A 72,089-nucleotide genomic window follows, 5' to 3' on the forward strand; every position below is an offset into this window, starting at 1 on the left:
GAATTCGTATATAATATTTGCTCCGCGGCGAAAAACAAAGTAAAGGTAAAGATTCGAAAATGAAACTTACTACTGCGCAGACTCAAACAAAAATTGTGCTGACATCTCTGAATTTGAATTAAACAAAATAAATGATATATGATGAATTGATGCTGCTATCCTTTAAAGTTACAATTAAGAATTAAAATACTATATTCAAATTGAAATTAAATATTAATGAATAATAATTTTTTTTTAAAACTAAACAGTGCCATTATCAGATGTTATTGAGGGCAATGTTTTAACATCAATATTCCAATTTTTTAAAGTATTACTTAACATTTCAATTAAATTTTCTGGTGTATGGTCCTCTATGAAATGTTTACAGTTCAAACACGCACTTAGACGTTGCCATTCATTAGAAATATAATGAGCAGTCACTGCTAGAAAAGGAGTATTGGTTATCGATGTCCAACAGTCAGTAGTGATTGCGATATCACAACTCTGTATGGAAGATATTTTAGCCTTTATCTTTTCTACCGTATCATTATATAATTTCGGGATAGCTACAGTTGAAAAGTGTTTTCTTCCAGGCAGTTTATATTTTGGGTTCAAAACCCTCACCATTTCGATGAACTTCGGATTTTCCACTGTGGCAAATGGCTGCATTGATGTTGCAATAAATTTTGCCACAGCCTCGGTGCAATTTTTTGACGATTTACTGTCCAGCGGTTGAAAATCTAACATAGTTTTTTGCCACTTTTTCACACTTTCACTTGGGTTCTGCTTAGCATCAACTGGAGCTGAAGGATCATCAACATCAATGGCAGGTATAGTACTTCTTGTCAATTGTTTGCTTGAAGTGTTCAATTCCCTAAATTTTAAAGGATGATGATGCTTTAGATGACTTGTCAGGTTACTTGTTCCCCCACTTTTTGATCCAACAGTTTTTGAGCATAATTTACATACAACAATCAGCTGGTAAAAATCCGGCCTTTATCATCAGCTGGTAAACCGAAATAAATCCAGACAGCGCTTTTAGTGTTGAGCTTTGATACTACCTTGCAATATCCAGGACAATCAGTAAGAGCATCCATAATCGAAATATTCTATAAAAGAATAATAATGAAATCAATATAAATTTTTTTTGACAAAAGTTTTCAGTCTTACTTTACAACTTAATAATTAACATAATCCATAATGTGACAAAATCTTTGCTATTATTATTATTTTTTTAAATTTTTTGTTTAGTATAAAAAATCTTCCATCCTACTATTTTAATATAAGATTACATATTTTTTATAAGAAATTTAATTCAAGAAAATTTATTCTTTGATTTTTTAAAATTCCACAAAACCGCAATAGAAACTAACAATCTTTCAAATTCAAAAAATTGAAGCATTTTCTAATGCAAGTTTTGTTTTTAAATTTAAATACAAAAATAATATAATTTTGCTTTAAATAAAATTGCAGTCTTTACTAGAATTTTTCAATAAAATATCAACAAAAAAAAATGAAAAAAATTTCAAATCCTTAAAATCAAAACAATTGTTTTCAAAGATGCTATTTAAAATACTAAAATATTACCTAAATATATTTTTAAATTAAATTGAGAAATTCGATATATTTCCACTGAACATCAATGGAAATTCACACTATTTTCTAAAATTTAAAAAAGTCGTAATAATTTTTTTTCTTAAATTTGCTAAAATTAAAGTAATTTTTTTTTGTAAGTTTAAATATAAAAATATCTAATAATAAAAAATAATAATATTCGAACATTTTCTAATGCAAGTGTTTTGTTAAAATTTAAATTAAAATCTAGAATATTTTGATAAAATATTTAAAAAAAAATAATCAAATCCCTAGAATCAAAACAATTGTATTCAAATGTGCTACTTAAAATACTAATTTTCAATTGAATTTGAAGAATTCGATAAATTCCCACTATTTTCTAAAATTCAACAAAGCCTTAATAATAATTTTTTTTAAAAAAAATTTGCTAAAATTAAAGTAATTTTTTAATTTTAAGTCATTGTAAAAAAAAAGTTAAAATATATTACAAAAGTATTAAAATATTGTATTAAATGACGGCATTTTCTAGAATTCTTCGTAACATAGATAAAAATGAATAAAAGATTTCAAATCATTTCAAAAGACGCTATTTCATATTTAAATTCTAAACTTTTGTCAGCAAGACATTTTTTCTTAAACGTAAAATTTTTTAAGCTATAAATTCCCGCAAATCATTGCTAAATTTCAAGCATTATTTTTTAATGTAGGCTATTTTAAATTAAAATACAAAAATATTATAATTTTAATACCATTTTAAATAAAACTGCGGCATTTTCTAAAATTCTTCAAAACATCGATAAAAATAAAAAGAATTTCAATCGCTAAAATCACGGCAGTTTTTTGCCATTTTAAATACTAAAATATTATTTAAATATATTTTCTTTAAAATTAAAACTGCGGAATTCTATAAATTCTCGCAAAACATCGATAGATATGCATTTGATTTTCTAAAATTCAAAGAAACTCCAAGTGCCAAGTTTTTTAAAATTGTAAAAATTCAAGCATTATTTTTCAATATAATTGTGGCATTTTCTAGAATTCTTCGAAATATCGGTAAAAATGTAAGAAATTTAAATTGCTAAAATATAAACGATTTTTTCTGAAAATGCTATTTCAAATTTAACTACTTAACCATTTCTATCTGAAATTTTTTTTTCAATTCAAAATGTGAAAATTTTTAATTTCCACAAAGCATCAACAGAAATGCGTTTTGGGGGAATATTTCCGTATCGTGATCTGTCGCGCCACTACATTCGAAAAGGGGTGAAATGGATTTTAAGTTTTTCAAATTAAAAAATAAATAAAAATAATAATAAATGATAAAATAAAATAAACGAAGAGGTTTTGCCCGGGGGTTCAAATTCTTCTGTTTTGATTTCTCGCAGGCCGCTGTCTATAAGTTGCTAAGACTTATTATTCAGCCACAGATCACGATACGGAAATCCCCATTTTATTTAATCGAAAGTATTTTTTCTGTTTAGCAATAAATAAATAAATGAGATAATTTAAATTTAATAGAAAACAAATAAAAAAAACAATTTTTTAACTAAAATTGCTGAATTTTGAAACATTTCTCAAAACATCTATAGAAACGAAATTGCATAATTAAATATTTATTTATGCATAAAATATTTACTGAAAATAATAGATACATACCTTGATTATTTTTATTTCCTCTGTATTATTAGTTTTCCACAAGAGATCCAAAAGCAACGTCGACAATCTCGGATATTTTTAAAATCAGAAGCACGCTATTCTCAAAATGAAACCAAAATCAGTAACTAAGTATACCATGGAGGGTTGATATAACGTGCGGGTGTTTGAAATCTGATATTGCCAATACCACGGATATGACACATGCGCTTTAAAGTCAAATGATACCACAATATATTGTAGGAGAAATTTCTAGCTGCCGAGAAGATGATCACCGTCTGAACTGAGAGTAAGACGTGTTTTCAATCAAGCTCCGATATCATGCCTTTACAACGGATAGCACGCGGCGGCAAGGTTTCACCTGCCAGCCGCAGACCTGAATCGATGAGAGATGCAACCGCAGCTCTTGACGATGCAATTGCGACTGCAACTGATGTGGCCGCACAGCTCTCGACAAGTCTTAACAGATACGACACGAACTTCTTCTTTGAATTATTGACCAAGAAAGATCCACCTCCAATTCCAGAAACATTCTTGGACTTAGAAACATCGACAGAGCCTGTGCCCGATCCCAAGCCCAGCCTCCCTGAATCAACTGAGATTTCTGAGCCTGAGGAGGAAGCTTCTGCGTCCGAACCAGCGCCCACAAAAAATCCCTGCAAAGAGCCTCCAGCCAAAAAGAGACGGAAGAAAAAGACCAAAGCAGCCAAGGAAAGCCATGTCTCCTCCCCAGCTAAGCCTACAACCTGCCTAACGCCTTCCGATGCCCTTCCAAAGCCGAAGCTCCCACCACCTGCCCCGATGGAAACCACCGAGGAAGCTCCCACTGATGCTGCTCCCTCCAGGCCCCTTTTAGGGTCAGCAAATAATGCTGAGAAACCCAAGCTCCTAAAAGTGCTAATTCGTGGTCTTCCAAAGGACTTTGATTCTAATGTAATTTCCCTTGAATTGGGGAAATCGAACATAGAGGTGCACAAGATCGTGCAGTTCAAGAAGAGGGTGGGCGGAGCCTATAGGCTCCTCCCACTATTCTTAGTGATCGTCCACCAGTTGACCAATCAGATGAAGTTATTCCACACCGAGTAGATCAAGAACATCCCGGTCAGCATAGAGCGGTTTTACGGCGGCCGTCGGCCGATCCAGTGTTTCCGCTGCCAGGCCTATGGTCATACCCTAAGCTCTTGCACTGGAAAACCAAGATGCATGAAGTGTGCCGGAGGGCATTACTCCTTCCAGTGTAAGAAAAGTAGAGACACTCCTGCAACTTGTTGCAACTGCAAAAAAGACCATCCATCCAACTTCTCTGGGTGCGAGGCCCGCCCCAGAAGAAAGAGCCAAGGGGAGAAGAACACACCAGCATCCTCTGCCTTTCGCCTAGTCTCCATCATCAAAGAACTCCAGGAGCTCCTGAAAAATCAGGAAGTGCTCAGCCTCCTCCAATCCCTTCTCAAGGGGATCTCCACAGAGACCTAGTCTTAACTACACCTCCTCCTCCACCATACTTTTTATCTCGATGAAAGAGTAGATAACCTTTTTAGGTTAGGAACTCTGAAAAATCTGAATAGTTACAGTTACAGTAGCTGCCGAAAGGTGGTACCGTCGTAAATATCACGCGCAAGCCTTTGAGTTCTTAACCCCTAAATCAATCACGTGCCATTACGCCACTTCCCACTTCCTTGCCGCTGATCGGCCGATGATATTGGCTAGCAGTGAGTACCGAGAGATACAGGCATAGCGACGTTCAATAACTCGGTATTGCCGAAGAATATACTTCCGAATATCATTACCGCGGTATCAAAGAAATATCGGTAAATGACGGAATTACGGTATATTGCCCAGGCTTAATATATATATATATATATATATATATATATATATATATATATATATATATATATATATATATATATATATATATATATGTATAACCCCTCTATAATGAAACCGGGATATAGTGAACAGTCATTCATTTAAAACGAAACGTATGACATTTTAATCAATGTCATACATTTAAAGCTATATAATTATAACTTTTATTTAAAAATGGAGTAATACACTTTTAAAGCAGTGTTTAAAATAAGTTATTTCACTAAAATGAATAATGTGTGTGGTTTACATGGCAGAGCAAATCGGTTGCACAGAAATTCAAATTTGAAATGAGCAATGATTTTCTTCAAAAATGACGCAAATAAAAAAGATAAGCGTCTCAAAAACTTATAAAAAAAGACAACTACTTCACTATACTGAGAATATTTTGAATGTTATTTAACATTATGATTAAATATTTCGCTATAGGAAATAATTAGTTGTAAGATAAAGAGACTTTGTATACTTATCTACTTAATGCGACAAATTATGTGCCACAATACTTGAGGAATATGCGAAAAAAATATTTGTTTATTTTTTGATATACTGAACCACCATATACAGTGAACTTATCATTGGGTCTGCCGACCATTCATTATAGTGACATATAATAACTTATCAAAACATTTTAGGATAAAGATAGTTGATCAGTGATAATTTGCGATATATATATATATATATATATATATATATATATATATATATATATATATATATATATATATATATATATATATATATATATATATATATATATATATATATATATATATATATATATATATATATATCAATTAAACAACTACAAAGAAATTTTGTAGTTACCCCCATAGACAGAGCTAACAATAATTATGCAATCTTTTGTAAAAAATTCTATGTCGAACTTTTAACTGCGTAACTTAAATAATAATATTGTCATTAAAAATTTTTTAGCTTTATATAACAGGTTAAAAATTAAAATTAGCAATATACAATTTCCTTACTTAATTATCAGTCCTAAATTTCATAAAATTATTATAAAATTCAGAAGTCACATGTGGGTCTGATACTTGCCTAATTAAACTTGGCACCTTTTTCTCTAACTACTTAAATAAAATTATTAACAATATTATTAAAGAAGGTATTCCTTGGATTATCAATAATAATCAACCGAGTTTAGAATTTATTAAACACAGTAAAATTAATTCTATTGCCACTTTTGATTTCCAAGATCTTTTCAATAGCATTCCCCTTTCTAAATTAAAAGATGTCCTTTTGAATTATTACTATGATTTTAAAAAAATCCTTAATTGCGATTTTGATTATTGGGAAATTCCAATTAATTTTTGTCTTTTTAATAATTATCTTTAAAATGGAAAAGATATTTTTCTTCAAATTGATGGAATACCAAAAGGATCTAATTTTTCACTTTTCTTTGCTAATTTATTTCTGCACTAAAAAAAATTACACTCCTAATATTAAATTTGTTTTTAGATTTATTGATGATTTAATTATCTTCAATTTTCATAAATATACTTTTTTAATAAATAATATTCACCAGAGGAATTAACCTCTCTTCGTAACCATGATGATAATTTTAATTTTTTGAATTTGGGTATTATAAAAGAAGAAAATATCTGCTTTGTTGGTCTATACCAGTGGTTTCCAACAGGCTGCCCGGGGGCCGCATCCGGCCCGCGAAGCCTCAGGTTTTTCTCAGGCTTTGCATCCAAGAAAATATTTATTCAAATACAAAAATAATCGTGTATGTTGCTCTTTTTTGTTTCATTTTTTTGTATTTTGTGAATATAATGTAGCATGTGTGTATCAGAAATTTTCTCGAAGAAATTCTCAGATTTAACTTTTTGAAACCATTAATTTTGGACAAAAATATTTACACACATATTTGTAAATTTTAAATGTAAATATGTATTCTCTGGTGGTTGCAGCAGACAAACCTCAATTTTGCCATTGAACATTTTGTGTGCTACTATGTAAGTTTTAATACCAACCTTATTAAAGTTTCATATCTTAACAATTAGGTATCTGTTGCACATTGTTTAATACATGGATGCACATTAAAGTTGATGTAGCCCGAATTTCTTAATATGTAATTAAATATTTTTAAAAATCTACTTCTTATTTTAATTTGTAATTCAATACTTTTGTTTTGTACTTCTTGGTAAAAATTTGACAGTAATATTTAATGTTCCTTGAAACATAAAAGAGTCCTACATAAAATTTTGATAAAGTTGCGGCCTGCCATTTGATTTGTGTTTTTAATTGTGGCCCCCGGCTTCATGTAAGTTGAAAATCCCTGGTCTATACGATAAAAGAAAGTATTTTTATTTTAATATAAATAAACTTACTACTTGAAATTCTAATGTTTTTAAAAACTGTATGTTATTGCTAAATATTTATTAAAAAACTTCTTCGTTAATTTATATAATTTTTACCGTGTGCAAATTCATTTCGGGCAAATCCGTGGCTAAAATTATGTGTATAACAGGCAATTCATATTTCCTTCTCTCTCTCTCTTTTCTGAGTTTTTTTTTTCTTAAATAAAAGTTAATTTCTAAAATTATTTATATTACAGTATTGCTTAGTATCATGAAATTTCTCAGTAAAATTTTACTTTCACAGTGTCAACGATTCATATTATAATTTTCCTTCAAGCAAATGCTCTTTATTTCTCAACAACACACGTTGTTGCTCAGCATTTATTTTATTTTATGTAGTATTGCTAAATTTAAACATGAATATTATATTTTAACATTTATTAAATTTTTATTGGCTGTTCATTATAATGCCTATTTGCTTTATATATTCTTGCCTAACTTTATATTTCACTTCTTTATTTTAGAATTATTTTCTTCTTTTACTTTGTTTTTTTTGTCTGCATTAGTCGCAATTATTGAATCAGAATTATTATTCTCTAAAATAAGTTGTTATAGCATTTAGACAGACTTGCAATTAAAAGGCGTTACTTGATATGTATTCAAATAATCATCGCTAAAACTACATTTTAAATAAATCAATTTTTAATTTATGTCACCATTTAATTTATTTTAATCCATTAACACCAATAAATTTAATAACATGCAACGTATACAGATTAATTTAATCATGAGACAATGGTGATTGGGGAGTATGTTGGTGATTTTAGAGAGTTGTATTAAAATTTTTAGAAAATAATATAATACCAATTTTTAGTATTTTATTACAAAATAGGTTTTATCTTTAAAAAAAACCTCCTATCTTTTGTTGAGAAACTTTTTTTATGTCTTGCTGGTAATTTCGATGGCTATTTAAAAATGACGGAAAAATTTTTGCTTTAAAGAAAATAATTGTTTACTTCAACTTTTAACTACTACAAAATGGTCATAATTACCATTGTATTATCTACTATGCCAATTTAACCCTTAATTAACCTTTTGATATAACATTCTTTTTTTTCCATAAGTAATAAAATAAGAGTTTTGGGCTTGTTTTTAGCCCTTATTTTGTTACCATATGTAGACATAATAAATATATTGCAATTGTACATTTCTTGTGACTCAAGCTATATTGTTTGTAATGCACATATACATGTAAATTATTTATACTTGCTCTATTTTGTATTTTTGTTATTTATATTCTTTATTTTCTCCTTTTTTATGTTTTTATCTTGATTATACAGAAGTAAAGGATCAGGATCGTTATAAATAGAGGTTTTATGCTTTTAATTAGAGCCTTTTTTTAATTTGTATGCTTTGTCCACAAAAATGGAATTTGTTTGTAATATTATACAGTCATTTTCTCTATTTTTGATTTAATATTTATTTTTGTGTGTTCGAAATTCGGACATATGTCTACAAACTTATCTGCATTATAAATAAGTTTTCGTAATATTATGTAAATAAGAAATATCTCAAAAAAGTAGTTCGAGAACATTTTTTTCACTAAATTTTGACACCAAAATACAAAAATAAATAATACTCCAACAGAAAATTTAATAATTCAAATAGTGATTGAAATGCATGAAACAAAAAAAAAACAAAAAAATTATTGAAGCAGAAAAAAAATATAAAATTATTTTTGTGTTAAAATATTTTTGTTTTTTTTTTTATTTTATTTTTCCTTTGCTTTAATACACATACACACACACACCGGTACGCAAGAATCCTGCAACCGGGGACGTGTGTGCCGGTACCCGCGATAGAGTACCTCCGTTAATAATGGGTGTATTTCGATAAAATTTGGGTATATATGTTCTAATACATGGTAGATAATAATTTAATGCTCAAATTTGAAATATTTTTATTTTTTCGAAGTATGCCATTTTGCAAGGTAAGCGAGGACTTCTATGCACAGCATACACACTTTACACAGCTAATCGAGGACTTTAAGTAGAAAATGTCGCATAGCATACATTTTTGCAGAATTACTCTGTTTCAAGTCATTTAAATTTTAAAACATTTAGTTAGGAGATGTTTATACATTGTGTTTTACATTTTATCTAAATGTTATTGCAAAAAGAAATATATATTTCGTGTTTAGATGCTGAATATTTTTATACCTTTTTGGTCCGAGAAATATGACAACTCGAATGAATTTTAATAACCATACGGCAAAATAGACTCTACTTTATAGCTTTTTAAAAATTAAATTTTGTTAAAATTTAAGAAACTTCCCTTCAACTCTCAAATACCATACTTTTTTTTAATTTTTTTCTTTATTATTTTGCAACAACTGAAATTTAGAATAGTGTGATTAAGCAAAATATGTGAACTGTTTGCAATTTCAAATTAATATTGAAATGTACAGGTTTAGAATTTTCTACAGTGAAAAGTTTTCGGAACATCAGTATTCAAAAACGTATACAAAAGCTAGACGTAAAGAACGTATCCAATGAGCGAGAATCGGATTGCGAAGCAATCCGAAATGAACTGCGAAAGCAGTTCCGGGGGTTGGCGAGCGCCAGCGAGCAGGCGGCGAAGCCTCCTAGTTTGCAATATTATGATAACTTTTGTGTTTTTCTTGAAGTCAAGAAGCTTCTTTTTCGGGTTTTTCGTTTATGGTCCTTATCACTGTCTCTTTTTAAACACCAACAGTAATCGGCCATCATGTTAACATCCCACCGTCCTTGATATCTGTGTTCCATTTCCTTCATATCCTGGTGGAATCTTTCACCTTGCTCGTCACTCATTTTTCCTAAATTGCCTGGGAAGTATTCCAAATGTGAGCGAAAGAAGTGAATTTTAATGCTCATATTGCACCCCAAAAGATGATAAGTACGCAATAATTCAGTTACAAGTTCTTTGTAATTTTCTTTTCTCTCATTTCCCAAAAAACCTTCTACGACATCTTTAAATGCAACCCAAGCCTGCTTCTCTCTATTTGTCATATATTGTTCAAATTTGGAATCTTTAACTAATTTCTTTATTTGTGCTAAATCAAATACACCTTTTTCAATTTTAGCGCTAGACAATTTCGGGAACTTCCATATAAGATACTCAAAACATTTTCCACCTTTATTCAAAGCTTTCACAAACTGCTTTATGAGTCCCAATTTTATGTGAAGTGGGGGCAATAAAACATTTCGTGGATCTATTAAATATTCATTTAAAATATTCTTCTTACCAGGAATCCATTCTTGTCTCTTCGGCCATATCTTTTTTATCCAATGACTTTCTCTATCCCTGCTATCCCATTCACAAAAAGGACTGAAATTTAGTAAATCCACTTTGTTGCCCGAGAAGCAGACCTATAACCTTTAAGTCACCAGATATTGCCCACTTGTGTTCAGTGTATTTCATTTTAGTGAGAACCATCTCCATACTTTCATATGTTTCTTTCATGAAAACGGAATGTGCAACTGGATTTGATGCAAGTTTAGATTCGTTATGCAATAAAACTGCTTTCAGACTCCTCTTAGAGGAATCTATAAATAATCGCGAATCATTCGGATTATAAGGAATATTATCTTCTAATTCATGTAACAAACCAAACCACAAACAGAAATAACAGTCATCCACATGGTTCTGCGGTTCACGCCAAGATAGGTATTCCAAAAGGTAAAGATAAACTCTTACCTAAAGTCCAATTTCTTAATTTTTCTACGCACGAACAGCAGGTGAAATGCGGCACCCAATATTGGTCTTGGTCGCCCAGTTTCATTCCGAAGTACCAAAAGTAGGCCTTTTTAACAAAGGAAGTGATCGTATTTCGTTGTTTCTTTTTTTAACATATATTCTCCACAAATGTAGCAAAATGAATTTGGATCATTCTCACAACATCTCCTGGAACTACTCGCCATATTAGAAACACAATAGAAAGGACACAGTTCAACGATAAAGAAATACAGGAAAAATAAAACATAAACCGTAGAACAACTGCAAACGTGATTGCTTGATTGATTGAACGTGATTGATTGACCAAACGGACGTCACGGTGAACGTTGACATCACTGGTCTACAAACTAGTTTGTACTCTATATCCACGCCCTCTAGTGAACTGCGGTTTTTGTTTATTGCAGCTGTACATAATTTGTTCTTTTTTTATTTGATTTTTATAAGTTATAATAATTAATAATAATTGATAACATTTAGTCTCTTTGCCAGAAAAATCTGACATTTGCAAATTTTATGACACATTTTTTTTCAGAATTTCTTAAAGATTTTATAATTCGTAAATTTTAAAATTAAAAAAAAAACTAATATGTTCTTAAAATTTAATTCTTTATATCATTCTGAAATTCAAATATTTGAAATTAAGTAAAACACACAATTTATGTACTTACAAAAAATAAATAAATAAATAAAATAAAGAACATTTTAGTAAACATTCCAAGCTAGCCTGTTAGCGTACAATTAGTTTGCTAGTAAAGCGTTTTCTTAGTTTTCATTTGTGTGTAATGGAAATTGTAACTATTTTCATTCAAAATTTCATTATTTTCATTTCATTTACTCCTCTATTTCAATTAAGAGGTACTACTTCGATATCTGGGTCGTGTTAAAAGTTAAAAATATAAGAAAGTGTTTCACAAAATCCACTAAGATGACAAATTGTCTGTCAAGGATGATAAAAAAATTAATGGTTAAAAAAATAATTCATTGCGATAATGAACATTTAGCTGTAATGTTATTATTGTTCAGTTATCTAAAAGACTTTTTCGCTGTTTTCCTTTGCATTTAACGCAACATTTGATTTGTCTAAATTTTAATTTAATTTTAAATAATATATATAGATTACTACAAAAGCTTTTATAAACATGATTTTTCTCTGATATTTAAATTGCAAGTTACTTTGTTATTCTGGGTCGTGTTAAAAGTTAAAAATATAAGAAAAGTATTTCACAACATCTACTAAGATGACACTTTGTCTGTCAAGGATGATAAAAAAAATTAATGGTTAAAAAAATAATTCATTGCGATAATGAACATTTAGCTAGAATCCTATTATCATTCAGCAATCTAAAAGACTTTTTTGTGGTTTTTCCTTGAATGTAACGCAAAATTTGATTATTTCTTTTTAGTCTAATTGAAATAAGTTATTTTCATAACTTTAATGATTTTGATTGTACTCCAAGTAACTTATTAGTAATTTTGATCTCTGGGTTGAATTAAAAATAATAAGGGCGTTTCCTTATATTCACAAAGATGATAAGCAATCTATCAAGGATGGGGAAAAAATTATTGATTATTTAAAAATAACTTCTTTTAAATAATGAACATTTAACTCAGTCATGTCAAAGATACGGCCCGCGGGCCACATCCGGCCCCCGGTTCGTATCTATACGGCCCGCGATCGCGATGTGTCACAGAAAGAAGAATCGTGTTTTTTAGAGCTTTTAGACTTCACTCGATTCCTCTACGGAATTTTTAAAATGTGCACACTACATTTATAAGTAATTTCAAGGTCAGCGCGTGACTAGACAAGCGACAGTAACGCCATTTCTTAGCAACAAGCGGAATCTTCGACTGGAATATACTTAGTAGCACAACTACGGATGGCGCTCCTGCCATGGCTGGCAAACATTCGGGAGTTGTAACTAAATTAAAACAGAAAGTATCAGGGAATTTTGTGGGATTTCCCTGTATAATTCATCAGGAATCATTGGCATCCAAACATTTAAAAATGGACCATGTCATGCAACCTATAATTAAAATAGTAAATTCTATAAGGAGCAGAGGACTAAATCACCGACAGTTCAGGCAGTATTTACAAGATTTAGACGAAAATTTTTTTGATGTCCCTAATTTCACCGAAGTTCGTTGGCTCAGTCGAGGAGTAGTTTTAGAAATATTTTTTCAATTACGTGACCCTATTCAAGCTTTCATGTTAGAAGAAGGTAACCCAATTGATTATGACAATTACTAGTGGATTGATTGTGCCTTTTTGGTAGACATGAATTAACACTTGACTGATCTGAATGTAAAATCTGATTGTCACTGAAATGTATTCATGTATTCAAGCCACTGAAACAAAGTTAAGGCTGTAGGAAAATCAGGTAAAAATCAAACTTTGGATCATTTCCCTCATTTAAAATCATTTGGCACAGTGAACCACAAAGAAATTGGATCAATATTCTCAACTTCTGCAAAATCTTATCACGGAATTCAACAATCGTTTTGAAGACTTCCACAAAATGAATGAAACGGAATTCCCAATTTTCAACAATTCATTCGATTTTGAAACTTCACAGACACCAGTTCATTTGCAAATGGAGTTGATAAATCTTCAATCGAACAGTATTTTGAAAGAAAAATTTGAAGAGTTTAACGATTTTACATTTTATGCACAATATTTCAAAAGTTTGGATAACTACCTAAAATTAAAAAAACACGCATTCTGTGCATGTTTGGTAGCATCTATTTATGGGAGAAGATGTTTTCCGTCATGAAAATAAAAAAGAACAAACATCGCGCAAGATTTACGAATGAACATCCCCAATCAATTCTTAAAATAATTATAACAAATATAAAACCGGACATCAATGAGCTTGTCAAAAACAAGAGAAGTCAGGTATCTGGATCCTCGAGCTCAAAATAATAACCATCTTTTATAACTTTGATATGATTTTTAACAACCGTATATTATAAACTATATAATTAGATAAAGAAAATTTTATAATAATTCAGTACATTTTTTTTATTTGCATCTGGCCCGCCTACATATTCTAAATTTAATATATGGCCTTCTGCAAAATTGAGTTTGACACCTCTGATTTAACTGGAATACCTATTACCGATAAAAAACAATCTGAAAAACGCATTTGTAGTTTTCTTTAGCATGTAACGCAAAATTTGATAATTTAATTTTATTTAAAATAGGTTATTTTTATAACTTTCATAAGTATATAATTGTATTTCGATTCTTAAATTGTGGCTTATTTTGTTTTACTGGTTGAGTTAAAAAGAAAAGCTTTTCGTTTATATTCAGCAAGTTGATACCTTATCTATTTCATAATTTTATAACTATCGTCGAACAGCCGACCTAATTATTTGTTTACGCCTACTCATATTAAACTCCGTAAATTCAATTTTAAATCATATCCAGAAGACAGGGAGAGTCCTGGATCAAGTACTATTGAGAGAAATTTGCCTCCGTGGTGGACTTCTTGATGGAACTAACCCGCATTTGCGTTACATGGAGAGCAAAACCACGAAAACATCCCTCGCTTAGCCTGACTTCAAGGAGACTTCTGATCTTCTGAACCACAACGGCTAGGCCTGATTGATAATAAAAATGGTTGCTTATAAAAAAATAATTTCATTGAGATAAAGATGAACATTTAGTTGCAATCCTATTGCCGCCAAGCAATCTGAAAAACATTTTCATGGTTTTCCTTTGCGTGTAACGCAAAATTTGATTACTTTAATTTCAACATAATAATGGTTAAAATAAATTATTTTCATAACTTTTATAAACATTGTTTTACGCCGATATTTAAATTGCGCGTTACTTAGATTTTTGGAATGAGTTTAAAATTACAAAAAATATGAAGAGCATCTCGCTATATTCACCGAAATAATTGACTGTCTGTCAAAGACGCTAAAAAAATGATTTATGATATAAAAAAAAATCATTACGATTACTGAGCATTTCGCTGGAACTCCTTAAGCGTCAAGCAATCTGAATGATATGATTATAATAATTTGAATAATTATTTGTGCAAAGGCATTAATAAAGATCAGAAATTAATAGATAATACAATCGAATTCATAATGAATGCTACGAATAATTATTTTCATGAAAAAGATTTTTATTTTTAATTCTCATCAGAAAATTTAACAAATTTACGGTTGCATGGCTTATATTTTGTTAAAAAAAATGTGTCATTAATGAGCATTTTTAATTATAACGATTTTAAAACAATAATAGTAAACTTATAAAATTCAAAGGATTTTAGTTTTGAACTTGTTCTGTTAAATCATATTTTTAAATATAAAAAAATGCTAATATAAGCATCTATACTTCAGTTATAATAGAACCAGACGCTTCAAACTAATAACTGTGGTTGAATAAGCAAATATCCTTCCTTCGGTTTTAATTAACCTAAGTTCTGAAAACCGAAACTAAACAAAACCGAAACTATAGTACATAATTGCTCGTAATCTGAATGATCTCTGCTTTTAAAACTTCAATAAACAAACAAATAAATTATGAGTAATGAATAGATATCTTTAAGCAATATACAAAATAATATACTGCTTTACGGAAATGAAAAAATTTTAGAATTTAAATTAAATTGCTTTTTAATGATCAACACTGATTACGCGCAATGCTAAGGTACGGCGGGGATGTCGGAAAATAATCCCTAGGACGACGCGAACGCCACTTTTTGTGCGTAAAACCGGTCTGTCAAAAGTGTGTTGCTTTTCTAAAACCATTTTTAGTATATTAGTCCCTGGTTTTGACGAACAATTTTTTAGAATAAAGATAATGCAAGACAGTACTGCCATCTATGTTTTGAATTTTGAAATAAAAGGTTTTTTTAAATACAATTATAAGCATTTATTCAATATAAATGTATTATTTAATTTCAATGAAGTAAGAGGTTTTCAGAATTTATTTAAACAAATAAACATATATACTTTATTAATTTATCCTATCCAAATCGTAAAAAATCTGTGTATTTTTACTTATTTAAAAATTTTACTTTTCAAGAAAACTGTACTTCATACGTAAAAACTGATATTATTTTTGAAATAAGAGTGCGAAAATGCGTAAAAAACAACTATTACTCTTAAAACAAGAAATTGTTGCATTCTGGTGTTATCCTTATCTTGACAGCTGAAGTTTTGGCGAGGTCTACAATGAACCATCGACAACAGCGCTAGCTTCAGATAGGCATGCCATCTCACAGCTTATTATAATTGAAACGGACTGAGGACAGTACGCTCCTATTTGGTATCATATGTCTAACTTGAGTATCTATGCTAATAGGAAAATTATATTTATTTATCTGTAGCTACATCCAGAATTATGTATTTATATCAAACTTCTTTATATATTCTTTTTTATCTTTCTTATTGTTTAAATAAATATTCTTGTAGATATTTACAGTATCCTTGTAGATATTATTTAATTATTTCTACATCTTTGAGAATATTCTAAAAACAATTTACGGTGTTAAATTTCGTTATTAGGGAAATTGTTGAGAGACTAATGACTAATCTCGCCACAGGTGTAATTTCAAGATTACACTTTTTAAAATGCATCTCTTATTATTGTGGGATTTAGATGTTACCTTTGTTAGTAGTTCTAACATTCTTTTTTTCTTTCTCAGAAATTTTTAAACATTCTGTTACATACTTGTAATTTCTTATTCATTAAAATTATTTCATTTTGTTAATTCATTAATTTGTTTAGCTCTAAATTGTTTTTTAGAACATAATATTTGTATGTAAATAATATAATTGTAAATTAAATAAATGTTAAGCAGTGTAGAAATTATTTAATAATCTGTTTTCACATTTGTTATTAGGTATAATTATACAGTTAAAATATGAGTAGCATAACTATTATTCACATTAAAATTTAAATGTTCAATTTGCATGTTTTACACTTTCATAAAATGAAAACAAAGCCTGGTCTCAGAAAGTAATTATATAAGTATAATAATGGTATTTCAAATAGTTTTGACTTTACATAATTTTATTTTGATTTCATAAATATACAATTGTAATTACTAGGTCCCATCCCGTTGTAGGAAGTTTGTTGTTGTTTACGCTCAATTTACCAGCCATATCACTAAACAGATGTGCAATTGAACTAGAAAGTGCTTATATGGTTAAATATTTTATTTAAGCATTAAACGAACTATTTTGAGCAAATTTAGAAACTTACTCTTTTTTTCTTTCATTTTTTCTCATATTTATATATAGATATTTTTATTTCTCGATTTTTCTCGCTAATTTAGCTAAGAACATTATTTATGCGATCAATTAATGGAAACTTTCCTATTGAATTGAAATAATGCTAATTTTTTTTCAATAAGAAGAGGTCTCCTCATATATGTAGCACCTTACTACTTATTTCAAAAATCTTCTCAAATTTTTTTATTTAAGGATAATTTAAGCTAAAGTGCATAGATTTTTATGAGAGTTAACACTTTAAAATAAATATTTTCCTATAAAAATGGGTGTTTGTTTAATTTATAGGAGTAAAGTAGTTGGATTTAACAGCTTTAGAAAGAAATTTTTTAAATCAATTTTGTTAACTGCATGTATAACACTGGCTTAACAAATTAATGCTTAGATACTTTTCTTAATATTATAACTTATATATTTTTATATGTATGCTTTGTTATTTTGAATGTAAACCTTTCACTTAATTTATGATGCTTTTATTTTAAAGAAAATATTCATATAAACTCGAATTATTTTGTCTATATATGTATATATACATATATATTTCTCATTTGAAATGATTTTTTTAAAACTAATTCCTTACTGTAGTATAAATGTGATTTTCAATATATATATATATAGAAAATCAAATTCTTACTACGAAGTTACTGTAAGTAAATTAAAAAGAATTTGATATAAATCATTTCAAAGGAGAAAAAATGTACGAAATAATTCATTCAAGTTTCTCATTGAAAGCACATAAATTAAATTTTAAAAAAATATACTAGATTTCTTGTTTCTGATTGCTTCTGTCAGGGTTGGCAAAAATCACTTGATTTAAGTCATGAATTAAATCCTGATTAAATCATTACAATTTTTTTTCAAAGAAATCACTAATTTAAATCAATTTAATTTTTAGAAAAACATTAACTTAAACAAACATAATTTTATAGCACTAATTATGAATTAATTTTTTAAAAAAAATATTAATTTAAGTTTTAAATATTTTTATATAGTATAATTAATAAATACATTCTTAAATGTGGGAATTTTTAAAAGTCTGATTTAATTGAAAATGTATGTTTATTAAGGAAGCTATTTTTTTTACTATGGAATAATAAAAGGCATATGCAAAAAATATTAATTGAATAAAGTATAATTTAAAATATTTTTTTACTAAGAAATTTGATTTGAATTGAAAGATTTTTCTACTAAGAAATATCGAAAGGGATATTCATGTAAATTATTATGCTTCAAAATCTGCACTTAAATAAGAGTGATATGAAACCTTTAAATAGTAACTTTCCATTTAATATGTTTAAAATAATTTTCAAAAAGCATATTTCAATTATATCCATTTAGTGTTTTGCTAACTAAAATGCAATGCTTTTATATCTTATTGAATACAGAGTTAGAGTGTATCAAGACTTCCTCAAACCATAACTTTACTTTTCATTAGATGTCTAGTTGACAAATTGTCACCCGATGTTTAACAATTATCACCAAGAAGTTGAACCTGAGAAATATAACTATGAATTTTTTTTTTTTTTGCGCAGTGATTAGTGTGTAATAATATAATAATTTTATCCATTTTTAATAAGAAATATTAACTATTTTACTTCTATTTTTGAACATTAGTATTATTAAAATATTGTATCAGATGCTTTGAATGGTAAATTTTAAAAAATCCAATTAATTTTATTCGAACAATAAAAAATTCAATTTAAATTAAATATGTACGATTTTGGAGTAAAAAAAATAATGATTGCCAACAATGGCTTCTGGTCAGAGTTGTAGGCATAAAACTTTTTAGTACAAGAACTGTTAAAATTCAAACATTTTATGTTCATATATTTTTTCAAAAGTAATATGCAGAAATTTGGTTAAGACAGATTGGTTAAAACTGGTTTAAAATTCAAATTACTAAATATATTCTAAAATTGCATGTAAAAAATTATTTAAATTTCAAATTATAAAATATATTAAATAAATTCAAATTATTAAACATTAAAGTAAGGCTTTTTCAATTTAATTAAAGCTTGATACTGCACCCTGAACTTACTTTTTAACCAACTTAAGATGACAAGTGGGCAACAAATGTATATTATTTTCAACTTTCTAACCAATATTCTTGAAACAATTGCAAAGGTCTAATTAAAATTTTGACCGATTTTCGAAACTTTGAAAGCCATATGTAACCTTAAAATGAACTAGAAAATTTTTTTTTCTTCATAGTTTAAAATATAGTTTGTATTTTAAAATTACAGAAGTATTAAAATTTACAAGCCTATAAAAAATTCCTTTTAAATGAAAATTACTAAAAGATGGAGGAAAACTTATTGACAAATCCCCCTCCCCCTCCCCCCTCAGTACACTAGCTTCTGGCGAACTATATTGGCGAGACGATGCCTTTATCAGAAATTGTTTTACAGCATGAATGAAGTAGGAGGGATGGGCATAAGGGTTGCCTTAAGCGGTAGACGGAAAAAAAGGTCCCGGTAAAAAAGGTACCTGGAAAAAAAGGTACGGAAAAAAGGGTCCCTGGAAAAAAAGGTCCCGGAAAAAAAGGTCCCGGTAAAAAAGGTACCTCCATAGGGAAAATCTGTAGGGATATTTCCCCTCTCGCTTTCTGGGCAACATGAATGCTTCTCGCTGTTTCAATGAATATTCTTTTTGTATCTGTAATAATTCAGATTAGATCAATGAGGTAACGAGAAGGGTAAGGGGGGGGAGCACTTATAGGCTGGTTGTATTACGCTTTCTTTTTTTTTTTTATTTCACTTATTTATTTTTCTTTGATTATTTTTTAAAGCAGGAAGATACAATTTAAATTTTTCAATAATATTTCACTTTTTTTAAAAAATTTTTTAAGCGAAAAATGTGTTATTTTCTATTTTAAATTATATTTTGTGAAGAAGTTGCTAATTTGGGGCTTAAAGTAGCCAATCGGGGAAGTTGGGAGGATTTATGTGTTGGATGGTTATTCGTGATTGGAGGTGTAATTATTGGTGCCTTTTAATTAGAGTAGCGGTATTTCTTTTTTTTATAAGCTGGTTATGTTTAATTTCTCTATTTATTTTATTTTTTTAGGGCAAGATTTAATATAAAATATGCTATTTTTTTTCATTTTAAATGATATTTTTTGAAAAGGGTGTTGATATTTATATGAGCCGATTAAGGAAGGTGGGTGGATTTCTGTGTTGGATGTTTATTCTTTAATTGTGGAGAAAAGAAAGTATTGCTCTTTTTTAATTAGAGTCACGGTATTTCACGGTCTTCACGGTATGGATGTATTTAATTTATTTATTTATTTTATTTTTCTAAGGGGAAGATGCATTTTTATATGTTTAATGTAAAAGATGTTATTTTTTTATTTTAAATGATAAATTGGAAAGAGGGTATAGATATTCATATTAGCCGATTGAGGAAGGTAGGAGGACTTTTGTGTCGGATGCATTTTTTCTCTCTTTTTATAAGATTTTAAATTGTTATAAGAGGTTTCTTCTTTTATTTATTTATTTATAGGTTTTTTATTTCCTATAAGAGATACGTTTATCTCTATTAACTTATTTTATTGTCAAAAATTCTGATTCTGATGGTTGGTGTCATGGAAATATTTTAAGTTCATATTAATTGATATTTAGTTTTGCTAATTGAGGTAAAGGAGGAAGAACATTTAAGCACAATGTTACTTTTACCCCTTCCTTTATATGATAAAAAGACTATTTAAAAATTTTTTGTTGTTTCTGTTACAGAATGTGTGTTATTCTTTATTTAACTAATAATTTATAGAAGTAGTTGACACGACGCTAACGTTATGAATAGTTTTCTTGCCGTTTCATAATTTTGATTCAGATTCGTTAATTAGTGCAAGTAGGAGGAGGAGGGATTTGATGCAAGAAATTTTTTTCATTTCTAAGAAGGAGTTTCTTAAACTAGATATTTTTTTGTTAAATATATTTCTTTTCTTAATTAAACAAGGATTTTTTTAAAACATATGTGAGTTTTTAAGTAATTAGTGGAGATACAATTCTCTGCAAAATTGTTTTCACCCTATTTTAACAGTTATGATTCATTTATTTTGGTAAAATGAGGAGTCTTTTACCAGATAGGTAGTCTTTTAAGGGATTATTTTAATACTGAATTTTATTAAGAATATTTTTTTGTTAATACATTTCATTTTAACACGGTTAAGATTTAATTTAAGATTTCGGCATAAAAAAATTTAATTTCAAAGAACTTATTCAAACACGCGTTATTTTGCGCTGATAAATTACATTAAATAGCCTGTAACACATTTCTCAGCTATTTTTAGGAAATATATAAGCAAATTTCGCTTTGTTTAAAATCTATTATTTCTTATTATTTCTGTTAAGAAATAATAATAAATAATAGACATTTCTGTTCTGTTATGTCTATTTTTATTCAGTTTTAAATATTTTTTTTTATTTCATTAAAGACGGTTTTATTTTTAATTCTTTTTAAAAACAGCATTCATGAAACTACATTTTTTAATAAAAAATCACTTTCTCTATGCACTTTCATTATCAGAGAAATGTTTTTAAAAGGACGTTTCTGTTATGGTGGTCTAAAACAGGGGTTTCCAACTTACATGAGGCCGCGGGCCACAATTAAAAATTCAAATCAAATGGTGGGGTCACAACTTTATCAAAATTTTATGAAGGACATTTTTATGTTTGAAAGAACATTAAATATTATTGCAGATTTTTAATAAGTTGTACAAAACAAAAGTATTGAATTACAAATTAAAATAAGAAGTAGATTTTTAAAAATATTTAATTCTTATTAATAATATTTTTAAAAATATTAAATAAATAATAAAAATTCGGGCTACAATAACTTTAATGTGCACCTATGTATTAAAAAAATAATGTGCAACTGATATCTAATTGTAAAGATGTAAAAAAGGTTTTTATTAAAACTTACATAGTAACACACAAAATATTCAATGAGAAAATTGAGATTTGTCTGCTACAACCACAAGAGAATAGATATTTACATTTAAAATTTACAAATGTGTGTCCAAATATTTTCGTCCAAAATGAGTGGTTTCAAAAAGTTAAATCGGATAATTTCTTCGAGAAAATTTCTGATACGCACATGCTAAATTATATTCACAAAATACAAAAAAAAATGAAATAAAATAGAGATACATACATGATTATTTTTGCATTTGAATAAATATTTTCCTGGGTGCAAAACCTGAGAAATAAATTTTTTTGCACAATTGGTATGTTAAATTTCACAGAAACGAAGAAATTAGGTTTTTATTAACGAGAAAAGCATTTTAAACCCATATTGATTCTTTACGAAAATTGTCCGCAAAAAAATGACAACTAGTAAAGTTTAGTCCGCGGGCCACAAAAAAAGGCTTCGCGGGCCGGATGCGGCCCCCGGGCTGCCAGTTGGAAACCCCTGGTCTAAAACTAATATAATTTTAACAAAGTGAATAATATATATTATAAATCAATGATTATCAAATTCAATAAGGTATGTTAGAGACTGAATCATGTTAGATGCACTGAAGTGTGCCTTTACCAAAAAACAAGCATTTGTGGCAATATATTTTATTTTATAACCGTCGTTGATCAGCCGACCCAATTTCATGGGTTTACGACTACTAACGTTCAACTCCGTAGCCTTGTAATTTTGAACCAATCCAGAAGACAAGGAAACTCCTGGATCAGTACCCCCAGAGGTATTGATTTGTTGTGGGAACATGGAGGACTTTGAGACTCGACAGATTTAACGTGCATCAGTCACCATTTACTACACGGGGAGTCTTCGGCCGGCGAGGATCGAACCCACGACCTCATGGATATGGGCCCAGCGCCCTACCGACCAGGCTATCCCGGCCTTGTGGCAATATATTAAAATTTTTGCAAACAAAAGGAAATTGGTGTTATAAAAAAGGAAAGATGTTTATGTACTTTTTTGTGAGTCTACTGCAAGCACCTGCCACTGCTAGAATCAGTGCATTTCATTAATCTTGTAAATTTCTGAAGATAGCAATTACTTTGACGTATGTGTACATTAGTGTACTGCAAATGGATGTCCTTGAGGTTTCTTGAATACTCCTACAAGAATAAGAGGGGGTTTCACTCTAACAACCCTTTCAACCTTTTTCTAAGAATGTTTCAGCCATTCTTTGTATTTCAGTTTTTTCGGTACCTTTTTTTTCCTAGAATCTTCCAAACCGTAGCCATTGGTTAAGTCCCTGAATCCTATACAATTTTCTCAACATGGAATCATGTGCAATATGCTTTCCTGGAAACCGATCTGAGAAAAGTGTAACCGTATATAACCAACTCATACCGCATGCTAGTCCAGAGACCAGACACAGTGTATAAATCTCCCAATGCTTCAACTAGTCCAGAGATTCATTTTCTAGTGAATGTATTTCAATTGAAAGAAGAAAACCGAATATCACTTTAAGGTGAGTTATTTTTTTCAAAAATTTTTATTACTATGCTTTGTCAAAAGTTAACCGCAATTAAACTATTAATAAAAAACTACTTTTCATTTATTTAGTTGTGAAAATGATATATGTAAAAATATTAATACAAAAAATATAAATAAATTAGACAGATATGTACCGTATTTCTCAGAGTATTTTCATTTATAGAAATGATGCATTTTCGGAAAAGTCGGACCCAGCTTGACTGTAAGAGTTAAATAAAATTTTATATTTTGGTGCGTATAAGATAAGTTATTTATGCACAATTTATTAAAAATGGATAAATGGGTTGCATAATTGGATGCAACTCTGGATATAGTCATGATAAAACAAATTAAGGCCGAAATGTATAAAAGGTAATTAAATTAAATTAAGGGGGAATGTGATCGTTCAGGAAAGTGGTAGTACAATGCTAATGTGGGATAACAATAACCCAATAGGTCCAAAGGGTCACAAAGTGTGAGGTTTGAACAAATTGGATGATTTGGTATCACCAAATTTGGAAAAAGGGCGAAACAAAATATATTAAAGATTAATGATAAATAAGGTAAAGTCATGCTATATCCAAAATATATATATATATGATTTAATACAGTAAGCTGATGTTTCCAATAAGAAAAACTAATAAATTCACATATATGCATGCCCATAACAATAATTGAAAGGTACTCACCCTGTACACACAGGACATTTTAAGAGACAACCATCAAAAGAAACACACATTTTTAACTTGCGTTTAAGATTTATTTAAGAAAAATATCTAACAACATAACCAGTGGCGTAGCTGGGTAACCAAGGGCCCTGGGGCAAATTAAAAAATGCGGCCCCACTGCTATGTAAACTGATTAGGTTTTATCAAATAAAAATATGAAATATACAAATACTTTAAAAATGCTAAGCTACTTCAAGCTCTTTTTTCTGGTAATAAAAATATTAAACAGTAACAACATAAATTACAATTAATACTTGGGGTAGGTTTGGCTAATAAACCGAAATAGAGAAGATTCAAGGGTTTATTATATAAAGGTCGGGCCTTCCAACTGGCTAAATCACAATTATATTTAAAAAAATTTCCTAGCTTTAGTTTTTGCAAAAGTATCAATGACTTCGTTTAAATCCAGGCTTGATGCGGTTTTGTTTTCAATTGCTATTAGCGATAAATGTCGGAGTCGAGTTTGGCCCATATTATTTCTTAAATAATTTTTTATTATTTTTAATTTGCTAAATGACCTTTCAGCTGCTGCAGAAGTGACAGGAATTGTAAAGAATAATAACATTGCTGTAAACACTTCCGTTAGGTCGCATTCCAGCGCTCCATATTTGCTCATTATTTCCTTACATAATTGGTGAACAGTCCATGCTTGAGTTAGGTGAGGTAAAACTAGGTGGTAAATATTAATAAATTGAAGTGAAAAACTAGGGCCTATTATATCTGAATATTTTCTTTGGAATTCGTCACATTTTTGTAATAAAGTTGCTTCATCAATATGTAATAAAAATGTTGGTGTTAGAAAATCGAATATATGACAGGCTGTACTCATACTAATAAAACGTGTATCTAATTGAGATATTACTGTGTCTAGTACATTATTGAAAATCTCAATTTTAAATATTTTTTGTCGGTTTGGAAATCGGTGATCAGCAACTAATTCATCAAAATGTTTTTTTTAACTTTTCTTTGCCTTTTTTCTTGAAAATGGGTATCAATACCATATTTTCTTGCAGTTTCACTGGCTTTGCACCTGAATAATTCGAAATCATTTCTATAAATTTGCAACCTTGCTTTGGTCTCTGCTAAAACTTTACTCACCTCGCCCAAATTGATGTCGCATTTTTGTAAAGCTTTGGATGCATAATTGATGTCGTTTAATACACTGTGCATGAATTCGCAAAGCAACACGAACTCGAAATTTAGCATTTTTGTTTTAATACTCTCTGCTTCACTACGCTCATCCTTATTAGGACTCTTTAGAACTATTTCTGATAATACTTTGATAATATCAAAATAAAGAAATTTTATTGCGGGTATCGTATTGACCCTACTGGACCATCTAGACGAATTTAGTTTTTTTAGAGTGGTGTCCGATTCGCCACTGAATTTAGACAGTAGATCCCAACGTTTGATGCTGTTTCCGAAAAAGTTATACAAATCTTGCAACGTTGCGAAAAAAATCTGTATTTCCACACAACTGCTAACGGCATCATTTATCACCAAATTTAAATTATGAGTGGCACAATGTACGTACTCTGCGTTAGGCTGGATATCCTTAATATGTTTTTGTACACCATTATACACACCACTCATCACACTGGCTCCATCATAGCCTTGCCCCACACATTTTTTTAATTCAATATTTTTGTCGATAAATAATGTTGTCACTTGGTTGACTAAATCTACTGCGCCAGGTTTGATGGCTGCATAAAAGCCTAGAAACACTTCTTTTACTTCTATATCAATTGGCTGTCCATTTTCCGATCTGGTTATTACTGCATACCTCACAACAATGCTTAGCTGATCTACCTTCCGTACGTCCTGTGTCGTATCCATTATGATGGCAAAAAACGGCGACGCTCTAATTTGTTCTAGTAGATGGGTTTCGAGTTTGGTCCCCAAGCTCTCAATCATTTCATTTTAAATTGTTGCACTCGGATATCTTGTAGATCCTAAAAACATTAAAAAAAACACACAATTTCAAAAAAGTTCTGATATTAAACAGTTAATAATTATAAACAAAATAAAAAGATAAAAAAAAACTTATAAATAATTATTATTACCCTTGGGCATATCCAAAATTTGCCACAAAATGTGATCATATCGGGCGACAAGCTCTACAAAGGACAGAAAATTTCCGTGGTATCCTTTCTGACTTAAGTCTTCTTGATGTCCTCTCAAAGCCAAAGAACTCTTTGCTAGGGATATGATATCGAATAACCTTTGAAGAACCATTTTCCAAAATGATGCTTCTTTGCGAATTTCATTTTCAAGTTCCTTGGCGATAGTATTAGTATTGTTTTTTTTTCGAAATTCATACACAGCACATGCTTCCGAATGGCCACTCGCACTCGAACAACTGTGTTGCTTAATTCTTTCTGATAAATGCTTCCAATCTCGAATTCCCGTACATCAAACATTATTCCTTTGTGAAGCAAATAACCAGCAGGGTTGACAATAGGCAGCGTCTAGTATTTTGGAATAACACAAACAAAAACGATTAACTGGCCCATATTTAGAACACGAAACGTAATACGATTTTGAAAAACACCTATTGTTCTGGTTGACGTCTGTTGGAAAAGGTCCTGAAGGCTGTAAAGGCCCCATATCAAGAATTTGACGTATTTCGTTATCACTTAATATCTTGTTCGTAAAATTTCCCAAGTCATAAGAAGATTTGTCGTACACATTTTCGAAAAATGTAGAGGTCTGTGGTTCCTCCAAACCCTCCGCTCTTATGTGTGTCATGCAAAACATCATCCACTTTCACATGATCGGCGGCGGAGGTATTTCCAACTCAAGGGCGGCGCCAGTAGGGGGTCAGGGGGGGCTGGAGCACCCCCGTCGCGCATGGCCAGCCCCCCCCCCCCATCGGGAAAAATTTAAAGTCTCGTCGGGAAAATAGTCTGGTCACATTTTTTTTCTTCTAAAAAATGTCAAAAATTCATTTACAAATGCCTAATAAAAATTTTTGTAGTTGACTTTTTATTTATTTATTTTTAAGAATTAGTAACAAAATTTAGTAAAATATATTGTAAATTCTATGTAATTGAAGTTTCACTGCACTACTCCTAACTTTGCTCATACATTGTTAAACTACAGTCCGGATGCGATTAGACATGGTTGAAATTGAAGACTTTTCAAAGACCCATAGAAATTCTTTCCCCTCAAACACATCTTGATTTTCTTGGTTACTTATCTTTCAGACTGCTATTCTTTTTTCTCGAGAACTGAGGAGGGGATAGATAATCACCCCTCTTTACTGGGAGAATAACTGACAAAAGCCTGAGGGACAGAGAGAGAGAGAGGCAGGTCCTCTTTACAAATTCTTTTTTATGCAACATATTTATTAATGGTTTTTGGGATCAGATAATTGCTTTGTGAAATTTTCAAGCAAAATGAAAGTAAAAGAATAAAATTAAAAAAACTCAGTTTTAATTTTTTCATTTTTTTAATACTTTTAAATGAGGAAAATCATTTACTTATTCGGATTCAAGGTTTATATTTTAATCAACGCATTAAATAAGCAGTCGGAAGAAAAAGAAAAACAAACAGTAACAAAATATTTGTAATTTATTTTAATTTTTTTGGCAGATTTAATTTATTATTTTTTTTTATCATTTTCTTAGTAGTAAGAAGATTGTTGATTGATTCAGAGAAACAATTAAACTGTCCGTATTCAATATCTTAAAATATATATTAATCAACATAATAGATTCTCATTGACTTATTTTATGTACAGTGTATGAAATGGAAAAAGGGAACACCTTGATTAACTTTTGATTTAATCGTATATTCACTTATAAAGAGTCAATACCATATTTTTACGAAAAAGAGCACTAAAGCGCATTTTGTTCAGGATAAACATGCAAGTTTGTCAAAAGTTTACTTTTAGGTTTTTAATTTTCAAAATGCGGAAACAGCCGCAATCTGGAAGATGATAGTGTCCAAAGTTATGGCAAAAAGAGAGATGGAAAGTTTGGGTCCTTTAATTTTAACTTCATACTTCGATTATTGCGCATTGTCTCGAGAACTTCTTGAGTGTATTGAAAAATGTATACATTAAATTACAAAAAAAAGAAGAAGAAAAATTATGCACAAATTTTTAAGCAAAAATAATTTTAAATAATTATTTGTTATTTTTCACTAGTTTATTAAATAATAATAAAATATATTGAATTGTATGCTCTACATATTTTTACATCCTTTTAATTTCAAAACACAAACTTTCAGAGCAATCGATCGATTAGTTTCTGAGTTCAAATTTTAAAAACGTCGGTTTGTTTAAATTTCATTTATCTTTAATTATTCAATCAATTTTATTCAAATTTTGTATTTTACAATTTAAAATTACCTTCCACAAAATAATATAAAAATTTGTATATCTTGCTATTTTATTTTATTCTATCCGTCGTTGAACAGCTGACCTAATTTTCGGGTTTACGACTACTGAGGTTTCACTCCGTAGCCTTGTAATTTTGAACCAGAGCCATTTTTAAGGATGGGCTCATTGGGCCCTGGCCCAGGGCCCCGAGTTCTGATGGGGTCCCCGAAAAGTCTAAAATCTCATTGCATTAATTGTTTTTTTTTTTTTTTTTTTTTTTTTTTTTATTATTCTAACTTATTTATTATTTATAACTCAAGAGGGCCACCAGATCCCACTTTTTTCTTCTTTTTTTAAAGTTTTAATCAGAGATTTATTCAGATTATTTTTTCTTTTTTACATAGTTGGATGCTTTTCAAAATCTAATCGAAGTGCTTACAAACATAAAATAATTGTTATTCTTCACTTTTCTAACCAAAAGAGCAATAAAACGCTTTTTCTACTGATGAAAATATCCCCACTTTCGTAGCTACCACCCACAGAGTTGTTAAATAGCCTCCTCACTTTACACTGTGAGAATATGTTTTTAGCTTCTTGATATTGCCTAGGGGCTCTTTTCTCCTAACTTCGGAAATATCAGATATCCACAGAAACACCCTTTTGTTTGATTTCTGGTCATAAATTTCTAAGAAGAAAACATTTCTAGGGCTGTAGATAGGGGTCTTGTTAGAATCTGTCTTGAGATTTCCATCTGTCCTTAAATTGGGACTCGTTCCATTCGAATTTTTCTCTCTTACAAAATTTAGAAGATATTTTTTCTAATTTATTATAAAAGCTTTCTTTCCTTTAATGATCCTAAATGTTTCAACTAGCATAATTGTTTACTTTATTTAATTATTGTAGTTGATTTAATTCTGTTATTTTTCAAATCAATCGTAAGAGAATGAAATAGGAACTTCTATATCAACTTTTTGTAGGATATTAAGAAGACATAAATCTTTCACATGGAGGTAAGCAAATGTTTCTATTAAATCAATTTTGGTAAATCAATCAAAACGTGAAAGATTCGAGCAGTTTTTTATGTATACATTGAGATTTTTTTTTGTTTTGTTTATTTATTTAAATGACGGGCCACTATTCAATTCCCTCTTTGACTGGCCTGTTTGCCAAAACTCTTGATTTGGTCTGTTACGGATAAAATTGATATAACAAATGTAATTTAATTTTAATTTTACTTACTGCTAATAGACAGAAACAACATATGATTTTGTTTAATAGAGCATTGAAATCAAATGATCATCAGCTAAAAAAATGTTAAAACATGAGAAAAAAATTGTCTAAAACTCCTGTATGATCAAATTTTCCATGTTTCCCCTAAATATGAAATATGTTTAATTTGTAATATTATAGTTCGTACGCGAAATTAATTAATTTAGTTAGCTTACGATTTTATTGTTTATTGATCATTCTATTTTTAACTCCTTTTTGTTGTTATTATGTGTTTAAAGTTAATAAGGCTTCTCAATTTTTTCATTAATAAGGCTTTTAAATTTCCTAATCAAAGTCGAAGCAATTTCTTAAAGTTATAAATCGAAACTATATATAAAAATTTGACAGCTTTGTCTTTATTTTAACAGTGTGCATTTAATTTAATGAAATAAAAATAAATGAAGAAGTGGAAAAAATGTAAATAAATGACTGAATAAAATAAAAAAACTTCGTTGTCATGTCATATTTTGAATAATTTGAGTATTAATAAGTTATATAAAAATAAGCAAATTTTTAGTTTAAAAAGTAAAAAAAAAAATTTGATTTGTTTGAAAGGTAATTATGCTCCATCATTCGATCATGAGACTTAATATCCGTTCCTAAGGATCAGAATTCTTTTTCATTTTACTTTATTGTAAAAATGATATATACTACTTAATATTTTCATGTGATATGCTGCAGTTTTAAATACCTAAGAGATGATTGAAATTGTCAATTCAAAAATCAATTAATATTTAAACAATTAATACGTAAAAAAATAATTGTCGCAAGCAAATTAATATTAAGTAAGAACGAAACAAAAATGATATCAATATATGCTGAATCACTAGTGAGACAGGTGGGATGAACGACATCGAAACCAATTTGATTGAATAGTAAAACTAGAAGGCGTTTCTAAAATCCGGAAATCAATCAAGCTTCAATTTTTTTTTCTTTTTTTTGTCACGAAATTTATCAGGGGCTATTCGTTAGATTTCAATATGTGTTATGTTTTTTCATAGATTAAATATTAAACATTAACAAATATTTGTCTTTTAAAACCTTTCACTCTATAATAATTATTAATTCTATATTAATTCTATAATAATCTTATAATAATTATTCTATAATTGTAATTCTAAAACTAATTGCTAATTGATTTAAAGCGTTAGTGTGTATATATTAAATGTCTTCCATCGGCGGAACCCCGACATTACGATTAAAGTTTATTAAGGTAATTACGAATATTATAACCTAAAAACAGACTATTTTTAGCATATTTAATTCGAGGAATGTAGATTTTTCCTCGTTTTACCATTTTCAATCTTAAATAAGGCTTTATATCCGACAGTTAAGTTTGCAGTCCTTGAGTTATATCTAATCTAGTTTTGAATAATTTTTGGTGTATATACATAAGCTGAAAATGAATAAGATAAGCCGAATTATGGTTTACTTCTAAATGAACTGAAGATACTTGTTATAAACGTTAAAAATGGTAATTTGGAAAGCATTTTTCAAGAATGTCAAGTATCCAAATGACTTAATTTATTGAATTTAAAAAAAAATTTTAAAAAATATCCGCAAGGCAGGTTTGTATATTTGGGGCTGATGATTATGAAATCTAACACAAAACTGTGAGATCGGGGGCTCTATTCCAGCTGATGGCAGTTTTTAATTATTATTTCTTAATACTGAAAAATGTTTTTCGTATTTTTTTAAGTATGCATGTTAATAACTAGTAATTTAACAATTATTTAAAGAACTGGAAGGCTCCGCTACCTGTTCATTTTGCTCACTCTCGTGGTTGCTTCTGCATTCATTGCAGGTTTAGAGGAAAAACGGTTTATTTCCCTTTTTTTTCTACAAAAATTACGATTGAATTACCATTTACATTTTGAAGGTGATTAAATTTAAGTAAATCAATAAAATTGGAAAATTGGTACCTGCCGCAGAGTTATTACTCAATAAAGTTAGACTCAAGGGATAGAGCATTCTCCTCCGAATGAGGTGCACCGAGTTCGAATTACAGTGATGGCAGAGTGATATGAATTCCACACCCGGCTTTTACCGACCACAGTGCTGACGTGAAATATCCTCAGTGGTAAGCGGATCATTTCTTAGAGTTCCCTTGGTATCAGACTAACCGTGGGAGGATTTCGTGGTTTTCCTCTCCATGTAACTCAAATGCGGGCTATCAAAACGTCCTCCACGAATGCAAAAATTTCTTCCACTACTTGATCCTGGAGTTCTCTTGTCTGCTGGATTAGGTTTAAAATTACAAGGCTACGGAATTAAACATTAGTAGTAGTAAGCTCGAATTTTTGGAATTTTTTCTAGTTGTGCATAAATTTTTTATTGTTTGAGTAGAATATTTAATTGAGAACACTGTAGAATCTTATGATGGATGTGCATATATTGTTTATTTATTCAGATATCACTTTTATTTTTTTTCTTTGTTAATATTTGAATCATGATAATTTTTTTATCAGAACAAATATGTCTATGTCATATTAATTATTTTTCGTATATTAAAAATTATTGCTTATTTTCAAAATTATCTTAGCCCCCCTGTCGGGCTAAGTCTAGCGCCACTCTTGACTGCAATAATTGTCGAATCTTCTTCAGTAGGTTTCTCAACCAACACTGCAGTTATCACATTATTTGAGTCACTATCAATAGAAATATTTTGGCTAGATGTACTTGCAGAAGGCTGACTAAAAAACTTGTCAATTTTGGGCAATTTTTGTTTACTATCTTATCGTTCTTGGCATTGTTTGCGTTTAAATGCACCACTGGGTTTCTTCTTTTTATCCATAATTTTAGTTTTTTAATTTATTTAAACAATACAATATTAGATTGTGCTCGAGTAGGTAGGTACTCACTGTTCACTGGCGATGTTAAAAGTAAAATAAAAGGAAAGAGAAACACAATGATACGCTACAAATGTCGTTGGGGAATCCGCGGAAAAAATTTTATCACCGTTAGTGTTACCACATTTAACGATGGAGACTGTTAATGGTTGGCAAGAGTTTGGCGACTTTTTAAGGCGCACTTGGCGCATTTTGTCATCCCGTCGGAGGGATGCGAGAGAGAGAAAGGTCGATGTATGTTTGATATAATCGGGAGAGGGTCTCCCTTGGTATTCTAAGAGCTGGAAGCTCTTACTGGAAAACAATGCCTATTTCGTTTGTTTTTAAATAAAGTTAAATTTTATTGTTTTAAAAATCTGGCCTGCTTATTTATTGGAAAGGAAAGGCATTACAGAGACCATGAACGATCTCCTGCCCGCGGACCTGAATTAATGTACCTACTGCTGGTGACTTGCATTTTTTCACGATATTTCGCGTTATACAATGAGCTGTAGCCGAAATCTAGATTTGACACGATTTATTGACTTAATGGACATCAATATGAGTGGTAAAACCAAATAAAATTGAACCACTATATTGACCAGTACAAAAAAGTTTATTGACATTAGTTTACTTACTCCTGATACAGCATTAATTTTTTAACCGTTCTCGAAAGAAAAAAATCTTAACTCGAATTCACAATAAAACGCACATCGATGAATAATAAAACGCACATATCACTATCCGTCAAATTGACAACACTGTGCCAACCTACAGAAAGAATTTAGGAGAATTCCCTAGGCATTACTTTTGAATTTCTCTCAACTGAGTTGTCATGATTAAAGTGGGGTTGCAACCTGTCATATTTATTTTGAAAATGGGAGAAATTTCAAAAAGTTCAGTTCGATCGAGATTTCCGGTAAGGATTCGAGGGCCCCCAGAGCTTGAGGTCCCCGGGGCACTGCCCCGCCTAGCCCCTAGGTAGCTACGCCACTGAACATAACTGGTGGAAAGACGTCTTTAAAACAATTTTTAACAGTAGAAACACCTTTAATAGAAATGGGTGACAAGAGAATTTAACGAAACTAAAGGCGTCATGCATAAAGTTAAATATAAAAGAACGAGTAATTTAACCGTTAAGAATAAATATGAAAAGAAGACCTAAATTTGAGAGGGCTTTTAATGTTAAAGAAAATTAAAGGTATAAAATGCTGATTTTAAATTTTACAGAAATTGATTACAGTCATGGATTTAATTTAAAATAAAGGTTAAGAAAGAAAATGTAAAAAGAAATCCCTCGATACGGACCAAAGTCCGCATCTCGGGAAAAAAAAAGCTAACCTGCCCGAAGGCTCGAGAAAAAGAGAATGTCATTTAAAAAAAAACTTTAAAATTCCTTAACTTTTATAGGACCTGAAAAAATACGGCCAATTAAAAATTAAAGAGGCGGAGAGTTTGAAATTTAAAGGAAAGAGATTGGTTAGTTAGCCCCCCTAAAATTAAAAGAAGAAAATGAAAGGCGTGAATAGAGGGGTTGGTTGACTTTCCCCACAGGAAGTGCGATGACCGCAACGACCATGAGAAAGGTCAACACAAAAATTAAAAAATAAAATTGCCAAATAGAAAAAAAAGGAATGACGTTTAAAGAAAAATTGAAGGCTTAAATAAAATTAGAAATTAAATTGTCACATTACATTAAGTGTAAATGTGACAATACCCGGACAGACCGGAAATTTTTATAAAATTTTTGAAGTCGTAAGAAAATTTTAATTTTAAACAAATATTAATTAAAAAAATCAAAATATAAGAATTTTCCTCAAACAGCAAATGCTCCGAAAAGTATGAAGACAAAAATTGCCTAAAATTCAAAGTAACGAAAAAAAATTATTTTTTTTTAAAAAACTTGTCTTAAAATTAAGACCATAAAATAAAAAATCAAAACTTAGCATTAGAAAGTAAAAGTAGAAAAAGATATAAAATTGTAAAAAGAGTCACCCATTTCTGTACACAGCTCTGAATTTCTGTACATAGCTAACAACAATTGTTACAGGCGGAAAATCCAATGTGTTCACATAACTCTTTCGCGAACACTGGAAAGAAAAACACAGAAACAGCAGTAATAGTTCATATGAACACACAAAATAAACAATTTAATTCAACACTAATAACAAGTGATTATATGGTGAGCAAATATTGTTAAGGGCAACAAATTGGAAACATCAGTAAAAGTTTTAAAAAAATTAATACATGGATCTCAAACATTTTGTGACGCAACTAAAGCGAGGAAGGAAAAAAACGAATAAGGCCAAATAAAAACAAAAAGTATGTAAATACAATTACTAATAATTGTCGATTAAAATGACATGAAAAGAAATAATAACATTAAATTGGAATCAAAAGTAAAAAATCGATTGCATTTTTGCAATAAATAAACTATTTATCAATTAGTAACATCAACATAATTATGAAATTTTGATTGGAAACGTCGTTTAGAACGCACTATGTTTGAGATGATCATACATTGAATTCGTTGATCATAAAATATGTGAACCAAAAAAAACGGTAAACAGAATTAATGTTAACCATACACTCCAATAAAAATAAAAATTAATTAGACATTGTGATAAAAGGATTGGAGAAAAAAAATTGTTCATAAATAAGTAATGTAACCTTCAAATTGCTGACACAAAACTAAGTACTTAAAATGAGTAAAATAAATTAAGAATTATTCTCCTATTCATGAATATAAGGTTTAACAAATAATAATATAAAGAACATCTTATCTAAGAAACATCTCATTTACTGATAAAAAATTATCGCAATTAATTAAATTGCAAGTTGAGAATAACAAGTATTGTACATTAAAGAGTCAAAGTTTATTGTGTGATAAGTCTATTTTTTTTTAACAAAAAAAAGTTCTCAGGTTGAAAAAGGAAAATGAGAGTACAATTTTAAGGAAGTGGGGGGTTCTTGACACTGTTTTATTGAAGGCAACACACAGGGTTCTGATGGTCATTCTCTGAGGTTGTAGGTGGCCCCCACAGAAGCACAATCTTATCTCGTCATTCGATCCTTTCCTCCCACAGGACTCTCCCTTCAACCTTGGACATTGTGGGGAAGGGTTTCCCTTCTGCAGGTGTTTTCCCCAATTAACGAAATCGCCATGGTGTTGAAACAGGAATCGACCAGGATCTTTGCAACATCCTGTCACAGATGCAATAAAATCTTGTTGATGCATTCCAGAACAAGTAGTGGAATTTTGTGCTGCGTGGGAATTCAAATTGGACACCCCCTGCAGCGCCTTCTCCTTCATCCTATGACCTTATCGTAAGGGACAGTGTCCTTGAACACTCGTCTTTGATTCCAAAAAAACGGGACTTGAAAATGGGGTTCAAAAGTTATTCATAACAGGGGAGATTCTTCTTTTCTAAATCCTCAGACCATGGAATGATGAGGAAAAAGATAGGAAATTGTCCATTTTCACACAAATATGCTTAATAAGAAAACCTTTGTATCATGATCAGGAATTGCGATAAAATGATAAATCATAAAAATACATTCATTAAATTATTGCAATTTATGCAAAATATAAAAATATTGATTGTGATCAAACAAACAAAAAAAATATGAAATGTCAAGTACTTTAAATTCTATACAACATAAAATTAAAGATAAATTGATTTGAAAGTATATTAAAAAAATTATCTATAAAGACAGAGTGTATGGCCAAGTACATTAAATATCATTCATAGTAATCTCATTTACAAAGATTCTGCAAAATTTATTAAAAACACAGTTAAAAAAAATTATTGGTAGTGATATTAATTTATTAAATTTGAGATTATTCTTATTATTTTATATACATATGATGATGCATTTAAAGATTTAGTTTACACAATTTATATATGAATTGAATAGGAAAAAGCATAAAAAGAATTTTGCATAATTATTATTTTCTTTTTTATAGTTAAACATGTGACCTTTTGTATATTTATTCAATTGAAGCATCGTTAATTATAAAAGATTTTATAAATAACGTACTATTATAACAACAATTTTAAAGAATTTGAATGTAACAAAAAAATTGTTTCAAGAAAGAAAATATGCATATAATTCAAAAAAATTTTTTTTTTAAAAATACACTTAACAAATTGAAATAATGTTCTAAAACAAAGCAAAAAATAGTTGTTTTACCTAAAAAAAAACTTAATTATTATTATTTTAAAATAATGAAGGAAAATTATAAAAGACATTTACTTTAGTAAATATTAATGTATATATATTCAAATTATTCAAGCAGGAATCAACAGGTTACGTAGATGATTTTTCCCATAGAGCATCAACACAATTCAATTTATTTAATAATTCACTTGAATCATTATTTTTTTTCTATATATCATCTGGTTTCTTTAACCAGGAAATCATAATTTATCATCTGGTTTATTTGACCAGGAATAACCTTCTGATTCATTTTTGATCAGGAAAATAAAAATAAAAATTAACTTCTGGTTCTATTTTGACCAGGGAGAATTCAAAAAAAAATTCTGGCTTAATTTACCAGCAAAAAAAGTAAAAAGTAAGAAGAAAATTCCTTAATGAACAAAACCTTAATTAACAGTGGACCAGGGTTTGAACCTGGGCTTTTGCAATGACGCAATGTACTTCATTTATACTATCGTATTAACCAAAGTTAAACATCAGGAAGAACCTCTTAAAAAAATCATTCCCGAAAAATCGTTGAGCTCAGGTATTACCCAGAGCAATCAGGACATATTTTATCCCAATTATATTAATAAAGTAATCCCAAATAAATTTTTGAGGCATCTGTATTACCAGACACGATTCAGGAAATTCACTATCCCAAATATTTTTTTTGTAATAATTCAAATAAAACATTAAATTATAAGATATTCTAATGGGAAAATCGTAACAAAACCAATCAAATAAGCATGCCAAATCTTATATCAAAACATTAATTCACAAAAATTGATAACATTAAATAATAAAAATTGGGAAAGACGAAAAAAAATCTTTTTTTTTTTGTTTATGAAAAAAAAAATAAGAAAATTGACCAAAAGAATAGTTTAGCCAGTAGATAGTAGAACCAAAATAACCTAATCACGAAATTATTTAATTCGTAAAATACATAAGATCACGTATGAATACAATTTACGGTAAGTATTTTTATTTATAATTATTTCTTTTCATCAAAAAGAAACAAATTAACGTTTAAATAAGAAAACAATTAGAATAGTTTGAAAAAAAAAATTTGAATTATTTTTTTTTATTTTTTAAAAATGATCCAAATGATGGGTAAAGTATCAATTTTGAAAACTTACTGAAGACGTCTTTTCAGTTTTGTATGGCCAGTATACAACAAAATTTATAAAAATTGGGACTCAGTCCATCAATAAGAAACATTGATTAATTTAGTTCAAAATTAAATATTTTTCATGTAGAGTAATAGAACAAAATACATAACCTATTAGATTGTGCAAAAAAATTATAACCGAAGCACCTTGTTTTGTAAAATTAGCACTATTAATAAATATACATTATAGTTGACAGAAGCTAAATTATTATTTTTTTTATGTATACCTATTTTTTTTTTAGGTTAAACAAAAATACAAAATAAATCACTTTTGTAATATTATATTAATATGCCTATTTAAATAGTTAGATACACAGTTAGATAACAATTTGAGACTATCTTATGACATTCTTATAAATATATATATCAATTTTATCACTACCAAATCAAATAGCAAAACACATAGAGAAAAATTCAAATAAGAACAAATGTATTGTTTCATTTAATTCATTACACCATAATAAAACTAGGAACTCACAACAAAAATATACGGCACCATTTGTAAGAGTTAAATAAAATTTTATATTTTGGTGCGTATAAGATAAGTTATTTATGTATAATTTATTAAAAATGGATAAATGGGTTGCATAATTGGATGCAACTCTGGATATAGTCATGATAAAACAAATTAAGGCCGAAATGTATAAAAGGTAATTAAATTAAATTAAGGGGGAATGTGATCGTTCAGGAAAGTGGTAGTACAATGCTAATGTGGGATAACAATAACCCAATAGGTCCAAAGGGTCACAAAGTGTGAGGTTTGAACAAATTGGATGATTTGGTATCACCAAATTTGGAAAAAGGGCGAAACAAAATATATTAAAGATTAATGATAAATAAGGTAAAGTCATGCTATATCCAAAATATATATATATATGATTTAATACAGTAAGCTGATGTTTCCAATAAGAAAAACTAATAAATTCACATATATGCATGCCCATAACAATAATTGAAAGGTACTCACCCTGTACACACAGGACATTTTAAGAGACAACCATCAAAAGAAATACACATTTTTAACTTGCGTTTAAGATTTATTTAACAAAAAATATCTAACAACATAACTAGTGGAAAGACGTCTTTAAAACAATTTTTAACAGTAGAAACACCTTTAATAGAAATGGGTAATGGGTGACAAGAGAATTTAACGAAACCAAAGGCGTCATGCATAAAGTTAAATATAAAAGAACGAGTAATTTAACCGTTAAAAATAAATATGAAAAGAAGACTTAAATTTGAGAGGGCTTTTAATGTTAGAGAAAATTAAAGGTATAAAATGTTGATTTTAAATTTTACAGAAATTGATTACAGTCATGGATTTAATTTAAAATAAAGGTTAAGAAAGAAAATGTAAAAAGAAATCCCTCGATACGGACCGAAGTCCGCATCTCGGAAAAAAAAAGCTAACCTGCCCGAAGGCTCGAGAAAAAGAGAATGTCATTTAAAAAAACTTTAAAATTCTTTAACTGGTATAGGACCTGAAAAAATACGGCCAATTAAAAATTAAAGAGGCGGAGAGTTTGAAATTTAAAGGAAAGAGATTGGTTAGTTAGCCCCCCTAAAATTAAAAGAAGAAAATGAAAGGCGTGAATAGAGGGGTTGGCTGACTTTCCCCACAGGAAGTGCGATGACCGCAACGACCATGAGAAAGGTCAACAAAAAAATTAAAAAATAAAATTGCCAAATAGAAAAAAAAGGAATGACGTTTAAAGAAAAATTGAAGGCTTAAATAAAATTAGAAATTAAATTGTCACATTACATTAAGTGTAAATGTGACACTTGACCTTCCTAGATCTAGTGCCATTAAATTCTGCATTCACTCAATTAATTGGAAAGAATTGAAGTCTGCTTTAAAGAAATCATAATCAAATATTTAACCATTTTCTTATATTTGTTTGTTTTTTAATGAACTGATATGTGTGATTCTATTTGTTATGTTTAATCACTTGAATTATAAAAGAATTGAACAGAAGATCTAATTAAAAAAAACTGTAAGGATTGATTTAAACAGAAAGACAAAATTCTAACGATTTAATTTTCACTCTTAACCATGAAAAAGATAATGGTAGAACCAAAGATAATAGCTAATTTCTTTAAATAAAAAATATTTTTAAAAACTATAATTCTTTGTCATTGCATTTATTACCAAATTAATTATTACTCTTTTTTTTCAGTTATGGAATTCGTCAAGACAAATAAAGGTGGTGAAAAATTATTACATGAAGAATACTCTTACTGTTTCCATAAGAAAAGTTCAGTAGCGATTAGATGGCGTTGCACACAACACAGTGTTTTAAAGGTAAGAAAAAATTACTTTTGTATTGTAACTTTCTATCTTAAATTCTAATGGAATATACTTTTTTTAAAACGTCGTGAATTGCCTTGTTTATTTATTTATTTTTAATTGAAAAAAACTTAATTGTAAAATTAATAAGTTCAAAATAATATATATATTTCAATGGTAAATAATATATATACACTATTACCACATAATAAATATACATGATTTACCATATATATATATATATATATATATATATATATATATATATATATATATATATATATATATATATATATATATATATATATATATATATATATATATATATATATATATATATATATATATATATATATATATATATATATATATATATATATATATATATATATATATATATATATATATATATATATATAGATATATATATATAAGTTCAAAATGAAGAATAAAACAAAGAAAAATTATAGACATATGGAAAAAGGGGGTGGGAAATAATAAGTAAAAAAATAACAAACAACATTTTATTTAAAAAAAAAAAAAAAAGAGTTAAATGTTAATTAAAAAACCGGAAAAAAAGCCGGAAAAAAAAGATATAATCTTTTCTTCAGCCCACACGATTATATCCGCAAAACAGAGTGCTTTCTGATATTGTATCAATAAAGCCAAAGCAAAATATATTAATACAATAGTGTGAGGAGCACTCAAAAAAAAATTTTTTTTTATAAAATAACTACATAAAAATAGATCATAAAAAGTAAATATAACATGTAAAAACAGATAATAAAATGAAAGAAAAAGAAAAAATAAAAGAAAAAGGAAAAACATTAAAAAGGGGGGACTATAAAGCGAGAAGCAAAATCATAACAACTTACATAGACGGTTATTTTTCAAGAATGATTTAAAAATGTTTTCGCAGAAAGATTGCCAGATTACAAAATATGAAAACAAAAGATGAAAACAAAAGCGCAAATTGAGTGTAACAAAAGGGTTTTAAAGTGTCGTTCTTACTGCACTGCTGAAGTGATTTGTTATTCTGAGTTTTGATTTGTTAGTTACCAAGGATGGGCCCGAAATGGATGTGCACAAGGTAATATTATACTGGATAATTTTAAAAGATAGATGTTTATTTAAGAAAAATATAAAATAGAAAAGAGAAACATAAATTGCCTGCTTTGCAAATAATTTTAGCCGCAGATTTGCACGATATGGATTAGCACATAGAAAAATTATTTAAATTATCAAAGAAAAAATTTTAATAGATAATTTTAACCACGGATTTGCCCGAAATGGATTTGCACATGGAAAATTGTATAAATTAATAAAGAAATTTTCAGCAAACAATTTATCCACGGATTTGCCCGAAATGGATTTGCACATGGAAAAACTGTATAGATTAACAAGGGAAATTATTTAGCAAAGGAATTTTTAGTAAATAATTCTAACCACGGATTTGCCCGAAATGGATTTGCACATGGAAAGATTAACAAAGAAAAAATTTTAGTACATAATTTTAGCCACGGATTTGCCCGAAATGGATTTGCACATGGGAAAAATCATAAAAATTAACAAAAAAAAAATGTTTAGAAAATATATCCACCAAAATATACGATTAATTCAATGATTTTATATAAAATTTTATTACATTAGTTGGGTATCCATTGTTTTTTATCAGATTTTGAAAGAGTTTATCGATTTGTATTTTGGATAAATAAATATTACTACATATTCTTTTAATTCTGTTCATTTCATTAAAAGTGGTATTTAAATAGATGCTCCTAGAAACATTAGAATTCCAAGTAACTAGTTTATTAATATTAAAATTAAAATCATTTCTTTTATCGTATAAATCAACAAAGCAGATATTTTCAACTTTCTTAATATCCAAATCCAAAAAATTGAAATTAATATTATCATCATGATTACGAAGCAAGATTAATTCCTTAGGGTATATATCACTCAATAAAACAGTAAAATCTTGGAAATTAAAGATAATTAAGTCATCAATATATCTAAAAACAAATTTAATACTCAGAGTAAAATTTTTTTCATAATAATGCAAAAATAAGTTAGCTAAGAGAGATGAATAATTAGATCCCTGTGGTATTCCATTAATTTGAAGAAAGATATCCCTTTCATTGTAAAGATAATTACTAAAAAGACAAAAATTAATCAGAATTTCCCAATAATCAAAATCGCAACAAAGGATATTTTTAAAATCATGGTAATAGTTCAAAAGGACATCTTTTAGTTTAGAAAGGGGAATGCTATTGAAAAGATCCTGGAAATCAAAAGTCGCAATAGAATTAATTTCTTAGTGTTTTCTTGTATTTATTTATTATATATATATATATATATATATATATATATATATATATATATATATATATATATATATATATATATATATATATATATATATATATATATATTCGTATTAAAATTTATCGATGTCTTAAAAGGCTATTTGTACAATTACTTGCAACAGAACGAGTTCCGATTCAGAATTTAGTTTTAACTTTTTTATATAAAAGTATTTGTTGTATGTTCTAATACTGCTAATGTCTAAAAGTTTTCAACATTAATGTTTTCTAGCTTTTTGGAACATCCATACTATTATGATTTATATATCTAAATATATCGAATTTAATGCCAATGTTATTGATATCAAGAATATGGTATAGATTTTAAAACAACAAGGAGCTTTTTGTGAACTTTTGTGTTTCAGAACTTATTCGTGTAAAAATTTTTAACTGTGTTAATTTATAAGTAAAGGAAAATACCATACAGTCTTTCAAAAAAATAAATAAAAAAATTTAATAAACAGAAAAAAAAACTGAATTAACATAGCATAAAAATATTTAGTTAAAATCATTCATTTGAATCACGTGATTTTTTAAAAGCATAGATTTATCTTAAAACTATTATTTACACAATACTACATTATGCAAAAAAAAAAAAAAAACTATTTGAAATAATTATCATACTTTATAGTAGTTCCCTTGATTGTTATTAACTTGTTACTTATATATTTGATTCTAATGCATATGTTACATTGCTGATACTTTCTTTAAGTTACTAATTGTTAATCTCATGTTTTAGTGCAAGGGCAGTCTGAACACCAGTTTCGACAGAGCTGAAATTTTAAGCACTTCTCAACATTCGCATTCTCCGGATGAGCATTTAAATGAGAGAACAAATGCCTTGCTAAACATGAAGAGAAAAGCGGAGGAAACGCATGATGAACCTTCGCAGATATTTGCAGAAACAGTTGCTGCAATGTCGATGGATGCAAGTTTGACTTTGCCAACTGATGACTCCCTTAAAAGAACATTAAGGAATCATAAAGCCAAGAGTATACCAAAAGAGCCCCTGGATCTCAAAGACTTGAAATTGGAAGGTGTGTATAATTTAAATAGTATATTTCACTCCTGTAAAATGAAGTTTTATTTCATTTTATTCATTTATTTATTAATCTTTATATTGGGAAATTTGAGATTTCAATGTTTGAATGTTTAATTTTTAAAAAAAGGTGAATGTTAGTTTTTTATAACATTTTGAAGTATTAAAATAGGTAAATTTGTCATAGATAAAAACTTATTACAATGCTGACACATTAAAAAGCAGCTATTTTAAACCAATCAGTGAAAGTAATAGTTGCTGCAAATAAGAATTAAGCTTCATTCTATAAAAATTAGAAGAATGCCCTAATGTTGTGATTTTAAAATTTAAAAATAGGGGAAAAAATAAATGCTCACAAAATTTATTTACTTCCATAATCACATTTCTTGAATTGAGGGGCTTATAAGATTTAAACTACAGAGTTTCAAAATTCAGGTTCGAAAACTTGCAACCTACTTTTTATTTTGTTATTTTTTTCAAAGCAATTCTACTTTGTTCATGTGAAGAATTGAACAGAATATTCGAAAGCTAATATTATAAAGCAGCATAATCTTTAAAACTTAATTTTCGAATAAGAATTGTATTGGGTAATAAAATTGAACTAACAAATTTCTTTCAGCATTTCGTGTCTGATAACAATAATTTTCTTTCAAACGTGTTATGTTCTAATAGAAAGAAACTTGTTGTGCTATTTTACATAAATGTATTTTATCAAGTTTAAAAAATATGTTCTTTATTTTCTGACAAGTATAGTTTTGTCAATTTAGACTCTTGTATCAATGATCTCTGCCTAAAAATTTCAATAAGAAAACAGTCACACTGAAGTTTAAAAAATCTATAAAAATTATATTTACTTCCATTTCATTAAGTGAAATTGTCTCAAATAAATATAGTTATTAATTATATATTCAACAGTTTCTAAAAATTTATAATCTATACAAGTATAGATGACTAAAACGATTAACAACAACAACAAAAAAATTAACTAGCATTATAGGACAGAAAAATTTTATACATTCCTTTGTTTCATTTCCTTTTTTTCTTTTATTTATTTCTAAGGCTAAATAAATGCAAAAAATAATAATAAATAAATTAATTAATAAAACATTTGTGTTTAATCATTATAAAAGAATCATAACCTTAGAATGTATATTTTTATTCATGTTATTTGCTGAAAGAAAAGCTTTTTTAATTCTACCATTAGAAATTGATTTCAATGTATGTTGAAATGACAGCATTAGCGCTTTTTATAAAAACCAAATTACAAAGCAAAAAGCAACCAATTCTGGGGAAACCACGTTTCTTTGTTCAACTGATTAATCGTTCAACTTCCCCATAACATCTCTTTCAACAACTATCTCTACCCGCGGAACCCCAGATCCTCACAAAACGGGTTAAAACAACACTCTTCCGAAGAATATATTTTCTAACTTTTCATTCTTTACATGTAAATGTGTTTTCATGGGTTTGCCGTTTTCATTACGCTTCGAAAGCAAAGAACTACAATTGCATTATTTAAGAAGAAGAATAATAATAAAAAAAACTATGTACCCTACAATCCAATTTTTTCTACTTTTTTTAAAAATTAAATTCAAAGTATATTAACTGAAAGTTATATTATCCATGGAATTATCTTTGTATAGGCGAGTCATAAAACTTAAAATGTTCTAGAGATATGGTGAATAAAGAACCGAAAGAATATTTTCTTTCGCTTGTTTTCTTTCGTTATAACATCAGAATTCGGAGTCCGAACGATCATTGTAATGTATTATACACTATTATTAAAATTTGTCTCGTGGAAGAAAAGGAAATTTGCGGGAAACCCCTTATTTTATTATTGGTAGATAATGAATAAATGTTAATATTATTTAGTATTTAGACGAGTTAATGAAAACTATAATTTTTTTTTTAAATTAAACTTATTTTCTGTAACCTTAATACATATACAGTTCAGATTGTTTCCCAGAACCTAAATATGTATATATTTTTTTTCAGGGGAATGGAAAGAAAATCTACTGTTTGATAATGGCAGCCTTCAGGATAGAATTTTATTATTTGGCACAAGTGATACCCTTTACCTATTGAAAGAAACATCAAAATGGTTTCTAGACGGCAACTTCGGCCATGCACCCAGACATTTCACTCAACTTTATGTTGTGCGAGTGGAGGTTGAAGATGCATATATTACAGCAATATATGCCTTACTTCAATCAAAGAAAAAATCGACATACGAAGAGCTTTTTAGAACTTTAATTGAAGTAAGTGCAGTCGAGAAACTAAATCTTGACCCGGAATTTATTCATATGGATTTCGAATCGGCTGCTATAGAAGCTGTCCGGTTGGTCTTCGGTTACCGGGTGACCATACGTGGATGCTTTTATCACTTGCGCCAAAGCACTTACAGGCATGTCCAATCTTTGGGGTATGCAAGTAAATACAGGGATGATCCCTTTTTTCAGAAGTTTTGCGGGATGATAGATGCTCTGGCATTTTTGCCCGTAAACCTTGTGCAAGAAGGGGTAACCTACTTGCATACTCTTGCCCCCACCGACAGCGAAGCATTGGACATGCTTGAGTATTTCGACTCGGTGTACTGCTCCGGTAGATACCGTGGTCGAAATACCGGACTGCCATTGGTCTTGTCCTTAGCACGCTTGGAACCATTATTTCCCCCTGAAATGTGGAATACCCACAACGCCACTTTAAGCGACGGCGAGCGAACAAATAATAAAACAGAATGGTGGAATAATCGTTTCAAGGTGCTTGTAGGGCAAGACCACCCTTCAATTTATCTCCTGCTCCAAAAGCGGTGATATCTGATTGCGCTAATGGTTTTCTGAAACAGGCTGGACTGCGCTGCTAACATCTTATCCCCCTTTATTAAAGGTTGGTGTACTGCGCTTAAGGCAACCCTTATGACCATCCATCCCACTTCATTTATGTAGTAAAACAATTTCTGATAAAAGCATCGTCTCGCCAATATTGTTCGCCAGAAGCTAGTGTGCTGAGGGGGATTTGTCAATAATCTTTCCTCCATCTTTTAGAAATTTTCATTTAAAAGGAATTTTTTTTATAGGTTTGTAAATTTTAATACTTCTGTAATTTTAAAATACCAATTATATTTAAACTAAGAAGAAAACAAAATTCTTGTTCATTTTAAGGTGACATATGGCTTTCAAAGTTTTGAAAATCGGTCAAAATTTTAATTAGATCTATGCAATTGGTTCAAGAATATTGGTTAAAAAGTTTTAAAAAAAATATACATTTGTTGTCCACTGGTCTTAAGTTGGTTAAAAAATAAAAGTTCATGGTGCAGTATCAAGTTTCAATTAGGTTGAAAAAACCTTACTTTAACATTTAATAATTTGAATTTATTTACTATATTTAATAATTTAAAATTCAAATAATGTTTTGCATGCAATTTTTGAATATATTTAATAATTTGAATTTTAAACCAGTTTTAACCAAACTTCTGCATATTATTTTTAAAAATGAATATGAACATAAAATGTTTGAATTTTTACAGTTCTTCTACTAAAAAGTTTATGACTACAACTCTGAGCAGAAGACATGGTTGGCCAATTTGTCAACTAGACATCTAATGAAAAGTAAATTAGTTTAGAAGAGAAAAAATTACTGAAAAAAAATGGTCATTTTGGTTTGACGAAGTCTTGATACACTATAACTCTATATTCAATATGATAGAAAAGCATTGCATTTTAATTGGCAAAAAACTAAATGGATATAATTGATATATATGTTTTGTGAAAGTTATTTTAAACATATTATCTTAACATATTATCTTACATAATAATTTACATGAATATCCCCCTCGATATTTCTTAGTAAAAAAATCTTTCAATTCAAATCAAATTTCTTAGTGAAAAAATATTTTAAATAATATTTTTTTCAATTAATATTTTTTAGTCATTTTGTTGAAATTATTGATTTATTTTTTAAAAAAAAAATAATCATTATTGATTTACATCAATGCATTTTATAATGAAAGGAATAACATAGTGATTTCAATGCATATGCCTTCTATTATTGCGTAGTAAAAAAAATCGCTTCCTTAATAAACATACATTATCAATCAAATCAGACTTTTAAAAATTCACACATTTAAGAATGCATTTATTAATTATACTGCATGAAAGTATTTAAAACTTAAATTAATAATTTTTTAAAAAATTAATTCATAATTAATTTTATAAAAATTACGTTTGTTAAACTAATGTTTTTTTTAAAATTAAACTGATTTAAATAAGTGATTTCTGTTTTAAAAATTTAAATGATTTAATCAGGATTTAATTCATGACTAAAATGAAGTGATTTATGCCAACAGAAGCAATCTGAAACTTAGAAATCTAGTATATTTTTTTAAAATTTAATTTATGTGTTTTTAAAGAAAAACCTTAAAATAAAGTTGAATTATTTCGTACATTTTTTCTTATTCGAAATGATTTTTAACAAATTCTTTCTGTTTTGCTGACAGTAACTTCGTCGTAAGAATTTGAATTTCATTATATATCTATATCTATCAATATATATATATATATATATTGAAAATCATATTCTTTTTATCTACTAAGTTTATAATTGAGTCAATCAGCAGATTAATATATGCTTTATTTTTTACTTAATCATTTTTTTTAAATATAACTTTTATCACAAAAGGCGTTGCAAGAATTTCTTATAAAAAATTTAACAAAAAAAAAAAGTTGGTGACTTATTTGATATTTTTATATTATTCGACTTTTTATTTTAATTCTTAGAGTTAATAAAAAAATCTTGCAACAAATTTTAAGATAAAATTTAATAAAATGCCACAATGTCAGAAAAATTAACTGAAACTATATTAACTTGATTTTCCCCAAATTAGAAAGTTACACTTAATATTTTAATTTTTACTTCATCGAATAAAACTATAAAAGAGTTGTTTTGTAAAATTTTTAAAAATTATTTCATTCTTACTTTTAAGCTATCTCATGATTGAAACTGTTTCTTAATTTTAACTACAAAATACTGAGTACTATATTTAAACAAAATAATGCGTTTCAATGTGTCCTAATCAAATTTTTTATTCACAATAAATCAAAAGTTGAAAAGGGAATAGCACAACCTTCTCAAATGCATAAGTTCACCCGTTCTAGAATTACATTAGTAAATTCACTTTCCCATGAATATAATAAAATTGTAATGTTAAATGCAATACTATCAGTAAATGTATTATATTCTAATTGTAAATCTAATCATGTTTGCAATATCTCGAGTTTAGTAAATTGGCCTAATATATTTTGATATATTTCTTGGCCAAGTAGAAGCTTTTATAAATTGCACCCCTCACAAGTCAATGAGGAGAGATATCTACCTACAAACGTTATCAACTAGCAGCGCAATCAGCATACTGTTAGGGGTGGGGGTTATAATTGAGGCAATTACTGAGCGCAGTCCACCATTGCCCTCCAAAAGATCCAGCAGGAGATAATTCTAGATTTGAGGAAGATCCAGCAAATCAAAGCTGGAGTGCATATCGCACATAGAAAAAAGAGGAGCTATGAAACTCTTCAAAAAAGGTTGAAAACACTTTGCGTTAAGTTTTTAAACCAAAATCTAGACATCCCAGAATTTTTAAGTTCAGTAGCTAATAATCTAAGAAAGAAAAACATGTAAATTTAAAAACTAACTAAATTTAAAACCCCTAAAAACTCAAAATTGTCAACATACAAAATTTTCATTCATTTCCAATTTCATATTAAAACCTGTATTCATTACTTTGGTTTATTAATTTTTTTGAATAGCTAAAAATGATACTACATGGCAGTTTTAAATAAAGCAAATTTTATATTTAAATATTCCTAAATGTAAGTTTTTAATTTTCTTTAACATCTAAAAGACATACCATTTAAAAAATTTATAAGATATTTTAACGATGATATGTAATACCTTTTTTGCAGAGTTTCATAGCAATGTATCTATTTATGTTTTTGTATATTGTATATTTGTGAATTTGTATATTTTAAACATCGAAATCGTCATTATTTTACAAAAAAATAAAAAATTTTCCTCTAATGTATTCCAATCAAGTTATTTTTTTATTTTCTTGTGTTTTCAAAAAATAATGTCATAAAAAATGATGTTTATAAATATATTGTTGTAAGCAGAAACAAAGTTCTCCATATACGTCTAAGCTGAAGTTTTTAGAGGAATAGTTAAAAAAGTTGTCAACTACGTCATAAAAGGTTTGTGATATATTTTATTTTAAATTGAAAAAACTGATCTACTTATAAAACACATCTTATTTAATTCAACTTTATAAATATTAAAATAATTTAAATCCAATGAAAATGTAATAAAAATAATTACATATTTCAGGCAATATTACTGTATTATAAATTACTTTCTAGCAAATGCATAATGCATGCACAATTTTTGTTCAAACTAATTGGAAATTGAATATAAATGAATCATAAAAAAATAAAGAAAAATACATGAAAAAAAAACAAATCAAGCATACTAATTTTTTTTATTTACTTATTAAAAAAGCAATCCTACTTTAATGAATGATTTCTTTTTTTCTGGAAATTTCATAATTACAAATTACAATATGTAAAAGACCAGATATTATAATACATATATACATTAAATGACTAATATATATATTTAAGTATTAAAATAACATTCGATTCAATACGAAACAATGATATTTTTAAAAAAACCAGCTGACTTAAATCATGATTAAATCAATGAAATCCTGCTAAAAATATTTAATAAGGTTTGCTTCTGATAAGTTTCCAGCATTTTGATTCTAATTTGCTCTCAAATATAGTACATTGAATAAATGTTAACTGGGAATGTAAATAAATGTGAAAAAAAATTCATTAATTATAATACTACGTTGTAATGCAACGTTAATTAACCTTTTACGCTTCAATTAGTAAATTAATTACTAAAGATGTAAAGTAATTAAAATGATAGTTGTTACTGTTTAGATAATTTTTTAAGTTGTTCTTATTGCCAATTAAATAAATAAGAATTATTATCTATTTAAAGAGAGAAATAAACGAATAACACCACCATTACCACCAATCAAATGCTCAAGAGCCGCACCGGGTTCGAATGCCAGAGCAAGCCAGAGCCGGCGGGTCAATATGAAGATGCACTCAGTTCGCACTGATCACAGTACTAATGTAAAATATCCTCTGTGGAAGACAGATTATGGGTTAGAGTTCACTTGCCGTCAGTCTAACCGTGGATGGTTTTCGTGGTTTACACTATATGTAACGCACATGCTTTTAAGTTCCATTGAAAAGTCCCCACGAAGGCAAATTTCTCCCAATGCTTGATCTAGGAGTTCTCTTTGTCTTCTGGGTTGAGTTCAATTTATAAGACTACGTAATTGAACATTAGTAGCCTTTTAAAAGCAATTAAGACATTACAAATATTTATAATTTTTAACAAATTTTAAAAAATAATCGAAAATAATTTTTAGATTTATTCACTAAAATAATGAAAATAAAAAGTCACTAACAGAGAAAAAATCTTTAAGAGAAATGGCACCGAAAATTGAAGTTTTTAAAATCCAAAATATAAAAAAGAAAAATATGCTCTCGAATTCGATAGTAAATGATATTTAAACATTAACCAGATAGTGGATATAGAAAGCTCTGCCTTGTTTATTGCAATATCTTTTTAGATAAATTATAATTTTGTCATATTTTAGGGTTTAAATTATAAATTCAATAGTTAGGGGATATTATGTTTTAATAAATCAAAAACTTCAAAAAAAATTTAAATCAAAAACTTTTTCTAAACTTCATTTTTCCCCCCAATATCGTAAACAAGAAGTGGCAAACAGTGGGTCAAGTAAGACCGTCAATGCATAAACCGATTCCCAAACATGCCATTGGTTAACTGAAACGGTTCTGTGCTATGTTATCAATTGTAACTTATTACAAAATAAAAAAAAGCGAAAAATGAAAGAAAATGACATACAAATACCTGTCAAAAAATTTCTATTAGAAGCGTTATAAGCGAAACACATTAATTTTACTCCCCCTCCCCTAAAAGTTTTATGTAGCCTGATAACACTTTTTCAATAGATAAGAGTCAAGATTCCCGGTAGAATCATGATCTTAGAAAATAAATAAACAATTTTATTGAACATTTTCATATTTAATTAACTTTTTAAGAATAAATGCATAAATAAGAAACAAAAGTTGGATAAAAAGCGCTTTGAACACGCGCGACACGAAAAAAAACAACAAAAAAAAACATGCACGGAACAGCAAAAAGCGCTTCAATCCAATATTCTCATTTAAGATATTTTCCCCTACAGAATTTTCCCTACACAGGTACCTTTTTTACCGGGACCTTTTTTTCCGTACCTTTTTTTCCGGGACCTTTTTTTCCAAGTACCTTTTTTTCCGGGACCTTTTTTTCCAAGTACCTTTTTTCCGGTACCTTTTTTTCCTAGAATCGCCTTAAGCGCAGTCCACCATCCTTTCTTAAAGGGGGATAAGATGTTAGCAGCGCTGTCCACCATATTTCAGAAAACCATTAGCGCAATCAGGTATCACCGTTGGGGCAGATTTACTGGGACAGCATTCAGATCAATACATTTTCCCCTTTGACACATTGATGGATCATATCTATTGTTATGACCCTCTACCACCATGTCTTTCCTCGATCGTCACAGATATTTTCCCCCTCTTCAGTGGGCGTAATCAGTAATCAATCTTCAATTGTCAAAATCGGAGAAGGAAAATCGGAGGGGTGAAGGACTAAGATGAACCTAGGAGAGGGGTGCTAGAGGATTATCCTTTATCGCTTCTTACTTGCCAATTATTTGACTTAAAACTAACGCCAAGCAAATGATGTTCACAGTGTAATCCAGGTGGCAACGTTTATCATTTTTTTTTCAAGATGTTTATTGCCAAACAGCTTTTAAATGAAATCGAAGTAAATTTCAGAATGCAATGGCATCATCAATCTATACTCTGGAATATAAGAGGTGACAAGCTGATAATAACGATGATTAGTAGAGGAAAGCATGTGCTGCTAAAAGTTTAGCACGTGCTTTTATAAAAGTTATTTTATTAAAATGTCAAAAACCTATTCTTGGTTTAAGTTTAAATTATTTAATTTCAGAGATTTTTTCATAAATGAAATAAAATAATTCTATATTTATCACTTCATATAAATGGTGTTTTAAAAATCATACATTTCCATGAATTATAACTTAATGTTAGTTAATAATTTTAGTTTGCAGGTTTTAGTTTAAGGTTTTTTTTTATTATTATTATTTCGATTGTAACTTAAGAATGTTAAGTTCTTCTAATTGTAGTTATTTAGTTTAATTTACGTTGTAGTTATCTAGTTTAATTTAGTTAAGTTTAATTTAGTTCAAACTTATTTTTTATGACTATCATCTTGATTTATTTATTCGTTAGTTTACAATTATACTACTGCTTTATTAAAAATATATTTTGTGAATATTCCGATTATATTTGATTTGTATTATGTTGTACTTGTTGAAAAGCAGAAAATTAAACTTTCTTAACCTTCACTTTGAAGATAAGAAATTTAAATATATTTTCAAAAATTTTAAATGAAAATTTAATTAAAACGAAGAGTTTATGTGTGATGGTCTTCGTTATAACTCCAGAATCGTTTGAGCTATCGTCCTTAAATTTCGACAGTTGATGAAGAAAGCAATTTTATCCCGATCTCAAAAGTAATTAAAAAATTTCAATTACATCTTTCAGGGGAGACTTTGGAAAGTGTTGACAACTTTGCCTGCACATAAACCCATTATGCAGCACTAGTGTGATGTTTATAAAGTACCCACTTAAATGGAAAAATAAAAGTGTAGTTATTTGAGAAAAAAATTTTATAGAAAGGAGAATGAAAAATGAATTGCGTGTTTTGCACATTTAATTAACCATGGATTTGCCCGGAATTGATTTGCACATAGTGAAAAATATACAAATTAACAAAGAAATTTTTATCGTATAAAGCAATAGAGCAAATATTTTCTTCTTTTATTATACCCAAATCAAAAAAATTTAAATCAATATTATTATCATGATTACGAAGCAAGAAGAAATCCTCGGGGTAAATATTATTCGATAAACAAGTATAATCTTGAAAGATAATGAAATCATCAATAAATCTAAAAACAAATGTAATGTTAAGAGTATAATTTTTCCATAAAAATGCAAAAATAAGATAAAGATTAATAATTAGTGAATATGAATTTATCATTAAATTCCTCAGTTTTCTATAATATTTAAATTACCAGTAATAATATGTTCAAGATCATCCTTTGTGACATTCATAATGGGATATATTAATCCTCCCTAAATTTTTGCTTATATCAATATAATTAAATATTGTTCTGCCAAGAGATTTATTTTATTTAAAGGTTTTAATAATCTTGAAATCTTTTAAAGGAAATAAAGATCAAAAGTATTAAGAAATTTGATATTAGCAAAAATAGGATTTTGAAAGTAAATACCGAAATATCACCTATCTGAATTTTCTTTTTATTTGGAGAAATTTTACTCATTTTGGCTTTTACAAAATCGAAACAAACGTGTTTCTAAGTCTATAGATTTTGAGCAGCAAAGCAAAATGTAACTTAAAGAAATTTTTTTAATAATTTAATGTTAATTCTTTCCCCTTTCTCTTTTCTTAACATTATTATTAAATTTTTTTAATAATAATGTTAATCCCGTCTTTTTCAGTAACTTGGGGCCCCGCCAAGCTTAAATCCGGCCCTGCGGCGCAGCAATTTAGATTTTACCATTATTATTATTAGTTTCTTCAGTAATAAAATTTTTACCACGGTGTAAAGCATTACCTTTAAAGAAAGGCAGTCAAAATAGAAATAAAAAATTTGACATTCTGTTTTTTATAACATGAATAGAAAAACTAACGCAAAAATTTTTTATCCTGTGAGAGTGTGATTCTTAAGACGAACTGCTCCATCCTACGATTTGCATATGCGGAGGCAGGTTATTGCGATAATAGCATGCACGAGCAGTTCTTTTTACATATACATAGTTTCAAACCATTCAATGCACTTCGATAGAAAAGGAGCTTTACTTTTTAAAGGAGGATACTCTTTAAAGAATGCATTAAATTCTTAATCACCTGTTTAATATATAATAAATATATAAAAATGTTAAATGGATGAAAATGTTAAATATATAAAAACATTTCTAAAATTATTCCGCGCATGCATAGTCTGAAAAAACTACTTTAAAACCCCATATCTTGAGAAATTTTTAACAATTTTTTATATAAACTTAAAAATAGCAATTTCAATAGTGATTGAAAATGGTTCCGAAAATTTCGTTGATTATCTGCGGAGTTATAGCCCAAACAGTTACAAGAAAAAAATTACTATTTTATTAAAATTTTAAGTATGGAGGGGTTTGCAAATAACAACCAAAGTTATCAATGCAAATTAAAATCTTTTATTTCACCTATCCATCATCAATCTTTTTTCAATCTTTCATTCAAATTAATTGCTTTATTTTTTGGCATAGGGTGTTCAAAAATACTTGTTTTCGTTTGTAATTCATTGCTGTTCTTTGAAACATTTTTTTTAAGTATGAGAAATTTCATGAACTAAACACGACTAAAGTATTTCTTGAGAAATAATTCTAATTGGATTTAAACTACTTTCTTTTAATTCTGCTATTCAAACTTTTTTCAATGTCTCCTACCACATAAATTATTGGTCCAGTTTTTATTAGATTTTTCCATGATTCAATGCTATTTTGTGGCATCTAATAAAAACTAAAAGTTCAACTTTACTTTTAAAAGAATTTTAAAAATGTAGTTTACAGGCGTTGTTTATTGGGATATTCTATGTGTAAAAAAAGTTTTCTGTACTTTTTTTTTCTTTTTGTATAAAATATAATTTCATTTAAATTTAAAAAAAATTTTGGATTGAGCAAATTGATTTACATTCCTTCATTTCGTATGACAAAAACCAACTAACTACATTTAATTTATTTTAGTAAAAGGTGATTTTTCTGAAAGCTAATAATTGTCGAAAAATTTATTTGCGAAAAAGAACAACTAAGTTTCAAAAAGAAAAGCTTCAAGATCAAGATTTTTGAAAAAGTAAGAAAAAAAACTTTGGATTTGGGAAAAAAGGAGAGTTAATTATAAAACCGCATTTAACAATGTTGTGCTTAATAATAATAAATAAAATTGCCGTGAAAATATTTTGTTAATACCATTAAAGACTATTGAATGATTTCTCAGTTCTGTACTGAACATGAATTTAATTTAGTTCGCAAGTCTGTATCACGGCTTGAATATCAATACATAGAAATAGTTTCAATCATTATCCCATAAAATCTTGAGAAAAATAATTACTTTTTCTAATTATGTTTTTATGGTGCAGTTACCATATTATGTTAAATTCTTATATGTGTTGCATTTTCAAACCTCATTCATACAGACGTTTTACATGACACAACCTGAACTTGTTTACGTTCGTGTATTAATTAATTTAATTAGAAAATAAGATAAGTTTAGACAGTATATTATACAGGGATGAGGTTTTGCCGCTTTTTAGCGGATTTCCGCTTTTTTTCACTTTTGTCTCTCGAATTTCAGCCTTTTTATCAAAAACTCCGATCCTCTTAAAATTTCGCTTTTTTAAAAATAAATATTCCGCTTTTTCAGAAAATTCAGTCACTGAAATATAATAATTATTTTTATTTTCAATTTTCAAAGGTAAACAGGAAATTCAAACTACAAAACTACCAGCCCTTTCCGCATTTTTACTTTACTTATTTTAGCTATTTTCTCCGCTTTTACGCACAGAAGATAAGATTTTCCGCATTTTTACCCGCCAGCCAGATAGCTCTTATTTTCGTAATTCAAACGACGCTGCTTCAGACAAGTCTTTTAGAAGTCGCAAGCCTGGAATCTGCCAATATCTCGATTCTTATTCACGCGATTTTAATATCTAGCATAGCTTTTCATATTTACGTGATTTAAAAGTTGCGTGTTCCGATTCTTATTTACGAGATTTAGAATCCGATATCGTGATTTGCATTTACGCCTTTTTAAAAACCTATGTAGCGATTCGTATTCACAAAATTTAAAATCCGATGCCGTGATTCGCTCATGCGGTTATAATATCAAACATCGATTTTCGTCTTATACGTGCTTCAAAAATAAGGCGTTGGGATTTGCACTCAAAATTATGCCTCATAATTCTTATTTATGCAATTTAAAATTTACGCATCATGATTCGTATTTACGCGATCTAAAAATTATGAATCGTGATTTGTATTTACGGGGTTTAAAAATTTTATATCGCAGTTTGTATTTTGTCATTTTTAAAATCGTATATCTAGTTTCATACTCATGTGATTTCAAAATTCATAATCGTGATTCATACTCACGCTATTTTAAAATCCTGGATTGCAATTTGCATTCGCGCAATTTTAAGATCAACTATTGCGATTCTTGTAAGAAGTAAATTTTTTCTTGATTTAGATACGCCAAAGGTGACTGTTTTTCTATCGACGATTATTAGAATATGTAGGTGTTACAACAACAGCGAAACTGGAATAGAATATATTCAAAACTTTTACTCTGAGCTTGCAAAGAAGAAAAAGTAGGATTTGTCACAAGATGTTTGAAGATGGACTAACGACTAAATATAGCAAACATAAAAGATATAGCACTTAAAAAGTTATTCAATATTTTTTTTTTGTTTTTTTTTTGGGGGGGGGAAGAGTTAATTAACTCAGCATCAAAATGCAAAATTTAAAAAATAATAAATTTACAAAATAATGTTGCTGTTATTTATGCTATAAAATGCAAAGCTCTTATCAAATGAAAAATAATTATCTAAACAGTTGCTGATTATCATGTAATATTTCGAACTGAAATAGCAATTTTTGTATGTTAAGGAGTTACTATATATTTTTACTTCACAGTTATTGATATGTTTCACAGGGCTCTAGTTAGATCAGATTATAATATAAACATAGTGATTTTCCAATTGTAAAAGTTGATTTTCTTTTCAAAATAATTTAAAAAGTCATGTTACTGATATATTTGCCTTAAATCATGTAACAGTATTTATTAACAGAAATGGAATGCTAATGTATGTTCTCAATAGTTTTAATTTGCTAAACCAGACAGTTTCTCAAGTAATAATTGTCTCTTATGTGAACTGAAGAAAAATATAATTTCTAGCTTTATTTTTTCAATTGGTAATTTTTCTTTTTACTAAATGTTAAGTATCGATGTAATCATTTATATAATAATAAATTATTACACAATTTTATGTCAACACATCGTTATTTATTATCTTAAACTGTCTGGAATTTATTGTTAACCGATTGCGCGTACGTAAAATTTACTTGCTTGCAAATTCAGCTTTTTTGCCTTTTGGCCAATCTCATCCCTGATTATATAAATATAGAATATTTATTATATCAGGATTATATTTGCATATTATAATCATTCGACCGAATTATTAGACCCACTGTAGTTTTTTAATAATTACCTGTTTTGCACGTGTTTATATGCAATACTTTTATATTTAAACATACATGTAATGGGTTTTCATGCGGGAGATTTTTTATATACTTCCTATTTGTATTTATTTTTGACGTACTGCATGACAATGTTAACCAATTAGTACAGGAACGTAAATAAGAGCCAACCGGTTTCAGCCATGCAAAAACAATAGTATCACCTCATAATTAAAAATTTTACATAGAATCTTCAGTTCGTAGAATAATTTGTCCAGGGACTGTTGTTTTATTCAACATATTGCAAATAGTTTTTTAATTAACTAGTTTGGATAGCCATCGATGATTTTTTTAATATTTATTTAAGCTTTAAAAACAAATTACAGTTAAATAATAATTTATTTTCTGAGAATTTGCCATAAAAAGATTCTCCTCAATTGCAGTGTCCATTTCTCAAAAGTATTTAGAATGAATGTGATTTTACTGATAAGCAGGTATTGTTGTTTTAGAATGCGGGGATAGAAAGGGTAGATAAGAAACGATTGATTTGAGAGTTAATACGGTCTGGTTATTCAGGGAAGTGAACAATTCGTAGTCGACATTGATGAATGGGCAACATATGCACTTACGAATGAACTGTTCTGAAATGTACGGGGGTTAGTCGTATGATTGCAAGTTATCTCAAGAAAAGAAATATAGTCTAGTTTTATCAGACGAACATGAGTAGGTGTGAAGTGATTGTAAGAGATAATGGTATGTACTTATACACATTCTATAAATAGTTAACTCAATTATATTAAAATACGAATAAAAATTTTTTATGTGAAGATTTATTTTTGGTAATAAAATTTACTGAATTGTAATGCGAATTAGATAAGTATTTTCTTATTAACTTTAGAAAAAGAGCTTGTTTTAAATTTTTTTTATATATAAATCAGAGATGTTGTTTCTCTCTCTTCATTATTTAATAGTTTATGAATACATTGAAAATCTGCATTTGTTTATTTATTTTAACGCGTCATCAGAATTGTTATATATCAGCTATTGCGACTAGCTTTAAAAAAATTGTAAGAAATACAATTAGATTAATTGCATTGTTAATAAATATTTAATAATATTTTGATTTTTTAGCATAAAGTCAACTTAATTGCATTTAATTATTAAATGTGAACTTCAGAGTAATAACTGATATTTTAAAATGTTATATAAATAATATATATATAAGTACAATTTCATTAGAATTATATTACAAATAGTTTATAATTTTTGAGTTATGGATTTAATTACATTTCTGTAATCTACGTTTGAATGTATCAGCGATAAGTTTAGGAAAATAAAAACAGTTTTTTTAAAAAAGAAAATCTAGTTTTAGACACTTTTTTTTAAAAAAAAAAATTATTATTTTTGCACAAACTGCTCACGCTTATCATTTATTTTTATTCATTGCTATTTTTAAGAAAACATTTTTTCTTTTTGCAAAACATGTTTAGTTTGAAAATATTAGAATTTATTACTTAAGAACAACGATTCTTGCATATTTTACAGCTTTCTGATTTTTTTAAATTTTTATTTATTTATTTATTTTGCTGTACAGAGAACTAAATGCCTAAAACAATTTTTTCAATCCTGCAACATCAGCCGAGTGTAGTTTTTTAATAAAACATTTTTATCTTTTGTTAAACTTCCGATGCAGTTATTTTATACTTCCAGTACTTGAGAAGAGAATTCAACATTTAAATTTAATATTTATTTTAAATAAAATAAAGCTTACGCAGGTGTGTAAGTGTTAAAATAGGTTTTTTCTTAAAACTTTTTAATCTTTTTACACGTGTTGTTACACATGTTTATGTTGGAAGAGTATAAAAGCAACACGTTATGCTATTTTTATATTTTTCATGTTGTTCACGTTGCTCGTGTTATGCATTTATATCTTACCTGTTCCTGCTACCAATCAGACTAAAGATACATTTAATTTCTTCTATGACGTTAAATATTTTTTAATTAAATGCCCCACTAATCCTAAGAATTATTAATTATCGTAATGAATTCGTAATTTGTGACATAAATTTATAATTAAACTAATTAATTTTTTAAAAAAATGCGTATATTTTGTTAGTGATGTATACCAGGTGTTTATTAGAAATAAATTTCTTAAAATATTAGTACACTAGTACCTAATGAAAATGTGGTATAACTACCACTAATAATATTAAATACCAATTCAGTAGTATATAAGACTTGTTAACTCGATTCTATATAGAGGTACACTTTGAGAGATGAAAGATGGCATAGTCGATAATAAACTCCGCACATTGGTGACCTCCAGGCGTGATACGAACAAAGAATACTTACACTCGTACAAAGAATATTAGAACTCGGCAACATCGATAGATGGTCCCCATTAAGCAGTTGATTTGCGTACAAAATAGCGGTAAAAAATCCGGTGAAGTAAATAAGTTTCGCCTAGCTAATAAATAAAAATGAAAAAAAAAATTATAATAATGGGCGAAATGATATAAATGTGGTATTCTAGACTAGTGGTATTCATTCATCGAATTCTATCACAGATAAATATGTTTGAATCAACATAGTTGATTCAAACATACCCCATAAAATTTGAACATTACATTAATTTCAACATCTTGAAATCGATGTTGTTATATGTACTTAAAATCCAGCTAGTTTCAAAACCCCTTAATAGTTTTCTATATTATCAATTCACAAAAAAGGTACAGGTTATCTTTTTATATAATTTCATCAAATGAGTAATTCTCGAACAGTTAAACTAATATCATAAAAAATTTCTTAGTTAGGACTTAGAATAACTTTCCTAGACAAATTTGACTTATTTCAGGGTTCAAGATAAGCAGATGATGAGGTTACAAAGATTTTACTTGCTTTTAATACATCAGATAAATACGGTTTTTGTTAACTTACTTGAGAACTTGATATATAGCCCTCATAAAACCACCTTTAACAACTCGACAGGTAATCCACTTACTAGAGTGATTAAATTGATATATTCTACTGTACTGTACTATGTATGATACAAAGTAAACACAAAGCAGCTTGGAACACAGTGTTTGTACAAATACATTTTTTGATTCAGACGTTTCGACATATTTTTCTTTCAAAATCTCACAGAGAAAAGCAAAATCATGTTGTTTAAAAAAATGTATGCTTCGTATTTAAAGTCAACATATTTAAATCAAGTATTTTAACCAAAGTGTTTTAAACATAACAGCCCTTATCGAAGTAAAAATGCAAATATAAATTTTGTTTTATTTATATTCTAATAATGTTGCGAGTGAGTCATTAGTACTTTTATGGATCACCTACTGCGGATATGATGAAGTACATCACTGAATTTCGTATTATTTTTATCCTATTCGTCATCAATATTGTATTTTAGCAATAGCTTACTAGCAAGTGACGTAATGTGGGTATTTCGATCCTTATTGGTTGTTTAAATGTCAACTGTTCTTTCTATTTTATTTCGAGTAAGCTAAGTCTGTCAATTATCAACTCTTTTACATGACACGTTCTAATTTTTTTCACAGAGATTTCAATTCTTTCACTATATATTTACACAAAGACTTAACAAAAAGACAGGCACGAAGCCATGCAGAACATAAACAAACTAACTATGCAAAGAAGTTTGCCAGGTACTCAAATCAAAAACATATCACGGTTAGAATAAAATACATAAACAATAAATCTAAATTAAGTAAAGAAGTAGACGAGAAAGAATTATATTTCAACTAATTCGATGTGCGATACAGTTCTGTATTAATTAATTTAGCGATAATTAACATTCTAACTTATGTAGACAGGGTTGGGTTTTTGACGTCAAAAAGTGGTTTTTGACATGACAAGGGTATAATACTGGTTTAAACCGTCGAAAACCCGTCAAAAAAGTCAAATACTGAAGTTTGCTAAGGAAATTTGTAAACTTCAAAACTATCAACAGTTGCCATGCATTATATTGAAATTTAATTATACTATAGTAATCAGCAGGTTTTAAAATATTTTTTAATTAAAATAAAGGTAAAATAACGTATTTAAAATCTCAGAAATTTATATTCAAATGCATGTGCATAAAATTTTTTTAAATATTTATTACTAAGCATTTTAGACATATAAGGAACATATAACTAATATTTATAAGGAACTTACAAGTTATGCTGTATAAATACAAACTTGATACAAGTGTATAAAAAAATTTTTTTTTTAATGTTATATCGAATATCTTTATTATCCAGTATGTTAATTTGAATTTAAAAGTAGTTATATTTATGAATAATGATAAATATAATTCATATTGTTTATTATATTTATTTATAATTATTACACTTATCATTTTAAAACAATTTTTATCTCTTAATTTTTTTTTTCTCCACTTGTATTAAGAATACAAATAATGTATATCTTGGAAGCAAGAAGTAATTATTCAACAGCTGAATATTTAGATATTCAACAAAACTATATAGTATTCAGCAAAATGAAATTCACAAGTATTTGGATAAACTAAATTTTCAGCATAGTAAATGAATAGGCTGAATACGCTTTAGAAGAGCTAAAAATAGACAAAAATTCCCTGATTATGAATGTTGCATGTGCCCAACCTGTTTAAAAGATTTTTCTTTAAAAGATGTGTAATGTACAAAACTGCTAATGTTTATCTCTAAAAATGTCTAATTTTTAGTATAATCTATACTATACACTAAATTTGGTTATAAATAAATTTCTTAATAATATCACTGCAGATTTTCAATAACACATGAAAATGAAAACATAATATTACAAAAGATGTGAGTTTTCAAAAGTACAAGATTTTGGTTACTATTCAAAATATAAGTGTTTCTTCAAAATTTTAAATTTAGAAACACTATCCATTATAAAAAATATATAAATTTTATGTATTAATTAAATTTCACATATGAATATAGGTTTTTGACATTTTTGACAGTGAGGTTTTTGACGTGACGGTTTAAACCATGGTTTAAACTGTCACATGTCAAAAACCTGCCAACCCTGTGTATGGAGAAAATTAGCTCATCTTTAATGCGCCATTTTGTTGAGAAAGATTAGCCGACGTCATAGCTCACATGTGTGGGAAGTCTTCTTCTTCCTCAATTGTAACACTGATAAACGTTTGTAATTATTTATACAGTCAGAAGTTTAAAAATTACACCAAACCAATGATTATTGTACCGAGTTAAAATGATAAGATTTCATATAGTATAAAATAGAAGTATTATTAGAATTAGAAATACAAGACTTCTGACTATTGTAAAGATGTATTTAATGATCACCCTGTTGCTGGGCTATCCAAAAATTTTATAAAGATATTTGAGTAAAAAATTTATTGAATAAAAAACATTTTATTCGACGAATGTCGAGTTATATGAAAGCATGCTTTTGATAGAATATGATTATACACCAGATTGTGCTTATTTAATGTGATTATTTTTTATTTTTTAGCTTTTTTTCTCAATAACTGATACAGTTTCAATAATATACATACGTATGAATAAATTTGGAATAAAATATTTATCAATTTCTTGAATATATATTTTATAAATATTAATAAAAATGCGTAGTCAAAATTTTTACATCGCAAATTTCTCAGCGTCTTATAGGGTAAACTAACCAGTGAAGGAACACTTAAGCTTAGCATGCCTATAAAAAAAATCATAAAAATTTCAAAATTTGTAATTTTAGCTAAATGATAGTGTCGACGAATTTGTTATTAAATGCAAATTATGTAAAAAAAAATTTAGATAACCTACATAATATTGTTTTAAGCTTTTGGTGGTTTAAATAATAAGTAGTAAGATAACCAAGTGAAGGAACAGTTCTTAGCAGTGAATAAACACTAAATTTTCCAGAATCCATTAAAATTCGTTAAAGTAAACATATGCATTTTAATATTTTAACAGGATTCAATTGGTCTTTAAAAACGTAAGAGCATCAATATTGCAAAAATTATATTTAACATAAAAATTAAAATTTTGAGACCAGATATTTTGAGTTAATGAAATAAAATATTTTATCTTTTAAGTTTTTGTGCCCCTATTTCAGTTTCTTAAGGATCTTACAAGCTCTGTTTAAAAAGAGAGTATCAGATATATATTTAAGGAAATAAAAATAATCATAGTAGCAGTATTTGGTGGTAAATGTAGTTTATCGTAATTGAAGAATATGCTGTGCGACACTTTATGATGAATTTGCAAACGTAAGTTTCAGAATGTATCGAAACATGAGGATGTTATTTTCTAATCATCTTTATCCAAAGGAAACCATGTTACCTAAATATCTAGCAGAATGAAGCGATTTTTTAAACAATTAATCATACAATATGCAACATATTATTTTAATATCTTATTATTGAACATAACATATTTCAATGTTTTTAAAATGCCACTAAGCATTCAGCAATTCCTTGAGTTATAGAAAAAAAGAAATATCGTAAATTATAGAAAACTCTGTGAATGTGCATTAGAATTACTATACAATCTACATTTTATTTTTCAAGCACTTTTTTCCCCTTCAAACTTTCTTGTCTCGAAGACTCGATTAAAGCTGTAAAAATGATAATTCCTAAAATTTTGAATGTAGCTATAATAAGTTATGTTAATTTGATTTTAGTATGAAATCCTCGAATAAATATAGCAAAAACAACATAATCTAAATAATATCAGATAAAAAGTTCATGTGTTTAAATTCTAAAAACTTAGAACATCATAAATAATTTATAAATCGATTCAAATTTTCTTTTCAAAGGGGATTAAAATAATTTTTTTTTTTGCTTTCTGGACAGAAATCAGCTTAAAAATTGTTAATTGCCAAGAAACTTCGAGATATTTTCTATTGACAATTAATAAAACCTCTCCAAGCAATCACAGAACCTTATTTCAATTTTTTTACGGACAGATTTTGGTTGCCTAGTAAAATTAAGCATTCCTCTTTTGAATTAGTCAATGGGTTATCTTAAAATATTCATTAGCGCAGGCGACTTTTTTTGGCGGTTTTCTGGACTATCGCCAAATATATAAACCTTTAATGCGACCCAATTTACGATCCAATTTTTTTAAAATTTTGTCTACCCCCCAAATTCAAGTGATGTAAAAAAAAAAAATTTATGTTTATTCAGAGAAAGTACGTTTTTGTGTCTGATTTCGTAACTTAGTAAATAGTTTGCACTAATTAATTTTGTGGTACTTTCACGTATTATATAATGCATATTTATTGTCAAAATTGATTTCGAAAATTTTATATATCTGCAGTTTTTCAGGAAAACCAGTTAGGTTAATTTAAAAAAATAATTGACATCAAATTTTTTAAATTTTTTTTTTCAAAAAACTTTCCAAATTAATTGAAGTATGTAATTGCAAATCAATTAATTAATTAATAATTAATTAACAATCAATTAATAATTAATCAATTATTAATTAATTTTTTGATTAATTTATTAATTAGCAAATTAATTCCAAATCAATTGGATTATGAGACAATTACAATAACTAATAGTCTGCATTGAAGTAATAAAACACCGATTTTTCTATATATTGAATTATTTTTTATCTCTCACAGGACCTTATATGGGCCGAAAGGAATGTTAATTAATTTATTAATTAGCAAATTAATTAATTATCCAATTAATTAGAATATGAGACAATTACAATAACTAATAGTCTGCATTGAAGTAATAAAATACCGATGTTTCTATACATTGAATTATTTTTTATTTCTCACAGAACCTTCTATGGGCCGAAACGAATGTTGCCCCCTAAAATTATTCCTCATAAGACATACATCCCACTAGTTTATTTCAAAATTGGCGAGTCACACTTCCCTAGTTTCCCTTGTGAGTACTATATTTAACCAAAATAATGCGTTTAAATGTGTCCTAATCAAATTTTTTATTCACAATAAATCAAAAGTTGTTCACAAAAGTTCACAAACACAAAGTTCTCAAATGCAAAAGTTCACCCGTTCTATAATTACATTTGTAAATTCACTTACCCATAAAGATAATAAAATTGTAATGTTAAATGCAATACTATCAGTAAATGTATTATATTCTAATTGTAAATCTAATCATGTTTGCAATATTTCGAATTTAATAAATAGGTCTTATATATTTCGATATATTTCTTGGCCAAGTTGAAGCATATCGCCAAGTTAGTGCTTGATTTTTATAAATTGCACCCCTCACATGTCGATGAGGAGAGAGATCTACCTTCAAACGTTATCAACTAGCAGCGCAATCAGCATACTGTAAGGGGTGGGGGTTATAATTGAGGCAATTACTGAGCGCAGTCCACCATTGCCCCTTTCATATAACTCGACATTCGTAGAATAAAATGTTTTTTATTCAATAAAATTTTTTACCCAAATTTCTTTATTAAATTTTTAGACGACTAAAAAAGACACATCGTATTTTATAGTTTTGAAAAAATGAAAATAAAAAGATAAGCAAACGATTAATAGCGAAAAAAATATGAATGAAATTTTACGCTATGCGCGCTAAATCAATTTCCGCCTAAGTTTATCACCCATTTAATTATTTCTTCATTGTCGCCAAATTATTTTTTTTAAATAATTAATTTTAATTTTTCTCATCTTCCAATGAATAAAAACAGTTGAAACTTTAGATATTTCAATTGAAAAATATGTAGATTAATATGGTATAAAAAAATTCGTACCTTATAATTCAACATTTTTTCATCCTCACTTTAATTAAATAATAAAAAAGAATAAATAGTTACTAAAAAAAATTTTTCATGAAATTATCTTTGGGTAAATGAGTTTTAGGAGTGGGCGCAATTTCTTTTTTAATTGCTTCATTAGTTTTGAAAATATGACTGAAAACGAAAAAAGCGAAATTAACATTAAGGGGTCCAAACTTTGAACCGCTCTCCTGACCAAACTATGGGTCCACATTTTCCAGATTGCGGCTACCCCCTATATTTTGAAAATAAGGAATCCAAATATGTAAAAAAAATATATGTTTATTCAGAGAAAGTACGTTTTGTGTCTGATTTCGTAACTTAATTAATAGTTAGCACTAATTAATTAGCATATTTAAGGTCACCCCCAGGAACCACTAAGATTGACACTTAGTTCGTGAAAATCCGATCATTAGAACAAAAGTAATTCAGGGTGATATTTTTTTTTTTGTTTTTTTTTTTTGCGGACGTTACATGGCTAAAAATTAAATTCTTTCATCATACTGCAAGTTCAAACAAAAATACAAAATATAGAGCCAATGATACCGTATATCTTACGTATATCAATATACGACTACTCATGTTTTATGCTAGCACCTGCAATTACCAGTTGATTGAACTACACGAAATTACCACTGCGCGATACCACAAAGCGGTAGTTAATAATTGGTATTCAAAAATGTATTCAATAACCGATTTGTTAAAAATATCTTAAGTTAATAAAAAGTATACAAATTTTCGTTTAAAAGCAAAAAAAAAATTAAAAAAATCATAAAATGGTAATTAAATTGCATGAAACATAACCTAAGTATTGTAAACAATACTTGATTTCTCCTAAACCAGTAACATGTAGATTAAATGTATGACTTAGGTTCGTGATAAATTACGTATGCATTACGTTCTTCGAACTCTTTTTATTCAAATCTTTAATTCAAAACTAAATTTAAAAATTGTATTTTACAGATAGAATCCGTAAGGATAAAAGATCTGGAAGCTGGACACTCATGACTTTTAAAACAGAATCGACTGAAAGAGCTGACTTCATAAATCATTTTTCTGAACTTCCTTCTTTGCAGAGTATTGCAGTCGTGTCGATTGCAATTGGGCTATGTACGGCTCCTGATATAAGGAATGAAATGACATCTTCTTTCTTATCATCTCTCATAAACTATAGCAAGGATATGGCTGAGTTGGAGAGCAGAATATTAAACAAATTGTCTAATAGCTCTTTGCCCTCATCGCTGAAGACAAAAATCTCATACGTTATTCGACCCATTTTGTGGCAGTTGTGGAAAGCGTTTCGTAGTTACTGTAGATGGACAGGATATAAAGAAAATCTCTGTGATGAGCATTACATGAAGTGTGGTACAATTTATTGGACAGTTGAGGGGACAGTTGACACAGTGAAATCCCTTACGGAACTATTCAATAATGGAAGCTTAGGAAGCTTAGATATTTGCCATTTGTATGAGATAGCCTGCTCTCACTGTTTAAGGGAATATGCTTCGATTTTGTGGGAGAAGATTCCAGAGGAATTTAGAAACCGATTTAGAATCGCTACGGTAACAAATAAATACCACCACGATTTGATTATATATTGGACATGTGTCCTCGAGAATAATTTAGGGAGTTTTCTAACTAGACTCATAGATCCTAAAAATGTATACGATGATAAGCTTAGTATTGATGCAAATATGATTGCTTGTTCGATTCTAATGGGTAACATAGTTGCCCTAAAGTATTTTTGGAAAAAATTGACGGAGAATGAGAAAAATGATCATTTGAGTAAATGGCTTTTGCAAGCCACTCGACGTGTGGGAGTTCAAAATCCTTCACTTTATGTGTATTCTTCAGAAGCTTTAGATGTTTTATGTTTTTTATTATCTCATATCAATCGTAGAACTCAAATGATCGAATTTTTTCGGAATCATTCTCGAGTATTAGTGTTTTTGTACGAAAGTTGGCCATATCAAAGAATATTCTTGTCCACTATTTCTGAACTATTGGATAATCTTCAAGAAGACATTTATTCATGTATAATGCTGAATATTAGTTCCAAGATGAGTAAAATGGGAAATGAAATGATGATTTTTGAAGAAATATGGAGTGCCAGTTCATTTAGACTAAGACGATCATTTCGGAAAAATGAGCTTCTTTGCAAAGAAGTGTTGTTGCATTTGCTGAAATTAGAAAATCTGAACATGGCTATTAGGATCTTCAATGATGCTTCCAAAGAAGAGATTAAGCTATTTATCTGCTTCATGTTTGGTCGGCCTGAATTTCGCCGTGCTATTTATTCAAGCAATCTGAATTCGCTTCACATGTTATTATCAAAATCTACCTTGCCACCAGAATGTTATCCCTATAAAATGAATAGCAGCGAGCAAGATAGACTGATAATATCGTGGCTAATTAGACTTAGCAATTGTCATATTTGTATTGAGTGGATATGCGATGGCAACATCCAAGCTGCTGAGTCCTTCTTGATTTGGGTTTATCAATCTGTGGAAATTGAAACATTTAAGAAAACAATATCATCTCCAAATGTTATCTATTTGACATTAATATTTTTGTCCAACTATGAGCGTGTGGACCAGTTCATGAATTGGTATTTCCGGACGGGAGAGGAAATTCAACAATTTAAAGCAGACTTTGTGCGAAAATGGAGTAATTATTATTTCAAGCGATTCATAGACATGCCGTTCATTGTATCAAGAAGAGAAGGCGATGTGTTGCAAAAATTTATAAACTACAACTTGTCTTCTCTTGAAAACGTTGTAGAATTTCGACTTATTTGTCGTAGTTGTATAGAGTATGCACTGAGTAAAGGTTTTCTTGAAAGTGCCACCTTACTTTTGAATGCATCTTTTGATAATATCAATGAAGTGAAGCGATACAAAAACGAACTTATACTATCTGAGAAAGGAATTAAAAAGGATTTAATCTTAAAGCAATCACTAACTGATGCTGACTGGAATCATGTGAAAGAAATTGTATTGTGGTCGTCGCCTCTAACCTTAAATACAGTCACAGAATTAAAGTCACTAATTCTGGAGCAGAAGAATAGTCACTCTTTTCAAGATAAATTGAATCCACAGATTTCAGCTCTCCTTGATTTACTGGAGAATGTTGTTGAGAAAGATAGCAGATTATAGTTGATCATTTTTTTGCTATCAATAACGAATTTAAATAAAATCATATTCACTGTCAAAATACAAATCATTTTCACTGCTCAATCACTGTCAAAAGATGAATTGTGTTGTGATAAATATGTAATTCCATTTTTGAGCGTTAGTTGTTTAATGTTTATGAAACAATATCCGCTATACATTATTTGCCACAACTTTAATAATTAATTTAATTGTCGCAACTTTATTTTTTTATTCTCGTTATATCTGAAGAGAAATCAACAATTTTAAGTGGTTTATTTTTCCTCACTATTCCCAAAAACAGTCACTAGGAAGATGTTCAAAAGGAAAGGAAATAACAGAAAAAAGAAGAAAAGGGGGGGAAAGAAAATAATAATAAAAATAATAAATAATAAAAATAAATAAACAAAAATCCGAAAAAAAGGGTTAAAAATTTACAAAAAAAAAGATATAATCTTTTCATCAGCCCACACTATTATATCCGCAAGAAAGAGTGCTTTCTAATATTGTCTCAAAATAGACAAAGTAAAATATATCGATACAATAGTGTGAGGAGCACTCAAAATTTTTTTATGAAAATACAACAATAAAAACATGTGTTTACGTGTTATTTTTACTTATTGTGTTCTATATATATTTTTTTTATTGTTGTATTTTCATAAAAAAATTTTGAGTGCTCCTCATACTATTGTATCGATATATTTTGCTTTGTCTATATTGATACTATGGAGGCGTAATATTCAGGGTACCAATTTTATGGAGAAGGAATTATTTCCTGTGTGGTTGGAGGGTATACTGGACTAGTTGAAGATTGTGATGAAAACAGAAGATGATGAAAATTAACGGTTGAACCGGATCATACTTAATAAAAAGCTTTTATTTTATAGTATTTGCAGAGCTTGAGTTACAAAATATAAATATTATTCATAAGAATTTCAGTTGAATAAGTTTTGCATAGTAATATTAATAAGGACAGGCCATGGGAGACAAATCCCCCACGACCTGTCTAAACTAAAGCCAAATTAAAAAGTACGTGTAATTTGTTCCCAACGAATACAGAAGCATAGGTAGGAGATCCAAAATTGGCGAATTATCAAAATATAGCATAGCCAAAAAAAAGCCAACCAGCATAATAATATTGGTTTTAAAAGAATACCTTGGCGATCACGAGTCGCCAACAAATTTATGAGAATAATTACAACCATGCAACTGAAATATATTTTCGGTTAGAAATCAGAATAAAAAGCTATAAATAGATTTTTGTTTTCGATTAGAGGCGACAGTGAATAAATAAGTCTGCCTAGTAATGAAATAAAAAAAGTATCCGTTACATTCATCTATCTATAAGAGAAGAAAATATATTTTATATTTGTTTTAAAAGATTAAGTCTTTGATTTATTTTAAATATAATTCTATTAATAAAAATAAGCTTAAGTAATCAAAGATATTTTAAAAGATGGGAAATAAATATGTAATGACAATTGTGGCATCACATATTTTCCTGGAGACTTTCATTTTTGTTTCATCCATTTACTTTCATTACTGGCCTTAATGAACAATCATGAATTCCACTATACGAACATTAGAGGCTACTGACGGAGAAACAAACCTTCCGTCATAGATACAAT

At 28.4% G+C, this 72,089-nt stretch overlaps 3 protein-coding genes across 3 annotated transcripts in view; 2 read left to right on the forward strand and 1 right to left on the reverse strand.

Moving 5' to 3' along the window:
- LOC122270408 (uncharacterized) overlaps positions 1 to 1,076 on the reverse strand; it is an 11,305-nt gene extending 10,229 nt beyond the window's left edge. The window contains exons 1-2 of the mRNA XM_087149382.1: positions 1,041 to 1,076; positions 702 to 957 (exon numbers count right to left, since the gene is read on the reverse strand). Coding sequence (XP_087005508.1) covers positions 702 to 957; positions 1,041 to 1,076 — 292 coding nt within the window. The remainder of the gene's footprint in view (positions 1 to 701; positions 958 to 1,040) is intronic.
- A 21,926-nt stretch (positions 1,077 to 23,002) lies between these two features.
- LOC110282483 (uncharacterized) lies at positions 23,003 to 47,324 on the forward strand. Its single transcript, XM_087149737.1, has 4 exons — positions 23,003 to 23,844; positions 40,547 to 40,671; positions 43,759 to 44,056; positions 46,054 to 47,324. Exons 2-4 carry the CDS (start codon positions 40,549 to 40,551, stop codon positions 46,869 to 46,871), a joined length of 1,239 nt encoding a protein of 412 aa, XP_087005863.1. The 5' UTR covers positions 23,003 to 23,844; positions 40,547 to 40,548; the 3' UTR covers positions 46,872 to 47,324.
- Positions 47,325 to 59,133: 11,809 nt separating this feature from the next.
- LOC107446153 (uncharacterized) lies at positions 59,134 to 70,600 on the forward strand. Its single transcript, XM_016060723.4, has 2 exons — positions 59,134 to 59,330; positions 68,276 to 70,600. Exons 1-2 carry the CDS (start codon positions 59,297 to 59,299, stop codon positions 70,465 to 70,467), a joined length of 2,226 nt encoding a protein of 741 aa, XP_015916209.1. The 5' UTR covers positions 59,134 to 59,296; the 3' UTR covers positions 70,468 to 70,600.
- Positions 70,601 to 72,089: the final 1,489 nt, after the last annotated feature.

The sequence above is a fragment of the Parasteatoda tepidariorum genome, chromosome 8, assembly GCF_982258835.1.
Source record: "Parasteatoda tepidariorum strain Cologne lab strain chromosome 8, Ptep-v5.0, whole genome shotgun sequence".
Lineage (NCBI taxonomy): Eukaryota > Metazoa > Arthropoda > Arachnida > Araneae > Theridiidae > Parasteatoda > Parasteatoda tepidariorum.

Bases quoted from the DNA above. Each gene is read 5' to 3' on its own strand.
- LOC110282483 (XM_087149737.1), top strand. From the start codon at position 40,549: ATGGAATTCGTCAAGACAAATAAAGGTGGTGAAAAATTATTACATGAA. The intron at 40,672-43,758 runs GTAAGAAAAAAT...CTCATGTTTTAG, and splicing joins CACAACACAGTGTTTTAAAG to TGCAAGGGCAGTCTGAACAC. The intron at 44,057-46,053 runs GTGTGTATAATT...ATTTTTTTTCAG, and splicing joins CAAAGACTTGAAATTGGAAG to GGGAATGGAAAGAAAATCTA.
- LOC107446153 (XM_016060723.4), top strand. From the start codon at position 59,297: ATGAGTAGGTGTGAAGTGATTGTAAGAGATAATG. The intron at 59,331-68,275 runs GTATGTACTTAT...TGTATTTTACAG, and splicing joins AGTGATTGTAAGAGATAATG to ATAGAATCCGTAAGGATAAA.